Below are 72,089 nucleotides of genomic sequence, written 5' to 3' on the forward strand. Positions count from 1 at the left end.
GTAACATGAGGAAACGAGTTGAAGCAGCAAAGATGTGTTTTTTGAGGAGGATGCAAAGAATATCATGGACAAAACAAATATCTAATGAGGATGTCACCCTTCATCAGGACTAACTGAAAGGAAAGATATTAAGAGATTTGAAAGTAGTGGGGGGAGGGGAAATGCGAAATGATAGGAGAAGACTGGAGGGGGTGGGGTGAAGCTAAGAGTTGGAAAGGTGATTGGCAAAAGAGCTGGAGAAGGGAAAGGATTGACTTCTCTCACTTCTGTTAATGCCCCTCCTCCCCTTCTTACCCCATCCCTGACATATTTAGTTCCCCCCCTTTTTTCTCTCTCTCTGCCTGTTCTCCATCTCCCTCTGGTGCTCCCCTCCCCCTTTCTTTCTCCCTAGGCCTCCCGTCACATGATCCTCTCCCTTCTCCAGCTCTGTATCCCTTTTGCCAATCAACTTTCCAGCTCTTAGCTTCACCCCACCCCCTCCAGTCTTCTCCTATCATTTCGCATTTCCCCCTCCCCCTCCTACTTTCAAATCTCTTACTATCTTTCCTTTCAGTTAATCCTGACGAAGGGTCTCGGCCCGAAACGTCGACAGTGCTTCTTCCTATAGATGCTGCCTGACCTGCTGCGTTCCACCAGCATTTTGTGTGTGATGCTTGAATTTCCAGCATCTGTAGATTTCCTCGTGCAACTTCATTGGACATGTGATTAGGAAAGGAGTTAGAATGCACAGTAATTATGGGAAAGATTGAAGGGAAGAAAGCAAGAGGAAGGCAAAGACAAATGATGATGGGGACAGCAGCCAGAGAACTGGAAATGAATATCAATGAATTGATCCACTTGACCCGAAACAGGAGTGTGTGGGCCATGGCAGTCGAAGCTCAAACTGGGCACGGCACCTGATGATAATGATGAATCAAGTAGGTTAGTTGCTGTGGTTTGTGAGGACTTTTCCATGTTCTACACTCTACAACCTTGTTCTAGAATGATGCTAGACTGGAAGGCAGCAAGTGGAAACACACTGCTTAAGGAACAAAATATATCAAGGACACAGAAAATGTTGCAATCATCACACTAAATAACCAGGACAGTGACAACATAGATTTATGAAGTAAGTAATCTCAGGTTGTATCTAGCTGAGGCAAAGCTAAGTCAGTTAGTGCACGATGCATATAAAGGCTTCATTATGTAGGCAGTATGCAGAGAAGTTTTACAAGGATATTGCTGGGACTTGAGAAACTGAGTTACAGAGAAAGGTTGAATAGGTTAGAATTTTATTCCCTGGAGTGCAGAAGAATGAGGGGAGATTTGATAGAGGTATATAAAATTATGATGGGTATAGATAGAGTGAATGCAAGCAGGCTTTTTCCACTAGGCTAGGGGAGGAAAAAACCAGAGGACATGGGTTAAGGGTGAAGAGAGAAAAGTTTAAATGGAACATTAGGGGGAGCTTCTTCACACAGAGAGTGTGGGAGTGTGGAATGAGCTGCCAGTTGAAGTGGCGAATGCAGGCTCACTTTTAACATTTAAGCAAAACTTGGACAGGTACATGGATGAGAGGTGTATGGAGGGATATGGTCCAGGTGCAGGTCAGTGGGACTAGGCAGAAAAATGGTTCGGCACAGCCAAGAAGGGCCAAAAGGCCTGTTTCTGTGCTGTAATGTTCTATGGTTCTATGGCTCAAATGAATGGGCATCTCCAAACATACAGTGCCTATAAAAAGTATTCACCTCCCTTGGGAATTTTCATGTTTTATTGATTTACAACATTGAATCTAAGTGACTTTAACTTGGCTTTTTTGATACTGATCAACAGAAAAAACTTTTATGTCAAAGTGAAAACACATCTCTATAAAGTGATCTAAATTAAATTACAAACACAAAACAAAATAATTGATTGCAAATGTATTCATCTACCCCCTCTAAAATGACAAGTCATCACTGCTGTAGTCAATTGGTTTTAGAAGTAATAATTAGTTAAATGGAGATATATATGTTTTTGGTGACCTGTGTGCAGTCAAGGTGTTTCGATTGATTGTAGTAAAATACACTCATATCTTAAAGTCCAACTGCTGGTGAGTCAATATCCTGGCAAAAACTACACCATGAAGACAAAAGAACACTGCAAGCCATTCCACAAAAAGGTTACTGAAAAGCACAGGTCAGGAGATGGTTGCAAGAAAATTTCCAAGACACTGAATATCCCTTGGAGTACAGTTAAGTCAATCATCAAGAAATGGAAAGAATGTGGCACAGTTGTGAATCTGCCTTGAGCAGGCTGTCCTCAAAAACTAAGTGACTATGCAAAAGGACTAGTAAGGGAGGCCATCAAGATACCTATGACAACTCTGGAGTTACAAGCTTCAGTGGCTGAGATGAGAGACTGACATACAATTGTTGCCCGGGTGCTTCAGGGTTTATGGGAGAATGGCAAAGAGAAAGCCACTGTTGAATAAAAACTCACATGAAATCTCAGCTAGAGTGTGCCAGAAGGCATGTGGGAGAGCTTGAAATCAGCTGGAAGATAATTCTATGGTCTGATGAAACCAAAATGGAGTCTTTTGGCCATTAGGCTAAATGCCGCAGCTGATGACCCTGTGATCTCTGTCTCAGAGGCTGATGTTAGTCTGTGTTTAAAGAGAGTGAACCCTAGCAAGGTAGAAGGTCCCAATGGAGTACCTGGTAAGGCTTTGAATACCTGTGCCAACCAACTGGTGGGAGTATTCAGGGACATTTTCAATCTCTTACTGCTATGGGTGGAAGTTCCCAGTTGCTTCAAAAAGGCAACAATTATACCAGTGCCTAAGAAGAATAATGTGAGCTGCCTTAATGACTATCACCCATTAGCACTCACATCTACAGTTACAAAATGTTTTGAGAGGTTGGTTATGACTAGACTGAACTCCTGCCTCAGGAGTCCAAGGATCTGGACCTATTGCAATTTGCTTATCGCCACAATAGATCAACGGCAGATGCAATCTCAATGGCTCTTCACATGGCCTTAGACCACCTGGACAACACAAACACCTGTGTCAGGATGCGGTTCATCCACTATAGCTCAGCATTTAATACCATCAATCCCACAATCCTGATTGATAATTTACAGAATCTGGGCCTCTACCTCCCTCTGCAATTGGATCCTTGACTTCCTGACTGGAAGACCACAATCTGTGCGGGTTGGTAGTAATTCCTTCTCACTGACAGTCAACATTGGTGCACTTCAGGGGTGTGCTTAGCCCATTCTCTATACTTATGACTGCGTGGCTAGGCATAGCTCAAATACAATTTATGAATTTGCTGATGATACAACCATTGTTGGTAGAATCTCAGATGGAGATGAGAGGGTCTACAGGAGTGAAATATGTCAACTAGTGGAGTGGTGCCACAGCAACAACCTTGCACTCAACGAAAGAGCTGATTGTGGACTTCAGGAAGGGCAAGACGAAGGAACACATACCAATATTCATAGAGGGATCAAAAGTGGAGAGTGTGAGCAGTTTTAAGTTTCTGGGTGTCAAGATCTCTAAGGACCTAACCTGGTTCTCAGGGATGCAGTTATAAAGAAGGCAAGACCCAGTTTATCTCTTAAATAAGCCCTTAATTGGAAATAACAGAAAAGAGTGTTATTTGATATTTATTCTTTAATTGGTCAAATGACATTAATATACCTCCTTCAAACCAGTCTCCTATATATCTAATCCCTTTGTGAAACCATATGTTTGGGAGGAGGGGTTAAGGGGAGGGGTGAAGGGTTGACAATTTTTTTCTTTCTGTAACCTATTTGAAAATTTAATTAAAAAAAAGGTAAGACAGCAACTATACGAAGGGTGATTGATATGTTTGTGGCCTAAGGTAGGAGTCAATTTTAGAAAACTTAGCACATTTATTTTTTCAACATAGTCCCCTCCTACATGAATACACTTAAGTCCAGCGGTCATGGAGCATACAGATCTTCGACTTCCAACATGAGTCCACAGTAGGGGTGATTGATAAGTTCGTGGCCTAAGGTAGACGTTGAGTTATACAGTTTTTACAAACTGAGTGATTATGCAGTAAGTTTGAAGTTAATAACTCATCAGGGTGATTGATGAGTTCGTGGCCTAAGGTAGGAGATGAGTTATTAACTTCAAACTTTGTGCATAATCACTCAAAAAGTTGACCTGCATGTGCATGTAACGAGAGCTGTATAACTCATCTCCTCCTACCTTAGGCCATAAACTTATCTATCACCCATCTGTGGACACTTTCTGGAGGTTCAAGATCTGTACGCTCCATGACCGCTGGACTAAGTCTGTAAATGTAGGAGGGTACTATGTTGAAAAATAAATGTTCTCTAAAATTGACTCCTTCTACCTAGGGTACAAACATCATCGCCCCTTGTACTTCATTAGGAGTTTGAAGAAATTTGGTAAGATAATGAACACTCAAAAATGTCTATAGATGTACCGTGGAGAGCATTCTAACAGGCTGAATCACTGTCTGGTATGGGTGGGTGGGCTGCTGCACAGGACTGAAAGAAACTGTAGAGTTGTAAATTTAGTCAGCTCCATCTTGGGTACTTGCCTACTAAGTACCCAGGACATCTTCAAGGAGTGATGTCTCAGAAAAGCAGTGTCCATTATTAAGGACCTCTAGCATCCGGGGCATGCCCTTTTCTCACTGTTACCATCAGGCAGGAGGGACAGAAGCCTGAAGGCACACACTTAGCAATTCAGGAGCAGATTCTTCTCCCTGCCATTAGATTCCCAAATGGACATTGAACCTATGAACACTACTTCACTTTTTAAATATATTATTTGTCTACTGCATGATTTTTAATCTTTTTTCTTTTTAAATCTTTTTAATTTTAAACAAACATAAATGAAACATGAATATAGAGTTTGAGAGTACATAATAGGTTAAGTATACATTCAAATAGATGATAATCCATATATAACCTCCCAAACTCATAGTAATTATGAAAAAAGGAGTAAATAAGAAAAAAAAATCCCCAAAAAAGAAAAAAACTAACCAACACAGGCCATTGCATTATGTCAAATATACACAGTAGCATCAATAACTCCATACCTCCATCCAAATAATTAAGGATAATAGAAACAGGGTTTAGGAAAAGTCAGTTTAACTCATATGAAAATGTTGAATGGTCTCCAAGTTTCTTCAAATTTAACTGAAGAATCAAAGACAACACTTCTAACTTTTTCTAAGTTCAAACAAGAGATAGTTTGAGAAAACCACTGAAATATAGTTGGAGGATTAATTTCATTCCAGTTCAATAGGATAGATCTTCTAGCCATTAATGTAACAAATGCAATCATCCATCGAGCTGAGGGGGATAAACAACTATTATCCACCATTGGTAAACCGAAAATTGCAGTAATAGGATGCCGTTGCAATTTGATATTCAGAACTGTTGAAATAATACCGAAAATATCTTTCCAATAATTTTGCAAACAAGGGCAAGACCAAAACATGTGGATCAATGAAGCAACTTCAGAATGACATCTGTCACAGGTTGGATTAACATAAGAACAAAATCGAGCAAGTTTATCCTTGGACATGTAAGCCCTATGTACAACCTTAAATTGTATTAGGGCATGTTTAGCACAAATAGAAGAATGGACTAATTGTAAAATTTTCTCCCACTGCTCAGTGGGTATAAGACAATGAAGTTATTTTTCCCATTCCTTCTTAATTTTTTCTGATACTTCTGGCTGTATTTTCATGATCATATTATAAATGGTGGCTACTAAACCCTTCTGGCAAGGATTCAGAGCTAAAATTTTTTTCGTAATGTCCATTGGACATAATTTCATAAAAGACTAACATATTATTCAGGAAGTTTCTAACTTGCAAATATCTAAAAAAGTGAGTTTTAGGTAAATTATATTTATTAGATAGCTGTTCAAAGGACATAAAACTATTATCTAAAACCTTTAGCTATTGCCATTCGTGAATCACCTAATATTTTGGGCATTACCCGTGGGGAAGGGACTTATAAGTTATCATTATATGCTGATGATTTGTTACTATACATATCTGACCCTGAGAGATCTATTCCTATTTCATCCTTGCTTGCTCAGTTTAGTAGCTTTTCTGGTAACAAACTGAATTTTAATAAGAGTGAATTATTTCCATTAAATACGCAAGTTCCAATTTATAAACACTTACCATTTAAAGTTGTCACAGATCATTTTACTTATTTGGGTATTAAAATTACCAAGAAACATAAGGATTTATTTAAAGTTAATTTTTTACCTTTAATTGACCAAATTAAGCAACTTGTTACCAGGTGGTCTCCATTATCTTTGTCATTGGTTGGTCAAATTAATGCTATTAAGATGATGTTACCCAAAATTTTATATTTATTCCAAGCATTACCAATTTTTAATTCCTAAATTCGTAGGTAATTATATTAAGATCCAGGTGGAAGACTAAAACAATACATGTGAAGATACTCTAACTAGTGCATATTATCAAAACTGTCAGTCAGATATGCATTACAAACCCCAAAATAATACTCAAACCAAGTTTTTTTTTAAAACCTTTATTCATGGAAAATTGAAGCGACTCTACAGTAGAGCCTAATTTCAGTACAAGTACTTTAACAATAAAGTAACCATGAAATGATCAATAATTCCAAAACAATTCTGGTTTCAGAGGCAGTAAACAAAAATACACAAGAACATGGTACTGTGATTAGCACTATGCACCACTAAAGAATTCCTTTACATTAAAATCTGTTAATACAAACAAGATCTAGTAACGACGCTGGAAACGGGGATCATTGGATGGTCTCTGTGCTCGGTCTTGGTCGCCAAAGTTGCCTGTTCCTTGCATGCCACCTCCAGACATTATCTGCACAGTACGGTTCATCGGTTGAACAGTCTGCTGGTTCCCTCCTTGCACAAATCCTCCATGCCTGGGGAACAAAGGATAAATTGATTGACAAAACCCACACACAGGCAAGCCAGTTATGTGACCTAAGTTACACCACAATGAAACTATGTACAAACAGTAGAACTTGAGAGTCAATGTTTTCAACCTTCAAAATAAAAACGGCATGCCAAAATCCTAGAAGAATGAAATCTTGCCAAATCCAAATGTCAAAATACTAATCAGGTGCAGCATTTACAGTAGTAGCAACTCTGGTTCATTTCCCACCACTGCCTGCAAGTTATTTTACTTTCTCCCCATGACTGCATGGGTTCCTCCCAAAGACATACTGGTTAGTACGTTAATTGGTCATTGTAAATTGTCCTGTGATTAGGGATTAAATCGGGATTGCTGGGAGGCATGGTTTAAAGGGCCGGAAGGGCCTATTCCACATGGCATCTCAAATAAACAGGAAGCAGAGGATGACAAAAAATGTAACTTAATATTGATGCGCATTGTCCTAGAATCTCAACAAGTGTTTGGCCTGTATCTGAATGTCATTAAGAGTCACTGATCAACATTCTTTTTAACATAATACACAAGCAAACATTAAACATGAACAGCTTATTAATACTGACATTACTGAATAGAAATAGTAGTGCCTAAAAAGTATTCTACCACCCCCCCCCCCACAAAAAGTTTTCAGGTTTCATCATTTTACAATACAGAATATCAGTGGATTTAAATTGGGTTATTTAAAATTAAAAATAGATCTCTACAAAGTATACAAATTAATTACAATAATGAAATACAAAACAACTGAATGGTTAAGTACTCATCCTCTTCAAGTTAGAATTTAGATGCACCTTTGGCTGCAAGTAGAGCCTGGAGCATGTGTGGATAGGTCTCCATCAGTTCTGCACACTTGATTGCATAAGTATTCAACCCCCTTCAAGTAGATGCAGCTTTGACAGTAATTACAGCTTTGAGCCTGTGTGGATAGGTCTCAATCAGCTTTGCACATCCAGACATGGCAATTTTCCCCTTTCTTCTTTACAAAATTGTTCAAACTGTCAAGATTGTGAGTGAACAGCCACGTTCTCAATTGAATTACGGTCTGGACTCTTGACTTGGCCACTCCAAGACATCAACTTTGCTGTGCAGCCTTGGCTTTCTTTACGCTTGGGGTCATCGTCTTGCTGGAAAACAAATCTTCCACGTTGTAACTCTCTTGCAAACTACATCAGGATGTCCCTGTATTTTTGCTGCAGTGAAGCATCCCCGCAGCATGATGCAGCCATCACCATGCTTCATGGTAGGGATGGTATGTTTTTGATGATGTGCAGTGCTCAGTTTATGCCAAACATACCGTTTAGACTGATGGCCAAAAGCTCAATTTTGATTTCATCAGACTATAGAATCTTCTCCCAGCTGACTGCAGTCTCCCACATGCCTTCCAGCAAACTCAAGCCAAGATTTCAGGTGAATGTTTTTCAAGTGGCTTTCTCCCATAAAGCTATAACTGGTGAACCACTGGGGCAACAGTTGTGGTACGCACAGCCATTGAAACTTGCAACTCCTCCAGAGTTGTTAGAGATCTCTTGGGAGGCTCCCTCACTTGCCCCCTTCTTACCTGGTCACTCAGTTTTTGAGGGCAGCCTGATCTAGACAGGTTCATAGCCTGGCATTTTCTTTCCATTTCTTGATGATTGACCTAACTATATGTACTTCAATGGATACGATTTTTTCTCGTATCCATCTCCTGACTTGTACTTTTCAATAACCTTTTTATGGAGTAGCTTGGAGCTTTGTTTTGCCTTCATGCTGTAGTTTTTGCTAGGATAATGACTCATCAGCAGTTGGTCCTTCCAGATACAGTCGATCAATTGAAAAACCTTGACTGCACACAGGTGATCTGCAATTAACTAATTATGTGAATTATAAAACCAACTGGCTGCACCAGTGATGATTTGGTGTGTCATTTTAAGGGGAGAGGAACACTTATGCAATTAATTATTTTGAACTTTACACTTTGAAGAGATCTACTTTCACTTTGACATGAAAGTGTTCTTGTTTTTTTGATCAGTGTCAAAACAGCCAAATTAAAGCCACTGTGATTCAATGTTGCAAAACAATAAACATGAAAATTTCCAAGGGAGGTGAATACTTTTTATAGGAACTGTGTATTCAAACAAGAAAGATTCCCAGTTTTGTACCTAACTATACAGCACTTAAATGCTTAGCACAACTTGTCTGTATTTCTAACCTACAAGCAAGCAGTGGCCCTTCTGCACTCATCCTGTTTTGATAATCTTGTACTACCCTTTCATTTAATTCTTAAAAACTGACAACAATAACACAACCTGATGGTTTCTATTCCCCTCAAACAGCAGAAATGGTCTGTATGGAGGTTTTCAAATGCACTTTACTCCCCTATTTGTATTTATTCGCATCTTATCAGGTTGAAATGTTGGTAAACCAAGTGCTGTAGTCTCCTTGCTACAACAACTTTCTTTTTAACCCCTTCCAATGTAGCTTCTTTGGATCATCAAAATGTATTTATGTTATTAATTTTAATACCATATTCAGATGATGCACATTCTGGCCCCATTTTCAAATCAGTGATATGCAAACATGCACAATCCATCCACTCTTAAAAAACACTCAATTTCATTAGTTTTTAAAATCAGTTTTTAATATTTAATTTGCTGAATCCTGACGAGCACAAATATAATTATGCTTGAACATCTGCTAATTTCCTTCTATTGCTTCAAGACTAAGCACATATTTTAAAGCACATTTGAGCAATTGGACACTTGCTTCTCAGTAAATGGAGCAAAATGGAATGGATAACAGCAGTGACTTCATTCACTAATGCCAGCAGCAATGAAGACTATACTGACCTCCATTCTGCATATTTACATCAGTCATAAGTTGCTCCGAGAATGCCAACTGAACTCAGCTGCTCTGGTAAAATGAGAAGGATTGGGATCAACCTTTTCACAAAAGTAGTTCATTATCAAGTACTTTAATTTTAATTTCACCAAGTAACCTTCATTTAAGAAAACAGTCACATTCAGTTGCAGGATGCTGGTTTCATCTACTATCGAAGACAAATGATGAAACCATTCAAGCAGATGTTAAGGGTAAACAAATTAGGTAAAATGAGCTGTTAAGCAAAAAGTTAGGCCAAGATTTTGAGAAAAATCTGAAAGGTGGCCAGTTAAACCAGGGACACTTCACACTCCCATTTCAAAAACAACTTTCAAGAAAGGTGATACTGCAGACATGAATTCATTGCTTCTGCAAATACAACTGGCAAACTGGACAATTAAACCAAATACAGGAGCATCTGGAGAAACTAGCCATATTAGATTAACTATTAATTAATTCTTGTAAATTTTATCAGGAAAGTATTTAGTTTTTAGAAACTAGATGCATGCAGTTCTTATTTGAAACAGATGCAAGAAATGATGGAAGACAGCATGTACTAGTGTAAAGTGACTTCTGGAGTTCAAGTACTAATTCAAGTGAGCACATATTTGTGACATGGAATAAAAAAGAATTTTTTTTTATATAAACACAATTACAAACTTTCACAGCATGTGGGCAATTTTGAGATTTATGGTTCACAAATCTAATTCATTAAAACACTATATAGTAACATTCTGAAATGCAAGGTCCAGTTAAAAGAAGAACTACAGAACAGCAGCACAGATACCGAGTAATATCAAATTTCTACCTGGCAACTGGAAACTACACTGGGGAACAATTTGGTGACTCCAGTTCAGGTATAATCCCAAAACCAGTCTCACCTCCAACTTTTGGGATTAACCTCAGAATATTCTCAATTAGCCCTATTTTTCTGACTATCAATTTGGTGCTAAATAATATCCCAGATAGTTTGGATGACCAACCAAATATTTCCCCACCTGCAAAAAGGTTGCAGAGAAAGGCCTCTTTCATCCTATAAAATTAGGGCCATATCCCAAATCAGATCCTAGTGAATACTGAATATAGATTATAATGTCAGTGCTATTAAGGCACTTGTAATCAAATATAATTCAAAACCATTATTTGAGCTCAGCTGGATTCAGCAATAGCCAATACTTCAAAAGCTAACAGCTTCACACTTAATAAAACATGTCTCCTCTTACCCTGGCATTCCTCCTCGTTGCATCATATGACCTTGTCCAGACTGGGCAGGTATGCCCCTATCACCACCTACAATGGCAGAAGATAGGATTATTTTACACAAACAATAGCCTTACACCAGTCATTAGTAATAATTTTATAGAAGATTAAGTAAACAAAAAAATCAGGTCATAATTTGGGTTATTAATTTATTCTTCTGGATGTTGACATCACTGCCAAGTACAGCATTATTAATTGCTTGTTGAAACTGGTTAAATTCTTGAACCACAACAATGCCTGCTTCTGTTCAGGAGGGGGTTTTTAAGGATTCAGATCCAAAAGTCTCAGCCCAAAACGTTGACTACTTATTCCCCTCCATAGAAGTAGCCTGACTTGCTGAGTTCTTCCAGTATTTTGTGTTACTCAAGATTTCCAGCATCTGCAGAATCTATAGATGATGGTGTTCCCTGCAGTTCATGGGCTTAAGTGCTGTTGTCAGACTAGCCACACGAGCTGCAGCTTGATGGCAGTGAAGGGAGTGATCCTCTACGTGGTTAAAAAAAATTGTCCCACCATTGGAACTGCTTTGTTCCACTTGAGGTCAAACAATTGGTGTTGAAACAGAGGCAGTTTTCCTGACTTGTCAGGATAAGTGATTCACCAATGCCTTTTCAAGAAAACAGCCTCTCAATATATAGAGAAATAAAGCTGTAGTATATATATTCTATTAAATAGCTAAATTAAAGTAATGCTTATAAATCCCCCCCACAAAAAATAAAAAAGTAGTGAGATAGTGTTCATGGATTTGATGTCCATTTAGAAATCAGATGGCAGAGGGGAAGAAGCTGTTCCTGACTGTGTGCGCGCCTTCTGGCTTCTTTACCTCCTTCCCGATAACAATGAAAAAAGGTATGCATGGGTGGTGGGATTTGTAATGATGGAGCTAACTAACTTAAGTCATGATGGAGGCAATAGAATTGAACACAAGACTCCAAGGTGGTCTAACCAGGGTTTGATTAGGGTTATAGGAGCCAATCTGGACATACTGAATGGAGGCTGTGCTAGAACAAAGGACACTCCAGAAAATCATGGCAATTCTGTATGTTTCTCAGCCTCCACATGCCACCTTAGTGGCATACAGTACATACAGTAATTGCACTGCTCCAAAGAGTGCTATATGAGGTCATTAATAACCATGCTTTTAGTTTCAATGAGTCAACCTATAGCCAGTGAAGCAACGACCCTCCCCCATTCAGTCTGTTTACCTCAGACTGCTATCATGGACACCCTGTGCAATACTATCATCACGTCTTATCTGGACAGTGTGAACGTGCACCCATTACTATATATTATGGCATTTCTTGCACTACCATCTTATCAAGTGTGCACTTGGAAATCAGTTATCTTTGACTGGTAAATCTTGTACATCTTATTTTTAAAGTAACTTAAAACAAATTATTTCTTATTTCTCTTCTAATATTTGTATATCTGTGCACTCGCAATGCGACCGAGACACTAATTTCTTTTGGGGTTATCTATCTTGATAGAGCTTTAACATTACCTCATGGCCCTTGAACTCAATCCCCAGACTAATGAAGGCCAACACACCATACACTTTCTTAACAACCCTATCAACTTGAGCGGCAACGTGAACCTAAGATCCCTCTGTTCTCCTACTTGCCAAGTGTCCTGCATTAACCTTGTATTCTGCCTTCAAATCAGATCTTCCAAGATTAATCACTTCATACTTTCCTGGGTTGAACTCCATTTACCACTTCTCATCCCAGCTCTGCATTCTATAAATGTCCCATTGCAACCTACTTTTATGTGTCTACTCTGATGAAATCTCCAAATATATTGGTAGTTTGGGGGTTTAATGGTAAAGATGACCTTCAAACAAATAGAATGTGTATGATCAGCACAAGTATAAAGCAGAAATTACAAATTCAATTCTACTAAGAACCTAAAGTTTAACATTTTAATCAAGTTTAGAGATATACTACAACCCTGAAAATGACATTACAATTAACTTATATCACACTGTTAGGTAGCCTGATACAAAATAATCAGCATTCCACATTTAGTGTACTGCCCATATCAGTGAAACAAGCCTATGAAGGATTGAAGCCAGTCAATGGTTTTAGGCAGCATTTGATTTTGCATGGAGTAAATTATGAAGAAATCATGGAATAGATCTCACCATAAATCCAAGCCATGCTGCTAATGTGGGTGAAGCACTGCTCCACTGAAAGACAACCATTGGCTATTCTTAAATTCTATCATTTCAAACATCCAGCTCATTATACTTAAAATGCAGTCTTAATACATCTATTTCTACAAAATATGAAAACACTTTGGATAATACATCCAATATTTGCATCTGGGAAGCATAAGGTGGTTAAGATCAGTCAAGCTTATTAATTTTTTGTTAAATATTATTGTTAATCTAAGTATATATTTATGTGTAATGCTTGATTAAACAGAGGTCTCAAACCACCTGCAAAGAGTTGGAAGATTTGAATTTTGGGAAAGAGATGGTGAGATAGCAAACTGGATGGTAATACATGCTGATTCTGTAAACAATTTGAAGAACTTTTTCTCAACTATGCGCACATTTTAAACTTTTGATATGCCACATTTTTAAGATGCAATGAAACAGTGTAACCACTGAACAAGTGTTTTGAATAGTCCATTTAAAAACTAATGCTTTTGAAAGGTTAAAATGATGAAGAAATCTTGAACAAAGATTCTAAACACCAACATTCTAGTGCTTGTGCATCTCCTCAAACAGGTTACCTTGCCAACGGTCATGATCTCTTCCCATCATTCCTCCATCCATGCTTCCCTGCCAAGAGCGCTCTGGATGACCTTCTATCTTCCGCCCATGGTCACCACCCCAATCTCTATCTCTGTTCAAAAAAAGTTAACAATTTATGAGTCAAAGCATGCGTTTTCAACAGCAACATGCAAGATGGGTGAGAGCTCAATTCCTACTGCTACTGACATGCTGTTTTAAATATTGCACCTCCTCATACAATATTCTGATTGCTTTTTTTTAAAAATAAAAAAAACAAATACAGGTTCATCAAGAGCAGATGAGAACACTAGTGAAATGGGGACAGAAACACTACCCCCTTTGTGGAAAACATGGCTCACAGATCTTTTTAAATTTCTGCCCTCATTTTAAACCTCTACCCTGGCGGGGGGGGGGGGGGAGACATCTGTCCTATCTATGCCCTTTTAAGTTTATAAACTTCTATAACATCACAATTTAGCACCCTGCATTCCAATGTTAGACAACATCCTGGTGAATCTCTTCTGCATTCTCCCTTCCCTATAGTGACCAGAACTATACACCCCGCCCAAAGTATGATCCAACACATGCTTTGTACAACTGTAACATGACATTCCAACACATACTTAATGCCTCGGCCTTTGAAGGCAAGCATACAGTAGCTGCCTTCACTACCATAACCACCTACAACTCCATTTTCAAGGTGCTATGAATTTGCAACTTAAGATCTCTCCATGCCCCCAAGACCCTGTTGCTTACTCTAAATATTCTAAAAGGATTTGTCCTCAAAGTGCATTCCTTCAAATGCATCTTTATTTAAATTCCATCTGCTACCACTTTGCCCAGCTGATGTCCTGCTGTATCCTTAGACTTTATGGAGGTAGAATTCCAATTGTCTCATCTGTCAAGCTTACTACATCATCATCCAGTATACACAACTTGGATCCCAGCTCTGATACCTATAGACTTGCTATAGACTTCCCACACTCACCCACAAGCCTCTCTCTCATTATCAAGCCAATTCTGGATGCACTTGCTAACATGCTGAAATTAAGACCCTTTGTGCCCTAACCTTCTAGCCAGCCTCCCATGCAGGATCTTGTCAAAAGCCTTACCAATCAATGTAAACCATGTATGTATTTCTTAGTTACTTTCTTTAAAAAAAAATAAGGTTTTGAGACAAAACCATACTGGCTCCTCCAAATTAGATCCAGTCTTTCCAAGTGATTACAAATCTTGCCCAACAACCTCCCTACCACTGGAAAGGATCATCACACTGTACTGCTGGGTTTATTCCTACAGTTCTTTTTGAATAAATGGATATTAGCCATCTTCAAACCTTCTATTACCTGACACAAAGATACAAAAATCTAAAGATTATTGCCCAAGTCTTCTCTTGCTACTGCTGAGATAAATCCTGTCAGGCCCCTGGAATTCAGGCAATGTGCACCTACATTTTAATAAAAAATACCTCCTCCTTCCTGATATAGATATGTGTCAGAATATCAGCATACCCTTCCCTTCTGATTCCACACCCTTTTCCCTGATGATGGGAATTAAGTTAGGACCTGTTTGTATCCCAGACTCCACATTTAGATCACTCTTTTAGTCCTTGAGAGGACTTTTGCTTCCAATATACTTCTAAAAAGCTTTGGGATTCTCCTTAATTCTACCTGCCAGTCTTACAACTAGCCCATCACACTACCCACAAGTGTCAGTGTGGAACATTGGACATGTAATCCTTCTGCAGTGTGATAGAATAAGCAACAACACATTCTAGACCACCTCCATCTACTTAAAACACGCACAGACTTTTGGTCAGGTTACTTTGACATATGAATACCTTAATTGTACTGATGATACCTGTCTCTGTCACTCCAATTGGTTGCACCTCCAAATTTTCTTTAGGACAGTGCTTTCAAGCTCTAGATGGTGCAGTGACAGAAAACTTAGTATCTAAAAATGAACAAGCCCATGAGGACATAATTTTGAGTATTTCAGTCCTAATGGTGGAAAGGAGAATACAGCTAGAGACCCCACAAATGCACTACAGTTGGCTCAGCTCTGCAGAAAGGAAGAAGTCAAAAGAGTAACAAGTACTGGATACTCAATAAGTGAGAACAGACTAGCATTTCTAAGGCCACATCCGTAGGTGGTGGAGGAGGAGGGATGGTAAACAGCTAGAATCCATAGTGGCAGTAGTGACGCAAGTCAAATGAATGGGACCTTGAAGACAGATTTTGTATTTGGAAAAGAATGAGCGGTGATAATAAATTCAGTGAATATAGAAATAAGATGATGGTATAGATGAGTGTGCATCTGCAGACATGGCACAGGATTCCTGGATACTGGACAGATCTTGGAAAGCTGCAATTGCACTGGAGAGGGATACAGCCATTTACAAAGGTATTGCAGTTGAAAAAATATTACAATTACGGAAAAGACATTTGATAGAGGACCAACAGAGACTTAACTGTATTAATTAATGAGAAGCCTTGACAAGTGACCAGTCCATAGGCAGCTGGGTGAAAGGGGGCAGCCATTTAACTAATTACAAAAGATTAAAGGGGGACGACAAGGAAGATTTTGTTAATTCACCCACCTACCAAACAGTAATAATCTGGAACTCAACTGTCCAACAGGGTGGTAAAGGCAAAGCTTGAAGACTTACGAGCCAACATTACTGGAATTGGAAGGAACGATTAAGCTTGGTAGCATTTTGGACCAGCGTGATCACAAAGGTTAAATAATTTCATTCTGCATCAGTAAGTTTCAAGATTTAGCTCTGTGCTTGGCAAAACCAAAATACCAGGATTAATGAATAATCAGTTATAGATGTATTATTTCAGTGAATGTTGAATAAACAAAGGTGGCATTGGCCAATTAGGCAAACATGATGTGTTTGTCTACACATCTACAATTAAGAATGATGCTCGCATCTTATCTGTACTACAACACATCTGTAGTGTTTTTTCCTCCCAATACCTCAATCAGCAAGAATCACCCTATTTACACATTATTAATCCTTGTCTGTCTACTGCAACTCCTCACTGCCCAACATATTCCTTATAGTACTTGAGAGCTTCACCCTTCTCTCCCCCTTTTTTAAAAAAGCCCTTTCATTATGTGTTCTCCCCTTCTAACACCACTTACCTTGATTGCTGAGGCATCATTCCTCCTCTGCTGTCGCCCACACGTTTCATGCCAGGTCCATAGCCACCAGCAGAACCGCCCCAACCTTCCCGCTGTGACCCTGAATCACGGCTGTGACGCTCTGGTCCTCCATGCCTTCCATCAGGATAATGCTGGAAGTTTTAATGTAAATATTAAGCTATTTTTTCCCTGAATGATTTACTTACGTAATGCTTTGTGAATACTTTCCTACTACTCCAATATAATTTTTAAACAAGTGATGTAGACATAACAGAATAATGAACTAATCTCTGCCTCATTGGTGAAGAAAAAAATTCAGCACACAAGTGGCGTTCTTGATTAGCCTGTATCTCAATTTCATTACAGAACTGAAAACTATTCTCCTTCCATTAAGTCTAAAATAGGATGATTGCTAACTTCTGACAGGTAACTCCAGCAAAAAAATAACAGAGCTTCTTTATCCATCTCCCGTTAGTAATCATAATATACAAAATGCTCACAGGAGCACCCAACTTTCATGGATTGCTTCTAATAACTTTGTTCTGTGTCTGACCTACTTCATTAGCACGTTGATTATGTTTGCCTTCTAAATATAAGATTTAGTGACTAGTGGTGTTCTTCAGGGGTTACTATTGGGACGGCTTTCCCCTCACACATTGTACGAGGGATGATTGATAAGTTTGTGGCCTAAGGTAGAACGGGTCAATTTTAGAAAACCTAGCACATTTATTTTTCAACATTCTCCTACATTTACACACTTAGTCCAGCAGTCATGGAGCATATGGATCTTGGACCTCCAGAAAGTCCACAGATGGGTGATTGATAAGTTCGTGGCCTAAGGTAGAAGGAGATGAGTTATACAGTTGGTTACATGCACATGCAGTTCAACTCTGAGTGATGATGCATAAAGTTTGAAGTTAATAACCCATCTCCTTCTACCTTAGGCCACGAACTTATCAAACCCCCCCCCCCCCCCCCCCCCCACCGTATGTCAATGATTTGGATGACGTAGATGGCTTTGTGGTCAAGTTTGCTGATGATAAAAAGTTAGGTGGAGGGAGACTTAATGGACCAATTTGCCTTAATTCAGTTCTTGTCTTATGGTCTTATCTACAAAAGCCAGAATCGTCACGATGTGAGAGACTTAACCAAGACATAAATCTTATACTTTAAATCGGCTCACAGGTTTCAATGTCTGTAAATAACATCTACAAACATTTACTGACTAATGGATTATTTTTGTATCAAGGCCCTAATGATACAGTATTACCTCTAAGTCAGGAAAGCCATATTGTAAGAATTCTAACTACATACATGAAATTAAGTCCAAAAGCAAAATAGTATTACCTGCCCATCTCTGTCACCAATTATGCCTCGGGAACTGTAATGAAAGAAACACAACATAGCCAAAGAATTTAGGTAATTACATATAAAAGTTTATTGCACATGTGACAAGCTAGAGAATTAATCTGACCTGTCACTATTTATTGGCCCAAAAAGGAACTTAAAACTTAGGTTTTCACAAACAATTCTCCAAATAAATTTTATTATCAATTATTGAACTAGAATTCCATATGAACTATCAAAGGTAAAACCTTAAAACAATCAATCACATTTGTAGTAAAAATAAATTATACCAAATTAAAACAGCTAATTTTAGGATTAAGCTATTTTCTAATTCAACACTAAATTGCACCTGAACTACAAAAGGAGTGTTGGGAAGAACTTGCAAATTTCTCCACTCGTAATATTTCTATTAATCAAATTAGTTTTCTATAGACACGACACTTATTAATTCACTAATATTACCAATTCTACCAGCTCTATTTCAGAATATTAAAGGTGCTGAAATAAAATTTGAGTTTTGGAGCTGTGCACATATACTCTGATAATTTATTAAACCATGTTAGAGCTGCTGACCACCAGCACAACAATGCTGCATAGGCACCCGTATGTGAAAAATCAGACATTCTATAATCAACAAAATCACATTTGGTACAGCAGCTGAAAACAGCAAACTGAACATTTTTTTCTTAGCTACAATCAAAATCCTATTAAAAGATTAATATCATGAATTTTCTTTTCATACTGATTTTTCAGATCAAATTTTATATTACCAACAGAAGTTATTTAAAGCATCCTAGTTCTCCCATGAATTTTTACTGTTGGAGCAGGCTTCACATGCACATAATTAAGATTTCTTATTTGTTTACATTTCAGATCAGTGCAATGTTATGGGGGGGTTAAGCAAATGACATTCTACCTTGTATCCAAGATAACGTAACTTAACCAAAACTTCCACAAGCAATTCTGATTTATTAGCATTTCAAATATGCAGAACTTGAGCATGAAATGGAGGAAAAACACTAACTGCAGGGCTGTAGACCAAATGCCAAAACACAAGATCTTAAAAAAAACCTCATCTAGCATGGATATGGAAAGTCAAATTGCATGTTCAGTGCCACAAATTTCTAAGAGCGGCCACAAAATCCAAATACTGGACTAGGCAATCCAGTTCATCTGTTAAACTCTTAAGAGGCAAGAACAAAACATTGTTAATTTCAGACAACTAAGAAATTACTCCCTACATGACGGCAACTATGCAAATATTCAACACACATGCTTTATTATAACTTAATCCTGCCTAAGCGCAGGATTTCATGACCTGATGTCCACAGATCCTTCAGTTAATAGTATGGGTCCATGACATAAAAAGGTTGGGAACCCATGGCCTAGAGACAACAGAAAACCAGGTAATTGCAAAGGTTTCAACACTTTTTCTTGCAACTGTAAGCATTTCAGAGATTTATTTGTGGTTTAAAACTCAGTAGATACCTAGAATCACGCCTGTCTGCCATTCTCTCAAGTTTCCAGTCCCCACGTGGTGGCCCTCTTCGCGGAGACTCACGCCGAGGACTGTGGTTGCGATGAGAACCGTGTACAAGGTGTCTATCATGATCTCTACCGGCCTTGATTATGATCTCACGGCCACGGCTACCACCACGCCTTTCATGAAATCCTTCAGGCCTCTTGTCAAACCTTCCCCCAAAAGGCATTTCATCCCTACGTGGTGGACCACTATCTCTTCGTTCAAAGCGATCCATTCGCCTGAGGGAAAAATAATTTTAAATAAATAAGCTATAAAATTCATTTTTTAAAAAATCAAAAGTTAATTAAAAGCAGAGAAAAACACACACCATACTAAAAGTATTAGCATTCAGAGATCGAGGGCCAGAACACACTTTGGAACCCCAGATCCTGAACCAATTTAAAGGTAACTAGATCCTTTCAATATCATCTTTTGTGAAGTAATCACTGGCAGTAAGTAACTTCCTGCTGAATTCAAACAATTGATGCTGCAATCAAAAGCAAAAGTAAGCACAAACAGTTAATGGAACTCAGTTGGTCTGTCACATTTCAGAAGGGAACAGTTGATGTTTAGATAAAGATATTTTATCTGGACCAAGGGTTCCCAACGGGTGCATGGATTCCTTGCTTAATGATATTGGTCCATGGCATAAAAAAGGTTGGGAAACCCTGATCTAGACTGAAAGAGAGTAGAACAAGGGCTAACCTTTTTTAATGTCATGCAGCCCAACCATTTAACCAAAGGGTCCGTGGACCCAAGTTGGGAACTTCTGGAATAGAGGAAAAATAGCCAATATAAAAAGAGGAGAGGGGTGGGACAACTGCAAGCAAATAATAGGTAAGGAGTCAACCAACAATGGCAGGCAATGGTGGAGGCAAACACAATAGAGACATTTAAAAGGTTCTTAGAAAAGCACATGAAAAACGTCTCAGTTTTACTATGTACATACCAGCAGTTATGGTTGAAATGACAATAAAAGTGACGACTTGACATGAATGTGCAGGGAATGGAGGGATATGGATGTTGTCTAGGCAGAAGGGATTAGTTCAGTTAGGTGCTTTTGTGGCGACCCACTTCCTAGCGTGCTCGAACCGGCTCACAAATAGCCAGGCCAGCCCCAAAAGGGCGCCAGGTCTGCTTCACCAACAAAGGGAAAAGCCTGCGCAGGACTGTGAGTACGTGCCCCCTACAGCATCCGCACCCGGGGAGGGCGGGATCAGGGAGGCTTTAAAGCGAAGCTCGAATAAAATCTTCTTTATAACTGTAGTTTACCGACTCCGCGTCGTTATTTCAGCGCTGCGTGTAGCACACCGTTACACTTTGCTATTAACACTCAAGTTCCCTAATTCAACTTCATTTATGTAGAATTCTCAAAAATTAAACTAGACTTTCCTTAAAAGCAATCCAGCTGCTTAATGTAATTATCATTTATTTACCCATCATCCCATTGTCAACTTAATTGCATACTAAACTCTTAATTCACAACATACCTGTCTATCTGCATATCCATAAATGCCCGACCTCGATCCCGACGGTCAAAATCACTGAACCTGTCTGGGCGGCCGAAATCTGACCCATGACTGCTATATCTGTTGTCACTGTCCAACGCCATACGTTTCTGATCAGGCCAATACTGATCATCTCGCCTATAAAGAGATCATCATTTGGATCATACACACACAACTAGTAGCCAAAGCAGGGAGCAAAATTATGATTCAATATTTACCTATCGCTTTCATACGGCCTTTTAAGACCACCACGGCGTTCATGTTCATAGCGCATTTGCTCCTGTTGACGTCGGAGTTCTTCTCTCTCTCTATTTATTCGCTCTTGTTCACGCCTTCTTTCCTGTGCAGAAATAGGGAAATTACATATTTAAGGTTATATAAACGTACCAGCTTAGTTTACGGTTGCTGCAGCAAAAATGGCTACTTAACATAGAAACATAGAAAACCTACAGCACAATACGCCCACAAAGTTGTGCCGAACATGTCTCTACCTTAGAAATTTCTAGGCTTACCTATAGCCCTTTATTTTACCAAGCTCCATGTACCTATCTAAAAGCCTCTTAAAAGACCCTATCATATCCGCCTCCACCACCGTTGCTGGCAGCCCATTTCATGCACTCACCATTCTGAGTAAAAAACATACCCGACATCTCCTCTGCACCTACTCCCCAGCACCTTAAACCTGTGTCCTCTTGTGGAAACTATTTCAGTCCTGGGAAAAAGCCTCTGACTATCCACACAATCAATGCCTCTCATCATCTTGTACACCTCCAGCAGGTCACCTCTTATCCTCCTTCGCTCCAAGGAGAAAAGACCGAGTTCACTCAACCTATTCTCATAAGGCATGCTCCCCAATACAGGCAACATCCTTGTAATCTCCTCTGCACCTTTTCTATGGCTTCCACATCCTTCCTGTAGTGAGGCGACCAAAACTCAGTACAGTACTCCAAGTGGGGTCTGACCAGGGTCCTAATATAGCTGCAACATTAGCTCTTGGCTCCTAAATTCAATTCCACGATTGATGAAGGCCTATACGCCTTCTGAATCACAGAGTCAACTTGTGTAGCTGCTTTGAACATTCTATGAACTCGAACCCCAACATACCTCTGATCTTCTACACTGCCAAGAGACTTACCATTAATACTATATTCTGCCATCCTATTTGACCTACCAAAATGAACCACTTCACACTTATCGGGGTTGAACGCCATCTGCCACATCTCAGCCCGGTTTTGCATCCTATCAATGTCCCGCTGTAAGCTCTGACAGCCCTCCACACTAACCGTAACACTTCCAACCTTTGTGTCATCAGCAAACTTACTAATCCATCCCTCCACTTCCTCATCCAGGTCATTTATAATAATCACGAAGAGTAAGGCTCCCAGAACAGATCCGAGGCACTCCACTGGTGACCGACCTCCATGCAGAATATGACCTGTCTACAATCATTCTTTGCCTTCTGTGGGCAAGCCAGTTCTGGATCCACAAAGCAATGTCCCCTTGGATCCCATGCCTCTTTACTTTCTCAGTAAGCTGTGCATGGGGTACCTTATCAAGTGCCTTGCTGAAATCCATATACAGTCGGCCCTCCTTATCTGCGGGGGATTGGTTCCGGGACCCTCTGCGATATCAAAAAACGTGGATGCTCAAGTCCCTTATTTAGCCTGTCTCAGTGCGGTGGTCTTTAGGACCCAGCGGAACCCAGGACCTTATTTAACCTGTCTCAGTGCAGTGGAAATTAGGACACTGCGGCGTACCTCTGAATCCGCAGTATTCTGTTCACGAAAATAATCACGATTGAAAATAAAGTGAAAGTAATAAAGCGATCAGAAAGCGGTGAAACGCCATTGGTCATTGGAAAAGCGTTAGGCTACAGTCAGTCAACGATCAGAACAATTTTAATGGAATACACCCCAATGAAAGCTACAATTATTACTAAGCAATGCAGTGGTTTAATTATTGAAATACATATGTTTAAGTGTTTTATATGCATAGAACGGTAAAATGTACACAATATACTAACACAAACGTTTGACTAACTGATGCTAAGTAATACCGCATGTACCTGTGTCGACTTCGAATCCGACTTAAAGACGGACTCAGGAACGGAACTCGTTCATAACCCAGGGACTGCCTGTACTTTTAAATCATCTCTAGATTACTTATAGTACCTAATACAATGTAAATGCTATGTAAATAGTTGTTTTACTACATTATTTAGGGAATAATGACAAGAAAAAATAGCCTGTACATGCTCAAATGACGAGTGCTGGAGAGAGAACTTCTGAGTTTTCCCGATCCGTGGTTGGCTAATCCGTGCATGCAGAACCGTGGATAAGGAGGGCTGACTGTACAGTACATTTACGTTCTTCATCAATGTGTTCAGTCACATACTCAAAAAATTCAATCAGGCTCGTAAGGCACAACCTGCCCTCGACAAAGTCATGCTGACTACTCCTAATCATATTATACCTCTCTAAATGTTCATAAATCCTGCCTCTCATGATCTTCTCCATCAACTTACCAACCACTGAGGCAAGACTCAATGGTTTATAATTTCCTGGGCTATCTCTACTCCCTTGAATAAAGGAACATCATCCGCAACTCTCCAATCCTCTGGAACCTCTCCCGTCCCCATTGATGATGCAAAGATCATCGCCAGAGGTTCAGCAATCTCCTCACACAGTAGCCTGGGGTACATTTTGTCTGGTCCCGGCGACTTATCCCACTTGATGCTCTCCAAAAGCTCCAGCACAACCTCTAATATCTACATTCTCAAGCTTTTCAGTCTGCTGCAAGTCATCACTACAATCACCAAGATCCTTTTCCATAGTGAATACTGAAGTATTTATTAAGTACCTCTGCTATTTCCTCTGGTTCTATATACACCTTCCCACTGTTACACATGATAGGTCCTATTCTTTCATGTCTTATCCTCTTGCTCTTCACATACTTGTAGAATGCCTTGGGATTTTCCTTAATCCTGCTTGCCAAGGCCTTCTCATGGTCCCTTCAGGCTCTCCTAATTTCCTTTTTAAGCTCTTTCCTGTTAGCCTTATAATCTTCTAGATCCCTAACATTACCCAACTCTCTGAACCTTTTGTAAGCTTTTCTTTTCTTCTTGACTAGATTACAGCCTTTGTACACCACAGTTCCTGTACCCTACCATAAGTTCCGTCTCATTGGAACGTACCTATAAAAAACCTCACACAAATATCCCGAGTATCTGCCATATTTCTTCTGTACTTTCCCGAGAACATCTGTATCAAATTTAAGCCTCCAATTTCCTGCCTTCTAAATTGTCTGTTCCTGTCTCTCTCTAGTGTAATCGTAAAGGAGATAGAATTATGATCACTATCTCCAAAATGCTCTCCCAATGAGAGATCTGACACCTGACCAGGTTCATTTCCTAATACCAAATCAAGTACAGCCTCTCCACTTGTAGGCTTATCGCCAAGAAACCTTCCTGAACACACCTAATAAACTCCATCTAAACCCCTTGCTCTAGGGAGATGCCAATCGATATTTGGGAAATTAAAATCTCCCATCATGACAAATTATTACCCCTTTCCAGGATCTGTTTCCCTATTTGCTTCTCAATATCCCTGTTACTATTAGGCAGCCTATAAAAAAACATCCAGTAAAATTACTGACTCCTTCCTGTTCCTAACTTCCACCCAGAGACTCTGTAGACAATCCCTCCATGGTGTCCACCTTTTCTGCTACCTCCGATCAACAGTGCCACACCCCCGCCACTTTTGCTTCCTGTCCCTGAGACATCCAAGTCTCTATAATGACCACCACATCATATCTCTAAGTACTGATCCACGCTCTAAGCTCATCTGCTTTGTTCACAACACTCCTTGCATTAAAATAAACACATCAAGCCTTTGGTCGGAGTGCGTACCTTCTCTCTCTCACCTGCTTGTTCTCCCTCTCGCCCTGTCTTCAAGCTTTCTCTATTTGTGAGCTAAGCTCCTCTTCCCCAGTCTCTTCAGTTCGGTTCCCACCCCCGAACAATTCTAGTTTAAACTCTCCCCAGTAGCCTTAGCAAACCTCTCCGCCAGGAGGTTCAACAGTCCCCACCTTTCAAGAAAACTGATCAACAGTCCCCACCTTTCAAGAAAGGAGGGAGAGAGAAAACAGGGAATTATAGACCGGTTAGCCTGACGTCAGTGGTGGGAAAGATGCTGGAAATTACGACACATTTGGATAGCAGTAGAAGGATCAGTCCGAGTCAGCATGGATTTATGAATGGAAAATCATGCTCGACTAATCTTCTGGAGTTTTTTTGAGGATGTAACTATGAAAATGGACAAGGGAGAGCCAGTGGATGTAGTGTACCTGGACTTCCAGAAAGCTTTTGATAAAGCCCCCCATAGGAGATTAGTGGGCAAAATTAGGGCACATGGTACTGGGGGCAGAGTACTGACATGGATTGAAAATTGGCTGGCTGACAGGAAACAAAGAGTAGCAATTAACGGGTCCCTTTTGGAATGGCAGGCTGTGACCAGTGGGGTACCGCAAGATTTGGTGCTGGGACTGCAGCTGTTTACAATATACATTAATGATTTAGATGAAGGGATTAAAAGTAACATTAGCAAATTTGCCGATGACACAAAGCTGGGTGGCAGTGTGAAATGTCAGGAGGATGTTATGAGAATGCAGGGTGACTTGGACAGGTTGGGTGAGTGGGCAAATGTATGGCAGATGCAGTTTAATGTGGATAAATGTGAGGTTATCCACTTGGTGGCAAGAACAGGAAGGCAGATTACTATTTAAATGGAGTCAAGTTAGGAAAAGGGGAAGTACAACCAGATCTAAGTGTTCTTGTACATCAGTCAATGAAAGCAAGCATGCAGGTACAGCAGGCAGTGAAGAAAGCTAATGGCATGCTGGCCTTTATAATAACAAGAGGAATTGAGTATAGGAGTAAAGAGGTCCTTCTGCAGCTGTACAGGGCCCTGGTGAGACCCCACCTGGAGTATTGTGTGCAGTTGTAGTCTCCAAATTTGAGGAAGGACATTCTTGCTATTGAGGGAGTGCAGCATAGGTTCACAAGGTTAATTCCTGGAAAGGCGAGACTGTCATATGTTGAAAGATTGGAGCAACTGGGCTTGTATACACTGGAATTTAGAAGGATGAGAGGGGATCTGATTGAAACATATAAGATTATTAAGGGATTGGACACACTGGAGGCAGGAAGCATGTTTCCGCTGATGGGTGAGTCCAGAACTAGAGGCCTCAGTTTAAGAATAAGGGATAGGCCATTTAGAACAGAGATGCAGAAAAACTTTTTCACCCAGAGAGTGGTGGATATGTGGAATGCTCTGCCCCAGAAGGCAGTGGAGTCTCTCGATGCATTCAAGAGAGAGTTAGATAGAGCTCTTATAGATAGCGGGGTCAAGGGATATGGGGAGAGGGCAGGAACGGGGTACTGATTGTGTATGATCAGCCATGATCACAGTAAATTGCGGTGCTGGCTAGAAGGGCCGAACAGCCTACTCCTGCACCTATTGTCTATTGATATTGGTGACCCAGGATTCAAGTGCAACTCATCCTTTTTGTACAGGTCACACCTGCCCCAAAAGAGGTTCCAATGATCCAGAAATCTGAATCCCTGCCCCATGCTCCAATCCCTCAGCCACGCATTTAACCTCCACCTCATCCTACTCTTATTCTCACTGTTGCGTGGCACAGGCAGTAATCCCGAGATTACTATCTTTGCGGTCCTGCTTCTCAACTTCCATCCCAACTCCCTGTAGTCTTTTTTCAGGACCTCTTCTCTTCTACCATTTGGTTCTTGAACCAAACAGCAAAAACCCTAACCACTGGCTTAGCAACACCATGAAAACTGTGTTCGTTTTATACCAAAATACTTCTTTATTCTAACTGCGCTATTTCTTGTAAAAAAAAATTGTATATATATTTTTTTCTGAATGTTGCTTATATGACACTGCTACGTATTTTAATCGCACTTGTTCCCGTAACATTTCCTCGAGGCTACTAGGTGTCACTCTGAATAACAAGTGAATCCTGACATTTGCATTTAATTCATAGAAGGCCCTTTAGCCAACTCATCCATGCCAACTAAGATGCCCATCTAAACAAGTCCTATTTGTCTGTTTGGCCCATGTCCCCTTAAACCTTTCCTATCCATGTATCTAACCAAATGCCTTAAGTTACTGTACCTGCTTCAACCATTTCCTCCGGTAATTTGTTCACAGAAGAATTTGCTCCTTGTATTTCTATTAAAGCCTTCCCCTCTCATCTTAAACCCATGTCCCTCAAGCCTCAATTCTCAAACCCAAGAGGAAAAAAATGTACACATTCACACTTTCTATGCCCCTTGTGATTTTATACGCCTTCATACAATCACTCCCCAGTCTCCTACTGTCCATAGGATGAAGTCCTAGCCTACCCAAGCTGTTGTTATAATGCAATCCACAGTCCTGTCTCTGCAAATCTTTTCTTCACTCTTACCAGCTTGATGGCATCTTTCCTATGGCAGAGTGCTTAAAATAAACACAAAAACTCCAAAATGGCTTCATCAACATTATTGCAATTGCAAAATGAACTTCCATCTTACCTGTTCTATTTGGATCCTCTCCCGTTCCAGTTTTTCACGTTCTAGCCGTTCCCTCTCCAGACGTTTTCTTTCAACTTCAAGTCGCTCTCGCTCCCGTTGCAGCAACTCCCGTTCTTGGCGTTCTCGCATACGTTCCCTCTCCCATTTTTCCCGTTCCCTAATAAAGTAGATTTTAAAAATCATTTTGAAATAAAGTGCACCAACTGGCCGGGGGGGGGGAGGGAGGAGAAATTTCCCCTTACCAAAAGATGCAGAGAACACTTCACTATCCTCCCATTCACCCTCATAAATGGCTTCTATTCAGTTATTTCAAACCTGCCACTGCTATTTAATCCACTACCACTGTTATTTGGTTATAACCATTACCAACAACTTACTTAATATGAACCACTGCATGACCTCAGCACATGTTTGATCCTACAGAACTTCAGTTTAGCAACTTCAATGCTGCTTGCCTCTGATGAAATTATCATTCACCAATTTTAGCCCATAAGACACGAGCACAATTAGGCCATTCAGCCCACCGAGTCTGTTACCATTCCATTGTGGCTGATTATCTCTCCCAACCCCATTTCCCTGCCTTCTCCTCTGACACCTTGATTAGTCAAGAAACTATCAACCCCCACTTTAAATATACCCAATAACTTGGCTTTCACGGCCACTTGTGGCAATAAACCCCAGATTCACCGCCCTCTGACAACATAAATTCCTCCTTATCTCTGTTATAAATGAACATCCTTCTACTGAGGCTGTGCCCTCTCATCCTAAACACCCACTATAGGAAACATCCTCATCACCTCTGCTCTATCTAGGCCTTTCAATATTCGATAAGAGTTCAATGAGATCTTCCCTCATTCTTTTAAACTCAAGCATGTACAGGAGTATATTTAAAAGATATTTAGATGGGCACATATATAGGAAAGGATTAAATACAGGCAAATGGGACTAGCTCAGATAGGTAACTTGGTCAGCACGGTTAAGTTGCACAGATGGGTCTGCTTCTATGCTATACCAATTCTAGGACTTCACTTACAGCTCAAGTTACAAGGATAAACACAGAAATGCAACATATAATCTAAACATATTAGAAACAAAAACCTACAGCACAATACAGGCCCTTCAGCCCACAAAGTTGTGCTGAACGTGTCCTTACCTCAGAAATTACTAGGCTTACCTATACCCTTCTATTTTACTAAGCTTCATTTACTTATCTAAAAGCCTCGTAAAAGACCCTATTATATCTGCCTCCACCACCGTTGCCGACAGTCCATTCCATGCACTCATCACCGAGTAAAAAAAAAACTACCTCTGACATCTCTTCTGTACCTACTCCCCAGCACCTTAAACCCATGTCCTCTTGTGGCAACCATTTCAGCTCTGGGAAAAAGCCTCTGACTATCCACACGAACAATGCCTCTCATACCCCAGTAGCCTGGGGTATATTCTGATATAGTGTACTGAACCCATCAGTGAACCAAGCCTAGAGTGCATTCAGGCCAGTCAATGGTTTGGTGCAGTCATTTTATATAGCATGGAGTACACTATGAAAGGATCATAAAATGGATCCAAGCATAAATCCATAAGCCATGCAATTCAGTTGTATTTGTCAACTGGAAAAAAATATTTACTTTGTTTTTTATCTCTTTACTAAAAACCACAAGATTAGATAGAAATTGGAAAAAACCTTTCAAGATTTAACTCACCTGCGCCTTTCAATCTCACGAATCTCCCGCTCACGCTGCCTTTGCCTCTCACGCTCCCGCTGCTCTTTAATCTTATCGAAGGACAGTATGTCCTTTTTGTCCTTTTCTTTACTGTCTGACTTGCTGTCCAAATTCTTTACAGACTATGTTAACAGAAAGATTTTCTCTTTAATTTTAGTATTTTGTAAGTTGAGCTTAAGAGCCTGGAGTAAGGGTATCCAGTGTTTACAAAAAGAGCACTGGTGCAGAGACTTACTGATAGAAGGGATAATTTATCCTACTTTTGGACATGGTTGAATGTTTTAATTTGTAAGTATCATTCACTAGACCTCTTCACTAGAGTAAACTGCATGAAAATACAGAACATTTTGAATAGCATATGCCAATAGTGCTTAAATGAGATTGCGGAGGTTACAGTTGCAAGACAGCAGGGCATGCTTAGAGACTCTTATCAATGCACCAGTGCTATCAAATATTTGAAGAATGAACAAGTTTAGCTTAAGGCAGGCAAGAAAAGCGTTTTACAACTCTGTAGAGCGTGAAGTATCCGGAATAGGTTATTTTGATCAATTTGAAGGGTCTTGGCCAGAAACGTCGACAGCACTTCTCCCAGGCTGCCTTGCCTGCTGTGTTCCACCAGCATTTTGTGCGTGTTGTATTTTGATCAATTCTCAGTTTTCCATCCTCTCAGGTGTCCTGCTGTAACCTCTGACAGCACACCACACTATCCACAACACCCCAAACTTTGTGTCATCAGAAAATTTACTAACCCATCCCTCCACTTCCTCATCCCCAAGGCATACCACTGGTCACTGACCTCCATGCAGAATATGACTCATCTACAACCACTCTTTGCCTTCTGCGGAAAAGCCAATTCTAAATCCACAAAGCAATGTCTCCTTGGACCCCATGCCTCCTTACTTCTTCAAGGAGCCTTGCATGGGGTACCTTATCAAATGTCTTGCGGAAATCTATATACACTACATCTACTGCTCTACCTTCAGCAATGCATTTGGTCACAGTCTCAAAAAATTCAATCAGCCTCATAAGGCACGACCTGCCTTTGACAAAGCCCTGCTGACTATTCCTAATCAGATTATGCCTCTCCAAATGTTCATAAATCCAGCCTCTCAGGATCTTTTCCATCAACTTACCAACCACTGAAGAAAGACTCACTGGTCTATAAAATCCCGGGTTATCTCTACTCCATTTTTTGAATAATGGAACAACATCCGCAACCCTCCAATCCTCCGGAACCTCACCCATCCCCATTGATGATGCAAAGATTGTTGCCAGAAGCTTAGCAATCTCTTCCCTCACCTCCCACAGTAGCCTGGGGTATATCTCGTCTAGACCCAGTGTCTTATCCAACTTGCTGCTTTCTAAAAGATCCAGCACATCCTCTTTCTTAATGTCTCCATGCTCGAGCTTTTCAGTCCACTGCAAGTCATCCCTACAATTGCTAAGGTCCTTTTCTGTAGTGAATACTGAAGGAAAGTTATTAAGTACCTCTGCTATCTCCTCTGGTTCCATACACACTTTTCCACTGTCACACTGGATTGGCCCTATTCTCTCACATCTGATCCTCTTGCTCTTCACATACTTGTAGAATGCCTTGGGGTTTTCCTTAATCCTGCTCGCCAAGGCCTTCTCCTGGCCCCTTCTGGCTCTCCTAAATTCATTCTTAAGCTCCTTCCTACTAGCTTTATAATTTTCTAGAACTCTTAACATTACCTAGTTTTTTTTTGAACCTTTCGTAAACTTTTCTTCTTGACTAGATTTTCAACAGCCTTTGTACACCATGGCTCCTGTAACCTACCACGAGACTGTACCGTCTCATTGGAACGTACCTATGCAGAACAGCACACAAATATCCCCTGAACATTTGCCAGATTTCTGCCGTGCATTTCTGAGAACATCTGTTGCCAATCTAGTTCCTGCCTCATATTTCCCCTTACTCCAATTAAATGCTTTCCTAACTTGTCTGTTCCTATCCCTCTCCTATGCTATGGTAAAGGATAGAAGTGTGATCACTATCGCCAAAATGCTCTGCCACTGAGACCCAACACCTGACCAGCAGCATATCCCAATACCAGATGAAGTACAGCCTCTCCTCTTGTAGGCTTATCTACATATTGTGTCAAGAAACCTTCTTGAACACACCTAACAAACTCCACCCCATCTAAACCCCCTCGCTCTAGGGACACGCCAATCGATATTTGGGAAATAAAAATCTCCCACCACAACCACCCTGTTATTATTACACCTTTCCAGAATCTGTCTCCCTATCTGCTCCTTGATGTCCCTGTTACTTTTGGGTGATCTATAAAAAAAACACCTAGTAGAGTTACTGACCCCTTCCTGTTCCTACCTTCCACCCACAGAGATTCCACAGACAATCCCTCCATAACTTCCTCCTTTTCTACAGCTGTGACTCTATATCCGATCAGCAGTGCCACGCCCCCATCTCCTTTGGCCCCCCCCCCCAACCCCCTGTCTTTACTGAAAGATCTGAAGCCTGGCATTCTAAGTAGCCATTCCTGCCTCTGAGACATCCAAGTCTCTAATGGCCAAATCATAGCTCCACGTACTGATCCACGCTCTAAGCTCATCCGTTTTGTTCATGATATTCCTTGTATTAAAATAGACATGTCTCATACCATCAGTCTGAGCTTATCCCTTCTCTATCACCTTTCGTCTCTCAGCCACGTATGTATCCCCCACCTCACTCTATTCCTATATTCACTGTTGCTTGGCACAGGCAGTAATCCCTTATCTTTGAGGACCTGCTTCTCAACTGCCTTCCTAACTCCATGTTGTCTGTTTTCAGGACCTCCTCCCTTTTCCTATGGCTGTTCACCTTCCTACTTCAGGACATCGTGGACCTGATCAGGAACATCCCAGACCCTGGCACCTGGGAGGCAAATTACCATCTGTACTACTTTCCTGCGTCCAGAGAATCGCCTGTCTGACCCCTAACTATAGAGTCCCTTATCACTGCTGCCATCCTCTTCCTTTGCCTACCCTTCAGAGCCACATGGCCAGACAGGCAACCACTGTTGCTTCCCCCAAGTAGGTTGTCCCCCTCAACAGTACTCCTTATTGTTAAAGGGGGACAGCCTCTAGTATCTGACTCTTGCCTTTCCCACTCCTGACTGTAACCCACTTATCTGTCTCCCGAGGCCCCGGTGTGACTACTTGCCTATCGCTGCCCTCCATCACCTCCTCACATTCCCTGACCAGACAAAGGTCATTGAGCTGTAGCACGACGTACTTGACACAAATGTGGCCTCCCAGGAAGCTGGAAGACTGGATTAATAGCAGATCAAAAGCCAATGTTCGATTAAAATAGTATTGCTTTTCCCATTTCAGTTTAACACAATTCTCTCTCTGGAGTATTTTACTCAATTTTAATCGGCTGGGATAAAATATTTCAGGCAGCTTCACCAAGCTACAGAATTGTCTTTATTTTGTGGCACTACATGAATAACTTACTGACTCATCTTTGGATTTTGTTTTCACACTGATGACTGGTTCTCCTTTAGATTCATCCATTACAACTATTCTTTCAGAACCACGACTTCCTGAAAGCATAAAGCAAATGCTTAAACACTTTATAATACTAGAGGCATTTTACTTTGTCAGAATCATGTGCAAAGGTAATTTAAATTTAAAAAAACTGAAATTCTGACCCAGATGTGTACTTCAAAACCAAATTCTCAAATCTGCTAACCAAATCTATGTAGCAAATACTATCGAAGAAAGATTAAAATCATATTTAGAGCATTTTGAAATTCTTCAACTTAACTCTTTTTGCAGAGCTTAAGATTATAGGGTCAGTTACTTGTGGTGAGTAGTGTTAAACATTTAAAAAGTGAACAGACTTGTCAGGATTTCTGCAAAGTTTGAAATCATTTGGTTATTAGGCACTTAGCAAGGGCCAATAAAACAAAATCAGATTGGAGTGGAGCCACCATTGTATGCTTGCACAGGGTTAGTGAGGAACTGTGGCTTTGGTTCAAGAGTCTTCAACCATGAGAGGTGACTTGATTATAGGTGCACATAAGGGGCATACACAGAGTGCACAGCCAGAGACACTCCCCCCCCCCCCCCCGATGGAAATGGCCAATACAAGGAGGGGGCAAAATGTTAAAGTGATTGGAAAGTATAGGAAGATGTCAAAGGTATGCTTTGTTTTATACACAGTGGTGGGTGTGTGGAATACACTACCAGGGATGGAGATAGAAGCAAGCAGAGACAATTAAGAGAATCTTAGGAACATGATGGATGAAAGAAAAAATGGAGGGCTATGTAGTAGGGAAGGATTAGATAAACCTTAAGGGTCTGTATTGTGTTGTTCATTCTTGGCATCTTACCTGATCTGCTTCCATCAGCGCGCGAGGATCCTGATTTCCGTTCAACTTTAAAATCTTTCTTATCATCCCTCTTTTCATCCTTGGGCTCTTTCTTTTTGTCATCCAATTTCTTTGAATCATCTTTTTTATCATTTTTGCCACAACTTGATCTAAAGTACAATTGGATTTATTAAAAGGATTTCATCATCAAGTCAACTGGTATACATGGTCAATAGGTTTCAGACCTGCTTAACTATTTTCCAGCAATTTTTTTTCCCTTGCACATACTTTTCCTAGTATCAACTTGCAGGCCTGTCAAACACTTGAATGTTACTTAATGTGCAATAGGTTGCTTCAGATTCTAATTACTGGAGTTAAGAAAAAAAACTAACAACCAATTCTTCCAGATGCAAAAGAATTTTCTCACATCATTCTATATTAGTAGAGCTATTCTTGAAATACACGGGATATACTCAATTTCCTTTAACACTTGATTATGAAGTTTGATATTTAAGTGCAACACATGGGAAATGTTGTATTGCCAAGAAATCAACCTTCAGTCCGAGTATTAAATGGCTTAAAGAAAATTTTCTCACAAATGGGTACTTCTCCATATGTTAACCTTATGATTATTGAGAAATATATTTTGATTTATTTTTATTCAAATGTAGCACAACAGACCCTTCCAGCCCAATGAGTACACGCTGCTGATTAGACCCATATGAGCTTAATAACCCATATATCTTTAGAATGTGGGAGGAAACTAGAATACCTAGAGGAAGCTTCTGGAAGATGGCACCCGCAAACAATGTGACCAAGGGTGACATCCTTCAAACTGTTCACAAAACTTCTTTCACATCATCTTTCTCATTTCAAATATGTTCTGCCATTGTTGGAGTCTGTCATCTACATTTTGGGGGGGGGGGGGGGGGTGGGGGTGTTTTGGGTGATTGAGCCATCTGGCTCTATGAAGTTTCCGAGGGTATTTGATCAGGTTTGGATCCAAGTGTGCAGTAAAGCACCAATGAAGACTGAAATCATCAAGGCAAGTGGGTATTCAGCACTGTCTACCAGCCCCTCATTTGCTGATGCCAGGAGGTGTCTGCATGTGACACTGAACTTGAATGGTCTCTCCCTACCCTGATGCTGTCGGGAGGATGGTACTGGGCAAGGTTTAATCAATGTGGTTATGGGTTGGATTGGATTCTGTAGTTCGTGTTATGATGTGTTTCTGGTCTCTTCTACTTTTGTTGCTATTTTGTGCAACTTTGATTGGGGCAGCCTACAGGTAACATATAATATAGCACTAGATTGAACAGTGCTGAACTGACCTGAACATGCCTGTCTTATATTCTGTTTATTGCATTTTTTGCTGCTTGTGTGATTAGTTTCTTTTTGCGTATGATCGGGGTGGGGGTGCTTAATGTTTTACTTTTAACTAGCTCCATAGTTTTCTTTCTTTTGTGGCTGTCCATCCATCAGAAGACAAATCTCAGGGTTGTATACTACATACACACTTTGATTATGAATTTATTTTGAACTCTGAAACCCATGTGGTCACAGGGGAAAAATTCCTTACAAATGCTGACAACACAACTGAAATTTGCCATCACAACTAGAACATACTGAAATCTATAATTTTCATCAGGTTTTCCATTATAAACAAGACTTGCCTATGCTTGAAGAATACCAAATTGAGTAACTTGATTCATTGTATGTAAACTGTTTCAGAAATAAGACGATGAGACCGAAGAAATAAGACAATGTAAAGCAAAATTGGCAGTAAAATATTTTATAATAAATAATTTACAACACTAATACATAATTAAGGACTTAAAAAATCTCACAGGAATGTCCAATACCTAGGGTGTAAGCCCAATGTTTTGAGGTCAAAAAGCTATGACTAGATAACAGACCCAAATGAGCAAAGAATCAGGTAAAAGGGTAAACACAGGCTGAGAAGTTAAAGGGGAATATGGTAACATTACAAAGAATGAAACAATTATTTTGTCTACATTCTCAGAATAAAAGATACAAAAGGTAGTATTCCGGAACAAGCTGGTGACATTAGTTTTCATTGCTATCTTCAGAGTACAGAAAGTATCAAAGGTTTATTAATGACAGAATGACCCAAGGAGCTGATTATTGACTTCAAAAGGAGAAACTGGAAGTTCAGGAGCCAATCCTTATCAGGGGATAGATGTGGAGAGGATCAGCACCTTTAAATACCTCAGTGTTATCATTTCAGAAGATCACCCTGAAGATTATGAAGAAAGCACGGCAGCGCCTCTCCTCTTCTTTACAAGCTTGCAAAGGTTCAGCATGTCATCTAAAACTTTGACCAACTTCTATAGATGTGAGGTGGAGAGCAGATTGACTGGCTACATTACAGCCTGATATGGAAAGACCAATACCCTTGAATGGAAAAGCCTACAAAAAGTAGTGGATACGACCCAGTCCATCATGGGCAAATGCCCTCAGCGCCACTGAGCACAGATGTAGAAGAGCAGCATCCATCAAGGACCCCCATCACTCAGGCTATACTCTCTTCTTGCTGCAGCTCCAGGAAGTTATTACCCCTCAACCATCAGATTCTTGAACCCATCACTGAACTGCTCCCACAATCTATGGACTCACCTTCAAGGACTCATCTCGTGTTCTCAGTATTTACTTATTGAGAACTTATTTACTTACTATTTATCTACCCATTTAGTTTTCTTCTCTTTTTGTATTTGCAGTTTGTTATTTGCACATTGGTTGTTTGTCAATTCTGTTGTGTGATTCTATTGTGTTTCTTGGATTTACTGTGAATTCCCATAACAGAATGAATCTCAGGGTTGTAGATGGTGACACATATACCTTGAACTTTTAGGATTAATGAGTAGATGCTGAACAACTGCCTAATTCTTGGACTGGGGATGCATGCAGTCATGTTTACAAAATATTAACAAACTTGCAATTCAGTTATTTGATATTGGTTGTGGAATGTAGCTATGAGTTAGGTGCTGCACACTTTTTAAACTAACTTCCTTGTACATTTCTAGCAAAGGAAGTCAATTCACACAAAACAATTGTAATGTAGTCTTATCCTATCATTTTTGTTAAACTTTGATAAAATGCCAACTTATTTCATCGAAACATATAGTTTTCCCCAAGGAGTCTACACATAATGTTAAGAACAGGATATACAAGGATATGAACTTTTGGGTAGTTCTTGTAATAGACTTTAATGCTATCAGGTCACTCTCTTGTGTAACCACAAAACATTTAGTGATATGCTATACTATCAAATTAAGCAGCTTTAACTCTCCCTCAGGCAAAGGATTTTCCAAAAGAGCCTTGTGGAAAAGGACTGCAATAATTGAAAAGGCTAAAAAAAAAAAATGCAAATTTGGACCAAGCTTTATTATACTGCATTACAGCATTTCAAAGTTACATCCTATGGAGTATATTTTGTCTAAAATAATTAATCCTAATAAACAAGATATCAAGGATGTTGAATTCATGACAGAATTCGATATAACCAAGACATAATTGAATTCAAATCCTTAAATTTCTTCCCTCAGCAGCAATAATCTCAGAAGACAAAGGAGACAGAGGAGCCCATTCAGCACATCAAGTCTGCTCCACTATCAATCACAGCTGACTTATTTTTCCTCTCAGTCTTGTTCTCCTGTCTTCTCCTTGTAATCTTTGAAATCTTTATCAATCACAGGCCATTCAACTCACTAATGCTTTGCAAAAGAGGCTCTTAATTTTTACCACTATATCTTATTTTCTATAGTCAGGACCAAAGAACTGTTATTGGGGATACTTTTCCTGTAGGCTGCCAAGCATAGCATATTATCACTGACATCAGACTACATATGAAAAGTTAAATTTTAAACACTGCACATACAATACGAATTGGTACAATTCGTAAGATGAGAATGATCTTCCTTCCCATCTGTACCTTTAGTAAAGTATCAGTGTACCAAATCAGGGAAGACTGTGTGCCATGTTAATAAGGTGCAACTGAATACTTACGAAGCAAGGTTTGTACAAATTGGTGATAACCCATCTAAAAAGATTAATAAATCGCTTACTGTTTTATTGTGGGCAAGGCCTTTATATTCCGAAAAAATTATACTTCTATACAGTATATGATCTATCACATTAATCAACTCTGCTTTATTACCAACATTTAACAAAGTACACAATTTCACAAACCACCTGAACAATATTTTAAACAAATTTTCAATTAAAACCAACCTGTCAGTTTTGGAATCTGCAGAATGACGCCTATCACTGCTGAGTTCTCGACTGGATGCTGACTTGGGATCCTTTTTTGAATCATCCTTCTTATCTGGTTTCTTACCTGATGGCTCATTTTTAGCCTGAAAAAAAATACAAATAGCTATCAACAACCTCAACATAAAACCATTACAACTCATATTTCTGATTAGCTGGAACCTCAAGCACCAATTACTAACCATAATGAAAATTCCTTCCACATACATGATCCTGTGCTGACTTATACACAATTCTACTTAGTTAATAAAAATGGGCCATGTTTACCAGACAACGGCAATATTCATAGCTCGGATTCTCAACACCTACTGCATACTGTCTTGAACTCTTAAAAATCAGATAGAGGCCAATGAAGGGCGGGAGTATTTTAATCATTTTATACGCAGAGTCAGGGTATACTTGATCCAAAACTGGAATGTAGAGTCTTCGTACTTCGCTAATACAAATCAAGAGAACAAAGGTCCTGGTGTGGCTGGCGAGCTTACAGAGGACCAGGAGACTTGAATTAATCCATCAAAATCCACAACACAGGCAGGATTCACACCAGTATGTGCATCTGCTTACTGGTAATCAATGAGACTGCTGAAGGAACTAGTGTGCCTTATGAATTGGCTTAATAGCCTTAAGTGATCACACTATCATTATGATTTTACTAATTTTTTTGCTCAAGATTTCAACATTCCATATTTTGTCTTCATTTTCTCAAAGGATTCTAGCCTTTATTCTCAGATACATGGTTAAATTTTAAACACATTTGTAACTCAGGTATCTTACCCATTAAATTCCCTTAAATTCTAAACAGGTTTTATGAGTGCTGATGGATCAATTATTTTAAATACTGTATTTACTGTTTTATTTTGGTCATGAATTTATCCTATGCCATTTTACACGCACCTTCTCTACAGAGATCATTCGCCCATGTAGCTCTGTTCTATGCAAATTGCCAATACATTTTGTTGCCTCTTCGCTGGTTGACATGGTCACAAATCCATAGCAACGTGCTCCTGGACTACGAGCATTAGTCACAACTTTTGCACCAACCACCTGGATAGAAAAAGCATTGTTTAAAGTGAATTTAATTTAAAAAAAAGCAAAATATAAAAGTTCAGTTTTCACGTCAACTGAGTGGCACAAGTGCTAATAATTATTTGCCAGCTAATACCTGGAATAAGATTCTATCCATGAAGTAATCCAGTTAGGTATCAAACTGAGCTGTGTGTCTAAACACTTGGCCGACATGACATTCAGAAACGTATAGCAACTTCACAACGGGCATCATGATTAGACATTCTCAAAATTCTATGCTCATTTACACCTCTGTGTAAATAATCTCACTACAATAGTTTCATCAGCTTTTTTTAAAATAAAGATCTAGATGGGACATTTTCTCACCCCATGTAGTTACCTCTGAATATCCGAAGATCTATGAAATTACTTCAATACCATAATACTCACAAAATCGCATGCTGAAGTATATCCTGACTGAGATTTAGAGATGAATAGCATCCAGAAGTTTCATGCAGTGACTGATACAGTCAACACAAATTACATTCAGGTCAGAAAACAAGCTGCTGACTTACCGATAATGTAATAGATGGTGGTTAAAGACAAAGCTTTCTATCTCAAATTTCTTGACTCCCTTGGACTGCAATAAGCTAATTTATCCTACATGAATCTGGTTAAAATATTAACAATGCATCTTTGGGCACTCTTAAAATACTGTCTACAAATAGAAATTGCGGTTGGAAAATGTTTTGCAAACAAACCATACCACTAACAATAGCTCAAAAATAATTTTGTCATTTAGCTGGAAGGAATGCAAGCTGTGAAGAGCATGCAAAGCAATTCTAATATGACTTAGACAAGTTGGTTGAGTGGACAAACACATGGCAATTGTAGCTTAACTTTGCTAAATTTGAGGTTATCCACTGTGATTCTAACAGCAGAAAGTCAAATTATCCAAGATAGAGACAAGGGACAATGAAATGCGACCTGAACATCTGTCACCGGAAACAAGCAACAGGCATGCAGGAAAGAAAATCAAAGTTTGCCTCCATTGCAACTGGCTGCAAGTACAGAATCAAGAATCAGGTTTACTATCACCGGCATACATCGTGAAATTTGCTGACTTTGCAGCTGCAGTACAATGCAACATAATAGACAAAGAAACTGAATTATAGTATTCATGTACTGAATAAGTAGTGCAAAAATATAAATTAAAGAAAGTAGTGAGGTCGTGTTCATGGGTTCAATGTCTGTTCAGAAATCAGATGGCAGAGGGCAAGAAGCTGTTCTGAATCAGTGTGTCTTCATGTTTCTGTACCTTCTCCCTGATGGTAGCAATGAGAAGAGTGGTGATTGGGTGATGGGGCCACTTTAATGATGGGATGCCTTCTTTTTGATGGCATCACTCTCTGATAACGTCCTGAATACAATGATGTCACAGGACTTTCTGTTAAGAACTCAGGAGTTATGAAATTCAGGCATTCATTCACAAGGTCTTCAGATCATAATGAAGTAGACTGCGAGGCCAAGAGTCAATCTTACCGTGCTAGAAAACCATTTATTGACAGTAGGGTAGTGGTATGTGCTTTTAGTCTTTTGCATTTTCTACCTGATTGGGGAGGGAGGCAGAAGATATGAAGAATGGATGGGGTTTTTAAATTACACCGGCTGGCTTCAGAAGGCAGGAAGACTATAAACGGAGTCCATGGAGGGGAAACTTTCGGTGATGTGCTAAGCAGTGCCAGACAACCAAAACTGGCCTACATCAAATCAGGCAATTATGGCTAAGTTATTTTGCAACAATTTCAGAGAAATGTGAAAACCAGACTAATACTGTCACATCAAATATGGTCACAGGCCTATTTGTTCTGTTAATATTTGTGCACTCAGTCAGCCCTCACAGCATTTTGGGTGCCAGGGTTCTCTGCCCTCAAACGTTTAGACAACCAATGGGAATTACCTTGTCTCAACGAAGGTGTTTGATCATTCATGTGTCTCTCATTGTAGATATCGAGCTCAACGGAAGCAATGTTAGGAATTGAATTGACTTTATTTCTTACATCCTTCACATATGAGTAAAAACCTTCTTATGTCTGTCTGAATGTGCAATGATAGTAATTTATAATAAATAGAACAGTGCATGTAATACTGAAACACACTCAAGTCAGCATGAGCTGATCGTCTGATGGCCTGGTGGAAGAAGCTGTCCTGGAGGCTGCTGGTCCTGGCTTTTATGCGGCAGTACCATTTCACGGATGGTAGCAGCTGTGATAGATTGTGGTTGGGGTGACTCAGGTCTCCAATGATCCTTCAGGCTCTTTTCTCACACCTGACTTTGTAAATGTCTTGAATCATGCGAAGTTCACAACTACAGATGCGCTGGGCTGTCTGTACCACTCTCTGCAGAATCCTGCGATTAAGGGAGGTACAGTTCCCATACCAGGCAGTGATGCAGTCAGTCAGGATGCTCTCAATTGTCCCCCTATAGAAAGTTCTTAGGATTTCGGACTTCCTAAACCATCTGAGGTGAAAGAGGCGCTGTTATGTCTTTTTCACAACACAGCTGGTGTGTACAGACCATGAGGCCCTTGGTGATGTGGATGCCAAGGAATTTAAAGCTGTTTACCCTCTCAAACCCAGATCCATTGATGTTAATAGCGGTTAGCCCATCTCCATTCCTCCTGTAATTCACAACGAGCTCCTCTGTTTTTGACACTGAGGGAGAGTTTGTTTTCTTGACACCACCATGTCAAAGAGATAAATTCTTCCCTTGTTATTGTTTGAGATTAGGCCAATCAATGTAGTGGTCCTTGGCAAATTTAATTAGATTAGAGCTGAGGGTGGCAACACAGGCAAGGGTATACAGGGAATAAAAGAGGGGACCCAATACACAATCCTGAGGGGCTCCTGTGCTGAGCGTCAGAGGAGTGGAGATGAGGGAGCCCACTCTTACCACCTGGCAACGATCTGGCAGGAAGACCAGGATCCAGCTGCACAAGACAGGGTCAAGGCCGAGGTCTTGGAGCTTCCTGTTGTGCCTGGATAGAATTATGGTGTTGAATGTTGAACAGTCCAAGAACAGCACCCTCACACAAGCAAACTTATTCGCCAGATGTGTAAGAACAGTATGTAGAACAGACTCAAAATATTTAAGTAAATGATACTATTGAAATTGTATTGAATCATCTGATGTTCCCTCTGTTCTTAAAAGAACAAAATTTGAGGGACTCCAATAGAATACCTGATGTTAAACTTAAAAAGACCACTGATATCAACCAGCTTCAGTACTCCTGACAGTATAAGCAGAAACCAAGGCTTTTAAAGCATTCTTTCATTGGAATTTTGGAAAAAGCGATGTAGGGTATCCCATTTAAAACAAAGTAAAATTTCTTCACCCAGAGTGACAAATCTCAGTCACAGAAGATAATTAACTATATAAGACAAGAGATATTTCTCAATGCTAAGTTTCAAGAGATATTGGAAGGCAGGAACAGTGTACTGAAATGGACGATCAACCATGCTGATGAATGATGGGAGGGTCAAAAGCACACACCGACATTCTTCAATGCTTTAATTTTTAAAATCAGCACATGTGCATTTTGAGAACAGTAATCATTAAAAAGTCTAACGAGGATTTAAAGAGAGCGAACTTCATTATTCTAATAATTGTTACCTTTCCATATTTACTGAAGAGGTTCTTCAAGTCAGTTGCCCTGGTGGCGGAGGACAGGCCACTCACCCAAAGGTTCTTTCCTAGACTGTCTGAAATGGTGGAACTACCAGATCGGCCTGAACAATAACAAATTAGCTTTAATAGACAAAACTTTTTTCCTGACTCCAGAATAACCCAGAAAGAGAAATAAAAAGATGGGGGGGAAAGAAGAGGAGGAAGAGAAAATCTTAATCACAGTGCATTTTGTAAAGAAATTCTATAGTCAAGCCACAAACCACTAAACAGAGCAAAAGTTTTCAGTAACCCAAGTTTAAAAAATCCATTATGTAAAAATACTGCTCAGTTCAGATACGTGTTTATTACTTTGCTTCAATGTTAGGCTAATGTCTTAAGTTAAACTCCATGTCCTTTCATCCTCAAAGTGGATAAAGTCTCAAAACTCCCACCTCCCAATTGAACAGTTGCCATTCTAACACTTAAGGTTTCTTAAAATAGTAATATTTCCTTCTCAGGGATTACTTTTGATAAATATTCATAGGGTTGCAGTATTTACTGAACAAACATTATATCAACATCTATATACAGAGTTGAAAATTTTGAATTTTTTTCGGCTAGATAGACAACGCTGTTCAATTCTATGGCCTACCTTTCTCATCTTTTGCTGCAATTTTAGTATCTTTTCCATCCTTGATAGAGCTAAAGTACAAAATTAGATTTGTTAGATAGAGAATAACAAGATTCCAGAAAAGTACTTTGAAAAGTGAGATCTTTTCTCAATCCAAGCAAACTATCCAATACCTACCCAAGTATAATGTTATACTTGAAAATGCAATTATCGAACATTGGGTGTAGGGACAATGACATTTTAGGATTTCATTTGGCAATGAAACTGTACATAAATTGTCTTATTACATTTTTAGTACTGCCGATGAAGAGGACACACAGATGCAAAATATTCCAGGTTTGTGATCAACCTCTTCAGGTTGGAGGAGAGCAGAAAGTGTATTAGGAAGTCACCTCTAACAGTACAAGAGGGGAAAAAATTAAGAACATTGAAACAAAAACGAGATAGATCAAAATTACCACCATGTGCAGGCCAATTCATGAGACAAGTTTATACTGATATCTTAGTATGTATGGAAAAAAAGAAAGCTTCTGATCTAGAACTGAGAAACAACAAACCTCTTGTTCTGATCACTGCCCTCTATAATCGAGATTTCTTTCTTAGCTGCTTCAGTGGAATCACCTTCATCTTCTGTTTTCAATGTTTCATCTTTGCTTTCTTCAGTTCCTGGCTGCTGTTCTTTCTCTGTGCTCTCAATGCCTGCCCCTTCTAACTCTTCTTTCTGTTGCTCGGCTTCCATTTCGGCCAAATTTGGTGTTGTGCTCACTTCATTTTCATTTTTGTTGCCACTGAGTGCTTGATTGGAGGGTTTCTTGGAGTCAGTCCCCAATGATTTTGATTCTTTCTTGGGAGCATCCAAAAAATCATTGTCGAGTTCCAATGTCAGTGCATCCTCTGCTTGCACAGTAACTGAGATGTTGTCATCTTCTTCTTCTTTCTCGTAGGATTCTATGTTGATCATTTCTTGTGCAGAGATCATTTCTTGGGTCTCTTCTGAGGGCTCCTCCTCGATAGGGACTGAACTACAAGCTTCCCCCGAACTTTCGGCTACATTCTCCTTCTCTACGGGATCAATGGGAATAGAATGGCACAAGGTTTAATTACCACTGAAATAAAGCAAGAACATACATGGAGCTAACACGCCTGCCACGTTATTAGGCAGGACTGCCCCTAGCTTGTACTAGAACCACAGGGAGATTGGAAAACTGAGGGAGCACACAGCTACCTACACAAAAATAAATTAATTGCAATTCTTAACTAAATTACCAATAGATTCTTCAATAACTCCATAGATCAGACAGACTCCTCAAAGCTGCAACGGTTAACTTTGGAAGTAAGCAGACGTAGTTCAAGTGAATACATGTCCATATAATTCCAAGCAGTAAATAGCTGAAGTTCAGAAATTCCTTTGCAATTCAAGGTGCTCAGAAATAATTTTCAAATACTTCCAAGAATGTTCAACAAATGTTTCCTTTTGATAGGTCTAAATCTTCTGATTTACTTCATTTCTTCAAACTGAAGTTAGAGTCCAGCAAAACATGTAATGTACTTGAGCAGATGGACTGTTCATCAAGTCCTTAAATGTTCTTGATGGATTGCTCTTCCATTTGCTTCAAACTGCAGCATTTACTTAAATTCACTTAGGTCTGTATTTTGTATTATTCAAAAACTGTAACCTGATCAGTTTCTTTTACATTGGTAAGACTTCAGTTTAGACACTTAAGACTTCCACTTCATTGCCCATCCTGTAGAATTTAGAGGTGTGAACAGAATATTCTTGTGTACTCATTCACATCACCAGATCAAGTTTTGAAAATCCAGTTAGAATGCCAAGATGTTTAACAGCATGAACATGTGCTGGATTTGTACATAAATTAGATACATCTACGTTGCACAACTAACTTTTAATTTTTTTTTCTTGCCAAGAACACCAAAGTTAAAACATGCTGAGGGAAAAAAAACAATCATTACAAATTTTAGTCTATCCCAACAGTTTAAAAGCTTGACGAAATCCTTACATTTGCTTCCCATCACTGAGAAATTTGCAGAATTCTACTTTTTAAAATAACTAACATATCCCAAATCAAATTTTCTTGATTTAGACAAGTAGTCTCAAGTCCCCCAACACTAGTTGCAGGATTGTAATCCAACCTCTACCACTCCCCCCCAGAAGTAAATTTAAACACCAATAGAAATAAGATCCCATTCAAAATATACAGAACAGTACCAGCTTTCAAAAAAAGCTGCTGGTTATGTACAAGTTAGTTGTGCCACTAGAACTTTATAGCAGGTTGGAATAATGTAGCAGATCTGGGATGTGCCTAAGTTTTCCAGTCTCCCTGTACCTGTGCTGCTTTGAACCACTGCTTTCTATTCCAGAATACTTGCATGAGATCAAGTTCTTAAAAGTGAGAAATATAAAGCTGCTCTGGGGCATACTGATGGAAGGATAGTCTCTAATACCTGTTTCTTCAAGTATATCTTCGGTGTCCTAAAAACAAACGAGAACAAACACTGTTAATACTGATAACAGCAAAAATTAAGCAGAATTACAGTCTATTAGCCATTCAATGAATACAAATTATTTGCAGACACAAGAAACTTCAGATCCTGGCCAAACACTTAAACTGTTTGAGTAACTGAGCAGGCCAGGTGGCAATTGTAGAGGCAAAGGGATTGACAACATCTTGGCTATCAATCCTGCTCAAAGAACTCTAAGTCCAGACCCAAGAACACTGATTATCCCTTTGCCTCCACAGATGTTGCCTAATCCAATGGATTTTCTCCTGTAGCTTGCACTATTACTTTTAAAAGTCTTTTGTATGAAAAAACACAACTTAAAAGGATTATCTGAATACACTAATGAAATGCATTAGTGATAACAGAATCAAAGTGTCTACAATGCTTCATGTACCATTAATGCATGTCACCTAATATGTACATCCAAAACCCAAGTATAAAAATGTCAGGCTGACGGAGGAGGAATGCAACCTCAGCAGTGCATAAACAATGAGAGTAACCTAGTTGCTGTCAATACCATTATCTGTAATTACACCAGTTAAAATGCAGCATCATTTACTCATGTTTCAAAATTTGTTCTGTTGCATTATACAAAGTTGTGTCATTAAAAGAGCTGGAAAACCAATTAAAATAGTTAAGTATATTTTGTATAAACAAGGATAACACTGAGCATAAAAGTAGATATTCCCTCTGAGCCATAAAATTGTTGTACAAATCCAAGATTCTGGATATCAGCCTATTCAAGTATTGCTTCTTTACCCAAAAGGTATTTTCTGCATTTCTCCTTGAATATGACTCATACAGTACAAAGACACTTAAAAAGCTTTCATTATTATGTTTATACCCAGCTCTGCCTCTCAGAATCCTATCATGGAGTCAGTTAAAATTGATAAATTACAAAAATATTCAATTTTCCAAAGGCAAAAAGCAATAGCTGGAATGTATCTGCAGTTGCTTCACCACTAGTGACTTCTTCCACACCTTCTTTGCTTACTATGATTTAACAGGATGGGATGAGTCCTATCTAAATTATCCTGTAAATCTATTGTTTTCTATTTTCCAATAACACAAAACACTATACTGCCAATTTACAAATTACTCCAGGGTGTAAACTAATATGCCATTAGTTTCATATTCAAGACAGCACTCATCACTTCAATAACTTTCAGCATGACTCCAATAGAGGATTCTGGTTAATTGGGCCATTGGTTAATTGGAGCAGCCGCGTACTTGGGCCAACACTTAAGGAACAAAAACTAATCAATAGCCGGAACTCACTTTATTTGATACATTATGTCAGTTTATTAGGGCAATAGACTGTTGCCAAACAGTTCCTAACTAGCATCAAACACGTGGACTTGTATGGCTGTTATGACACTATACTGCACTTAGAGCATTTTAAACTATAGTAACAATTGTGTGTGTTTAAATTGTGTGTGCTTAAAAACCAATGATTTTTGGTGAGAAATAAGCAGTAAGATAATTCAGAACTGTTTTGCTCACTTTGATTTCAAGCATTCAAGGCTTGGTGACACCAAAAACAGCTGGGAGTAAAAGTGAAATAATTTCACTACTTGAAGTTAAGAACTATGGAGAATTTGAAGGTATTGACAATCATCTGAATGTTAAAATGAAAATGAAGATTTGGAGGATGCAATCACAGAAAACATTACATTCCCTTATCTGCACTAGATGCCTACGCTGTTTTTTCCATTTACAGTTAGTCAGAAGAAAACAGCAGCATACACTGGATGAATTCCTCTGTTGATGGCAATCCGGAACTAATACAGTTTTATAGTACTGCAGAGGTATAGGTAGTATTCTAATTTGTTCTGTATTTCATTTAAATACATAATTTGTTACACAGTTAAACGGTAGCTTGCTTTTTTTAAAAAAGATACATCTTCTTAGCTCTTCCCATGAAGCTTCAGCTGATTAGGGTAGCCACTTAATTGGCCCAAAATGTACTGGTCCCAATGTATCCCAATTAACCAGAATCCACTGTAAATGCTTTCAAATTCTTCCTCAAAAGATGTCCTTAACCGTTTAATTCAGCAAACTTCTCAAGTCTCCTTCACCCCTGACAACTGTTCAGCACAGACTAGAAGGGCCGAGATGGCCTGTTTCCATGCTGTAATTGTTATATGGTTATATGTTCAAGCCTTTGCTGAAAACTTAAAAAATACTTAACCTGCTAACAGGAAAGGTGATATGAGGTCACAAATCATCAATGCAGAATGGCTCTATTACTCTAAATATCTCATAATCACTAGTCAAACAAATTACAAGTTTCAATTTGTCTTCAATATAACAAGGCCATCTTTGAACAGGATAGCAAGGCACTCCATTGTCAAAAGTTCATTCAATTTTCTTGATCATATATTGTTTTGCACTACTGCTGTTTATTCCACAATACAATAATCTATAACATGAAGGTAAAACTTAATATGTTCTAGTACCAATGATTTAATTTTTTAATTAATTGAACTCTAAATTTGATGAATGTTCCTTTTTCTAGTTATCACATAAATCTTTATTTGCCAGCATTGCTAAAAAAAGCAGCTGCCACTAGAAAACCATTTACTCTGAAATATTTTTAGTTCTAGATTTTGTTTCAATGGGCAGTATAAAACTAAATGAATAGTCTCAGAGTTGCACCTTAGTTCGTGTGTCATGGATTCCTCCTCTGTACAGCAAGCATTATTTACAAAAAAAAATTAACAATTCAAAGTAGTATCATACTTCTTTATTTGACATGGATTCCTCCTCTCCAGTGCAAGGCATGTCTGCATCCATCATGTCCTTTGAGTCATCCACAATCTGAAATGTTATATCAAGCACTAAGTTCATCATGCAAAAGTCAACTTGTATTGATAAGTAATCAAAATGACACATTGTAATGTTTTGTATCAAATCCAACAGCAAAGTGACCCTGCAGTTGCAAAGTTAGCTGAATTCAGTTCTTTCACATCTTTCCATAATGTAATCCACAAAATTTTAAGTTAAGCATTAAAATGAATTTCTGGAAAAATAATTTCTTACACAATTTATCCTCCAAGAATACTTCATTTATAGAAATTACATTTCACCAACTGTGAAAATTCCAGCAGTTTGCTATTCAAATCCAGGGTCATCATGCTGGGTTCAAGATCACATTTATGTCTGATAACTAGTTCTAACAGAATTACTGGCATTATCCAGTTCAGTTATAAGCCTAATTAATGGCTCAGATTTTAAGTTATGAAGATATCACCATTCACTGCCATCACACTGTAAAAGGATAGTAATTTCTGGAATATGCACATGCTCAGCTAAAAATTAAAATGCGGAAGTTTCTTCAGCAATTCCACTGCTCCTCTATAGACTGAGCTGATTTGCATCCTTCTCAGGGTAAATTCTGAGTAATGAAATGAGCTCAAGAACAAGTATGTGAATCGTCTACCAGCCCACCCCCTACAATCACTCCAAATATTCACTGCACAAGGTGAAAGTGAGTTTTTAAATGTCTGATCAAGCCATAATTGTTTTACTCCCTGACACTGAGAATTCCGATTTCCTTTCAAATATTTCAAAATGGAAGATTAATTGTATTTTTAAAGTGTGATTTTGCAGATTAACCTCACGTTGAGCTCTAATCTTTATTCTGTGGTCTACAATATTTAGGTACTAGTTAAGAATTCTGCTTTTGATTTTTGGTTCCATGACTGTCACAATTCCTTCAAACATGATGACATCCAAACCAAAATTGCAGAGCAAAACCTCGACAATACTATCTGTACTAGAGATGGTGAAATTTGCAATGGCAGATTTCTTAAAGGTTACTGCCAAAGTCCCGTTTCACCACTGAATAAAAAATTCAGGTCACTGAATAAAAAATTCAGGCCACTGAGTACAGATTCTTAATTTAATCCAATCTGAAAATGGTACCACCTGTAGTTTCAAAATGCTTTCCCCCCCATTCCCTTTGACTGCCCACATTGGTAATTCACACTGCACATCCCATGTTCAGTAGAAAACTAGTTTGAGATTAGATTCAGAATTACACAAGTTCAGCCAGTTCAGGGTAATAACCTAAAATATAACTGTTGTACTCTTCCCATACCAATATAACTTCTTTTGCTCTAGATACAAACTTGTCCCATTAAAGACTTGCCAACTTCGATCCACCCCTGCATTCATGTCTGTGAAAACCTCTCATTACTGAAGATTTAAAAATCGATTCATCGACTTTATAACAGTTAAGTATTTTTTAATGTCTAGAAGTGTTCTTTCAGCCTTCAGTGCTTCTGTGGATATAGTTCCAAGATCTTGAGTCTCTCCACATAACAGATGTTCTCTTCCCAGATATCCTTGGTGATCCAAATAATACATTTTCTATTGTTTAATCTTATAATTGGATGCCAGAACATGAACATGGCGCAACAACTATAGCCTTACCAATATTTTAGACCGTGTTATGAACCCTTTGCACCTTTATAATATTCAAAATATTGCTGCCCTTTTTGTGGTATTACCTACTTCAAAAAAGCAACTTCTAAAATTATGCATGTATGGCTTATATAGCCAAGGAGGAAGCTTTCATCTCAAGAGTCTGGATGAGATTCAGATCCAGGTCTCCAAAGACAAAAGTGCAGCATTGCAACCCACTAATCCATCCAGACCCTTCCAGAATAAGCCAAATTCCTAGATCAGCTTTGCTCTCTTTTACAGTGGATTCTATCTAACCACAATTGAATGCAAATATACATTCATGAAAAGTAAGTTAATTTAAATTCTTCATACTTCTGCTGGAAGGTCTGTGCTTAGAATCAGTGCTGACTCCAGAGGTTCTTCTGCACCCATCTCCATAGGTAGCTGCATAGTGATCTCTACAGGTAGTCCTACGCGTTCAATATTCTCGGTTAAAGACGCTGTCATCTGTTCAATCTCATTTTCATCAGCACACCCTGCCATTGCACCTTCGATGTCAGTTTCATTCTCAAAATTAACATCCAATGTTGAAATGTCCTGTAATTGGTCAACACTGGCTTCTATATCCTCCTGCAATGAAATATGCATATTACTTTAGCGTGACTAAAAATAGGCTAGGAAACACTGTACAGGACTCACACAGTCATGATGTAGTGCCAAATTAATCATGTGGAATATCTAGAAACTTCCAAAAAAAAAAAAAAAAATTCCAAAATGTTATGAGTTTTCACTTTAAAAGGACTGCAAACTGGACAAGTGCTTGGCAAAAACTTGTCAGAACCAATGGCAGAAGTCAAACAAGACAATCTACTGAAGTGGCAAGTGCATTTTCCATTGTGGGGTACAGAGAAACTGATCACTTAGTACTGATTCAACTAAGAGATTATAATAATTGTTGTACTGTTACCTTTCTTCTAATTGACTTAATAATTTACACCAAGTTGTACCAGATATATTCCTGCCCCATTGTCAGAATGCTACCAGACATGGTTAAGGCAATGCAGCAACATTTTAAAGGCACTTGGACAGATATACATTGATAGGAAAGGCTTAAGAAGGACGTGTGCCAAACTGGACCAACTTAGATGGGCATCTTGGATAACTTGCCCCCAAAGGTCCAGTTCCTACTGAATTACTCTAACTACATAAAACTAAACAACTTAAGTGAACAGAGCAGACCTTCTAAACGGAGGCCCCTTCATTTTAAGAGTTCATCATTCCTTCAATACCTACTTCCCGTGTTCCCAGATCTCAAACATGCTATCAGTGCTAATAATTACTATCAACATTGCTCAATTCCACAACATACTGATGGCATCTTGCAAATAAAAGTTGGCATTGACTGATGACAGCTACATGCTTAACTCAGCGGTGTGAAGTGTCTAACATCATATACAAGCTAGCGTACCATTTCCATTGACATCATTGTTGCAAATACACAAGTGAACTCCTTAATGTGAAATAGACAATATGACCTAGCTTGCTTATAATGGCTTTTATTGTTTTAACAATTTTTCTGACAATGAAAATAATATTGTCTTACAAGTTTGAACTGTTCCGATTTTCTCCAGAGCTCTGTCCTGTTTCATTTCCTCTGACAATATTTACCATTAAATTCAAATCTAATTTATATTTCTTAGTCCTGGCAATTGATACTGTAGTCCTTCAAATTCAACTGATTAAGGATATGCACAATTGCTTGCCATGTTCAGTATTAAAACAACCCAAAGTATGGACTTCCACTTATTTCTTGCAATCCATCTCTCACCTGCCAACCAACTCTATCCAGTTCTACTATATGATTATTCTAAGGGCAATTTAGGACTACATTAATTTAGAATTAATAACTACAACAGCAAATCTTTCAGAGAAGGCAGATACAGGGTTCTGAGTTGGATGATCAGCCATGATCATACTGAATGGCAGTGCAGGCTCGAAGGGTCGAATGGCCTACTCCTGCAGTTATTTTCTATGTTTCAGTTGTAGGGAAAAACGAGAAACCAAGGGAACCAAGGTGGGGAAAGAAAAATTTCACTATGAATCAGGGTCAAACACAGACCTCTGAAGCTGAGGCAACTGCATCAAGTACTGTGCCCCGCTAAGTTTCTTCAGCGACAGATCCACAAAATTGTACATGAAAAATGTGCAGTAAGAAATTTAATGTCTAAGGTTTGACCAGGAGTGTAATTGACATTATGAAATGTTCCAAACTTACTTTCTGAAATGTTCACTAAAAAAAGACAAAAGGACATTCAGCCCAACAAGACTCTCAATCATAGCTTTTTTTCAACCCCACAACCCTTAACCCCTTACCAATTAACAACCTATAATTTCTACCTTAAATATTATCTATTGACCTGGCCTCCACTATCCTTCGTTTCACCAGATTGTATTTACTGCCTGTATAATTCTTCAATTGTTACAAGATTGTGCAGGTAGAACACTTCACACAAAGCTTAATTTAGTCTGATATTATTGTTGCAAAGTTGCCCATTTCCAAAACACCAGCCATTTAGAGAAAAGCAGATGAGAGAAAGAAACAAAACCAATTACTTCTCCAGTGCAGTCAGTTACTGAGATACCTTCCTGGAAAACCATAATCGTGACTGTTTTAACATTTTGGTGTTAGTCGAGGAATGAATATTTTCCGGGCATAATAAGCAATTATTGCATAGGGGTGGACAACTTAAAAAGTTTCACTGGAAGATGGCAACTCTTGATAATGCAATACCTCAGAACATAATTGTCGCTTAAACCCAGAAGATTCTGATTCAAGACTTTTACAACTGAGTAAAATGGTGACAGGTTTTCAAAATTCAGCTATTCCTTCGGCCCCACTACTGTATTTTCTCCTTTTAACATTGCAGTCAATGAATTATCTGCACCACTGCTTCTGTTGGTACAGTTCTGCTCTTCTCTAGAGTTACTATTAATACACCAGCTTTCTAAAATAATCTGGAGCTCAAAAAAACTCTGCACGTTTGAAATTAACTCATAAGGTAACAAATGAGAGAAATTCAACAGAATTTGGTTTACAATCTGATTCATTAACCATTTCTCCTTCCACCAATATCTAACGCAAGTCTTTATGGCATGTTTTTACTCTAGAGTAGTTTCTTTCAAGACTCCCAACAGCACTGCAGTTAGACCAACTACTTTTTTAGCCTTCCACTCTCATGGTCCTCACAAACCACCTACATTGAAGATAACTGCATCATTATCACTTGTAAACCTTCTTAAAGTCAAATGGTTCAATTCTGGCAGTAAACAATATCATAAACAGTAAATTTTATAGCATTTTTGTTCCTCTAACATGTGTAAGATAAAAGTACTAGCTCCAATGAACTAGGCAGCATAAATGTGGCATCTATTTTTGCCCTTTATTATGCTTCTTGTCCTGCTTGAATCCTTTTGCTAGTATGTCATAGTTTGAACTACCTACATTTTAAAAGTGATTCAGTGTCTCACTCAGGTGAATGCTGACAAAGAAAATATAAAATGATAAAGCCTACAAAAAGGAAACAGATGGAAAACTGCTTTGAAAGAATCCACTGAGAGCTCAGTTTGCCACCGTTCTTAGAAATACTTGGTGACACAATAACTACCAGCTAGAAGGCATCCATTTACATTGTGACTGGAAATTCATTTCTGGCCATCAATAATCTGCACAATTAGTGCAGTATATGAAGTAAATTGATTCTGAGGACTGCAAGCATTCAAAAGGCAAATTTGTTATTTTTATACACTTTAAGAGACAGGGAATATAAACTTTAAGGCCTCCCAGCAAGAAAATCACAGAACACTTTCTGAAGGTTTCAGTCACAAGTACTTTGCCATACAATTTACAATAATAGATACTTCTGGTAAAATGAGAAATGACCAGGTGAAAAGTAGTTGAGCTAACATTTTATGATCTTTGTGATATTGTTCTTTACAGGAGACTGCAATATACAACTATACTGTGAACACATTAGACAGAATTTTACTTGGACATTTAATTGCTTATAATCAAAAACTTCTTTAAGAATATCTGAATGCATTAAAATACAAAACCTGAAAGCCAGTTATGCACATACTTAATTTTCTTGTACATTCAGCACACAAATTGGCATCGAAGGAACCCAAAAGAACTGAAATGAATAATGAACTGAATAACAGGTGAAGTAATGAAATATCCAAAGAAGAACAAAAACAATTCACAAAATGTAATTAAGTATTTGAAACATTGTCATTACTAATGACAAGAACAGGGCAGAGCAAAAATAGTAACAGGAAATATAACAGAAAGTACATTGTTATATAAAAATATATACTGGAAATATTTTCTGTTGAAGCTTGTTAATGGAGATCACAATGCAACTTTAATGAAAGGCAAGTGCTGGTCTTAGTTTAGTATCCCTTCCATGCCTATTATACAATAAAACCACTGTATTCAAAAGGCATAGTATAATTATTTCATTCAGATGCTAATTTTTCCTGTACTGGAATGCATTTTGCAGAATAAGACAATAAAAATGACTATGAAAAGTAATTCTGTACATAAAATCTACAACATACCGCTATATCAGTAAGCACAAACATTACCAATGAAAATTCACCATTTCTTAGAATTTTTTAAACATCACCATATATTGAAAAAGGATGACATGACAATCTTTGATGTGGGTGGAAATTTAATTTAAGCCATAGCTATGACAACAATGTCAAAGAATGGAACGCAAAGATTTTTGTGGGTCATGTGACCAACATTCATGCAGCCAGATATTCCAAAGTAGCTAGCATCATATAATTAAGTAAAACTATAAATTAAATGAATATTGAAGTTCAGTTTAGATGCCCAAAGCACATGAATGGATAAACTCACTTTACTGGGATCTTGCTGTAATACTTTAGGGAATAAAGTAGCAAAATTCACACTGTTAAAAAGTTTACAATTAGAAGTGATGGAAATTTTCAATGACATATGATTCTAAATCCTCTCATGTCAAAAATTCATTGCTAATATTTTAATCTTACTTTTTATTTTGTAATAGTACTTTAACTGACATTGCATCGAACAATAGTCCAGTCACCAACCTGGCCATCCCCAGAATCTTCCTCCAATCCATCATCTGTTCCATCATCCTCTGCTCTCCGACCTATATCAAAAGGGTAAGTGCCAAAATTTCAATGTGTGTTTGCTTATGCAGTAATTAAGTGTTAACAGTACATCATTCAAACTGGAGTACAGAAAAGTTGACTATTAATACCAGCTCATCTCTCATGGGATTCCGTAGAAATAAGAGTAGAAAAATGGTGATAAAAAAAAATACCATGAGTTCAACATTTGTTATTAATACACATACCTTTTCCTGTTCGCTTTGGTACTTTTCTTCCTGGAGTATCTGCTGCAATTGGAATTTCATCTGGATTCCCACCTTCCTCTTCTATCACCTAAAAGACAGTACAATTATACAAAAAATTGTAAAGATTAGATTTTACAAACATGAGAAAATCTGCAGATGCTGGAAATCCAAGCCACACACACAAAATACTGGAGGAAGTCAGCAGGTCTATGGAAAAGAATACAGTCAATGTATATTAGAACTTCAAAATATAGAGTGAAATGTGTTGTTTTTGCATAAACAACTAACATAATCCAAGGGTTGCATTGGGGTCAGCATTTAAGTGTTGCCATGCTTCCAGTACCAACAGAGCATGCCCACAACTCACTAATCCTAACCATACATCTTTGAAATGTTGGAGGGAACCAGAACACCCAGAAGAAACCCATGCAGTCACAAGGAGAATGTACAAAAATGCCTTATTGGACAGCAGCGGGAATCAACAGAGATGGCTGGTGCTGTAAGGCGGTTGCACTAACCATTACACTAATATGCTACCCAACAAATGAATTGTTTTATATTTTAAAAAGGAATAAACTTAAACATCTGAACTCAAATTTCTTAGAATAAATTAAAATCTGGAAATTGAAAGATCAGCCAAAAGAAATCACATCTAAACCTTAGCATCCAAATTAAATATTTTAACAATAACATCTTAAAATACTAGACTGCTGAAATGCTTTAAAAATGTGTTCATAGTTGTAATGTTGAAATTAATTCAGCCCAATTGTATAGAGCAAGACATCAGAAGAGCTTATGTGGCAATAACGATGATTGGGACACTGTGCTGGGGATCACACAAGGTTTCAATTTGGTAACTCCAAAAGACAGCGCCATCAACAGTTACAAACTTCAGGATGACTCCCGAGTGCCAATGTGGATTTTTTTAGGTCAATTTCAGCCATTAGGAATGACGTCACCGTTCAGCAACTGGAGTGATTGTGCTATTTCAGTCTCACTCGAAGATAATGATTTGAATTATACATATTAAAGTCACATTTATCTATTATAAATTCTCTTCACTGCTGGAGGTGCCTTTGGCCATCACTCCTGCACTCTAGAACTTTCTTCTAGCAATATAACCCATCTTCCCACATTTTAACTCTTCAACCACACCATCTTTTCTGATGTTTAAACTCTCAAGCCCTTTGTTCGCCTTGTAAAGGTCTTTAAATGTGAGAGATATGGCATACATTCTAAATATTAAATATCAACTTTTTAATTGGCCCATAACTAACTCTTTCACTGTTAGAAACAACACGTGTCAAGCAGTAACTCCATCGATAAATATTGAAAAATTAAGAGGATAATTAAAGAAATACAAATACTTGTACCATTTATCGAGCTTATTTGTATAGAAATTTTGATTTGAAGTTTGCTGTTGTCAAAAGATGTAGCCTCAATGAATGGAAACATTTTTACCTGGGCCTTTCGAATGTTGTTTAATTTTTGAATAATATTCTCAATTTAATTTTTCAAATAACTTACCCTCAGCTCTTGGATTGGAAAAAAACGGAATGCAATTCATCATGTGCGATAACGAAAGTCACGTGCAAGGATTAATACAGATAATTCAGTCAGGATTATTAAAGGAGAAATGTTAAGATTTCCCAAAACTGGATAACAGAGCAAATTTTATGTGAAAGTTGGGCATTAGAGGTCCCACTGGATAAGATATCGGAATGCTTGCAATCTTGAAAAAGGCTTTACATATGAAAATATGAGGAATTTACAGAAATACATTTAAAGGCTTGAGCGCTTGGAATATGTCAACATTAAACCGAGAGAGAGAGCCTGGGACTGTCAGGCGCTGCGGTCCCAACCCTAGACCTAAAGATGTCTTCTGTCCCGGTAAGGGTGAAAACAACGGCCTACGGACAAGGCCTGGCGGTCGGCGCCTCCGTTAACAGCCCCTCACCTTGCGCAGCCGTTCTACCAGCACACTCTTGTTGCCACTAGTATCGAGGTTTCTCTTCTTCAGCTGTGCCTTCAGGTCCACCACCCTCAGCTCGGTGATCCTGCGCAATTCATCCGCCGCCTCAACGAGCGCCACGCTCTCCGCCGCCATCACTTCGCTCTACCACACCACCACTGGAAAATAAAATGGCGCCGTCTGCTGCAGGAGACCAGAGCAACCTGCTGCGCGTGCGTGGAAGCTTCAAAGCGCGGGAGGCCGGTCCACGCCTGCGCACACGGCGTTGCTCCCCTTCTCTTTCCCCCCCTTCTCTTTCCCCTCCTTCTTCCTCTTTATCTTCCCCCTCATCTCTCCGTCTTCCCCTCCCTCTTCCTCTTTATCTTCCCCTCCCCCTCCCCTCTTCCATTCCCCCCTCCCTCTCCCCCTCCCCCTCCCTCTCCCCCTCCCTCTCCCCCTCCCCCTCCCTCCCTCCCTCCCTCCCTCTCCCCCTCCCCCTCCCCCTCACTTTCCCCCGCGCCCTCCAAAAACGCTCACTGAGTGGGGTGAGCCGTGGCGTCTAACTGCTGTGACGCCGTAAACTGCCTCCATTCTCCTTATTTTAACTGTCCTACATCACCGGCGACGATCGTGGGATGTACAGCTCTTCCCCAGGTTTCCTGACCATTGCTTTTTTTTAGATTTACCCATACTCCACATATGATCGAAAGCTCATACGTTAGGCCTACACCAACTTCTTTCCCATATTTGCCAGTTGCTTTTAATATTTAATTATCTAGAAATACTTGATTTTCAAACCCAGTCACTTTGCAAGCATTTAACAGCAATTTGATAATATTTTTATTCTGTTCGTGTCTCTAGTTTGTCTGGTTATGATTCAGACATGTTTAATTCAAACAATCTTGAATACTACAGTAACATACAAAATATCAGAAGAGCTCAGAACGTCAATCAGCATTTATTGGAGAGAAATAAACAGGCGATATTTTGGACCAACATCATTTTGTTTGTCACTTGAGCATCTACAGAATCTACAGAATCTCTTGTGGCTCAAGTAAAAATACAAGAGATAAGGTGAGTCAGCGATCAGCTAGTAGAGGCTGTTGCCTCCCAACCCCGATTATTAAGATCCAGTCCTGACCCTGTTTCCAGCCCAAAGTTTGCACATTCTCCCTGGGACTAGGTGACCTTATTCCAGAGCTGTTGTTTTCTTCCCACATCCCCCCAAAAATTACAAGTTGGTAGTTAGTTTGGCCATTGTAAATTGCCCCCCCGAGTAGGTGAATGGTAAAATCTGGGGAAGATTATTGGCATGTGAGGAAGATAAAATGGGTCAAGTATAACTTGGTGCTTGATTGTAGACTCAGTGGGCCTGTCTGTTTTCATGCTGTATGACTGTATTGCAAAACCTTTTAAAATAGTAGTGAAGTTGATGGAGCTGGAGGATAAAATGAGAACTTTAAGGAAACAGACAAGTTTACTCTGGGTGCTCTGGTTTTCTCCCACAGTCCAAAGATACCATTTAGTAGATTAATTGGTCATTGTAAATTGACCATGATTAGGCTAGGATTAAACTGAGAGATCGATGGGTGGCACGGCTCAAAGGGCCTATTCTGTGTGATAGTTAGAGGGCCTGAATGTGAAAATTACTTTCACTCTGATGGCCTACGTCCTAGAGTTCTACAAAGATAGTGCATGCATTGGTCATGATCTAACATACTTCAGATTCTGAATGACCACAAATGGAATACCACTATTCAGGAAAAGAAGTGGAATTGACAGTAGCAGAACTAGTTCTTACCATGAACATCTCTTTTGATTGCTCTCACTTTCTACAACCAAAGGAGTGCTCATGGGAATTTGCATAGGACCTAGCTACACCAACCTTTTCAGTGGCTACATGCAACAGTCCTTGTTCCAGACCTACTCTTGCACAACTTCCCAAATCTTTCTCCATTGCATTGCTCCTGCCTCCTGCAATCACATGGAATTCATCAATGTCATCAGTTTTGCTATAACATCCATGCTGTCTTCGAATTCACTTGGACCATATCTGACATTCCCCTCCCCTTTCTAGATCTCTTTGCCTCCATTTCAGGAGATAATCTATTCACTGATTCCCACAGCTACCTGGACTACTCCTCCTTCCACCCTCTCTCTTGCAAGAATATGGTCGCTTTCTCTAAGTTATCTGCTCTTTTGATGAGGCTTTCATTCCAAGACGTCTGAAATAGCCTCCTTTTTTCAGGAAACATGGCTTTTCTGTTACTGTGAAGCACAACAGGATCTAATGACCAGTCATATCTTTTCCTTTCCTGCCACTTTCTTCGTTCCACAGGGACCACATTCTCTGTGTTCACTGTTTCACTCATCTCTTTCTATCCATCCCTTCTTGACTCCTGGCATTTACCCCTGAAAAACCTGTCCTTACATCTCCTCCCTCACCACCATCCAGCAACTTAAACAGTCCTTCAAGCTGAGTCAGAGATTCAACTTTATCAATTGCATACAGTACTCACAATGTGGCCTCCTCTACATTGGCATGACTAGTTTACAGCACACTGGGTTTAGTTTGTGTTTCACCTTACCCTGGCCTGGGAGCATGCTGAGCACAGGGGTCAGTGGAAATGGGAAGAGGAACTAAAATAGCTTGCAACAGGAAACTCTAATTGGAAGAACAGTACCTCATCTTCCAAAGGGTAGTATGTAACCCAACAGCATGAACAATGAATTCCCCAATTTAAGGTAACTCTGTCTCTTTGATCCACCCAGGTCCTCCCAGACTCATTCTTCTTTCCAAAATAAACTCTCAATCTCCCTATCTCCCAGTTTCTTTTCCCTTCCTGCCTATTCCAATTGCCCACCACTTATACTTTTACTACTATTGAGTCCCCACCCCTCCCCACTGTCTCAATGCCAACCATGCCTCCCTTGGATCTCTTCTTTCGTATCTTTTGTACCTGCAGCCCTTTGTCACCTCCACCTATCACTTCCCAGCCTCTATTACTATCTTCACCCCTCTTTTCCTCCACCTGACTCCATCTGCCAATCAACCCCTCCCCAGATGGATCCAGCTATCACTTACTCTTGCCCCACCTTCTTTACATCTATATGCTGGCCATCTCCCCTCTACTCTTTTAGTCCAGAAAAAATGTTTTGACCTAAAATGTTGACTGCTCATTTCCCTCCACAAATGCTACTAAGTTTGTTTTTGCTTTATATTCCAACATCTGCATCCTTGTGTTTCTAACAAAAAGTTAAAAATAGCCACATTGAAAAAAGAAGCTCATTACAAAAAGCCCTCCATTCACAAAAATGCTTGATAACTTCCTCTGGAGCCCAGGTTTCCAGTTTTTGAACCATTTTAGGATCTAGTTTGCTACTTTCCCCCAGATTCCTTTTACTTTTCTGGTCAGTCTGCTTTGTAGAAATGTGATACCATCACAGATCTCCTTGTTTCTCCTTGTAAGCCCTATTCACTAATGAATGGTAGAATCGGGAGAGGGCTGGAAGGAATGTGAGGAAAGTAACACCACAAGATATTTGGCACATTGAAATAACCTCTGCCTTAGGTGATTTATTATCCGTCTTGACCCCATTCTGCCTTCTCCCCATAACCTTTGACGCCTTTACCAATCAAAGACTTAGCAACCTCAGTTTTCAATATACGTAATGACTTGATAAATTGATAAATTCCACAGATTCACTACCCTCTGGCTCAAGAAAATTCTCCTTCGGATGAAACGCAACATAGGTCCCTTCATTTTCTTCCAAACCCTCTTTGGAAACACACAGTTTGCAAAGATATGAGCCACTATCTCTTCCTCACTACATAGTAATGGCTATCCAGGGGAAAGGTGGGCATGGGTTGAGATCCTCCACAGTGGCATGAAGGTCTCTGGGCCCAGAGACCCACCAAGTGCTCTTCATATGTTACCCATTTCATTCCCCAGGTTATTCTCTTAAACCAGAGATTGTTTAATTCAATACAGAGTGGTGAATCTGTAGAATTCTTTGCCACAGGCAGCTGTGGAGACCAAGTCTTTATGTATACTTAAAGCAGAGGTGGGTAGATTCTTGACTGGTCATAGCATGACATGATACGGGGAGAAGGCGGAGATTGGGGTTGAGAGAAAGATTGGATCAGCCATGTTGAAATGGAGGAGCAGACCTGATGGATCAAATGGCCTAATTCTGCCCCTATGTTTTATGGTCTTCGACATTCTCTGCACCCTCTCCAATGCCAGCACATCCGTCCTTTGATATGGGGAGCATAGGTGCTCACAATTCTGCAAGAGCAGTTTGACCAATGCCTTATAAATCCTCAGCTATAATGGGTGTTACTAGAACACTTATTTTACAGTGATAAATTACTGGAATGAACTGTTATTGGCTGCTCACAAGATCAGACGATGAAAAACCTCAAGGGTCTCCAAATATGTGAGGCAGAGGTCTAGAGACCTCCATTCTCAATATTATTCCTTTTTTTGTATTTGCCCAGTTTGAGTTTTTTTGCTTATTGGTTGTTTCTCAGTCTCTGTGTGTAGTATTTCATTGATTCTGTTGTATTTCTATGTTCTGCTGTGAATGCAAGAAAATGAATTTCAGAGTGGTAAAAAGCGACATATATGTAATCTGACAATAAATTTACTTGGAACTTTGAGAGATTCTCATTAGCAAAGAGGTAAAAGATGACTGGGATAAGCAACAAAGTGGAGTTAAAGTTACATTCAGGCAAATCAGACATCTGCTCCAAGAAAATTGATGACACAGTAAAAATCAGATTATGTATTTTTATATTTTTATTTTTATCTATTCAACATTCCTTTTTTTTACAACAGCTGTACAGACCAACCATTTCTCTGAGCAGGAAATTGTTACATGGCCTGAAAACTGTGTGGCACTTTTTTTAATATGACATGCACGCTATGAATATTTAGAATGAAAATTGGAAAATTACATACTTTTGATTGTATTTATTAATAGAAAAGTATATTGAAATACAGCACAACTAAGAAAATCTTTCATGTTTTGTAAACTTTTTTCCCTTCTGTCTTTATTATAAATACATTGTCTATAAACACTGCCCAGATTAATTTTGCATCCGGAAGAAAGATACGTCTTAATCCTCATCAGATCATCCAAATATTCCACTTCTTGTCTGTTTCAGAATTTACATTTGACTGAATTCATAAGATTGAGTACATGTTCAGAGTCAGCACTGGAAGCTTGAAATGGTCCAACAATATCAACAAGAACTGATAGTTCTTCACATTCTTCATTTCTAAGTACATAGTTCAACACATGAGTAAATGTCTTAATTGAACCAGTTTTAACTTTATGTTTATTGTTACAATTTATAACAGTGTTGTAACTTAAAACATGGGCAATGTAAATAAGTTGAAGCTCTAAAACATTTCAAAGTAAAAGCTGTGGTACATTTATTATACAGAAAATATATGGAACATTTGTTACTGTGTGGCCACGTACCCATGCAGTTTAGAGGAAACAGCAATTCCATTGCAGTGTATTTAATATTTCAGTAATATCTTAAATATATTGTTTGATTAGGCATTCTTTGTTTACATAATTCATTACAGGTTTTATGTATAAAACCATAAGACATAGGAGCAGAACTAGGCCATTTAGTTCATCGTGTCTGCTCCATCATTCAATCATTGCTGACCTTATTTTTCTCCTCTTCAAGCCCAGTTCCTGACCTTCTCCCCGTAACCTTTGATGCCATGTCCAATCAAGAACCTATCAATCTCTGCCTTAAGTGCACCCAACGACCTGGCCTCCCAGCTGCATGTGGCAACAAATTCCACAAGTTCACCACCCTCTGGCTAAAGAGATTTCTCCACATCTCTGACGAAGGGTCTCGACCTGAAACGTCGACAGCGCTTCTCCCTATAGATGCTGCCTGGCCTGCTGCATTCCACCAGCATTTTGTGTGTGTTGCTTGAATTTCCAGTATCTGCAGATTTCCCCATGTTCTCCACATCTCTGTTTTGAATGGATGCCCCTCTAACCTGTGGCTGTGCCCTCTTGTCCTAGACTCTCCCACAATGGGAATCATCCTTTCCACATCTAATCCTTTCAACATTCAAAAGTTTTCAATGAGATCCCCCCTCATCCTTTTAAATTCCAGTGAGTACAGACCCAGACCCATCAAATGTTCCTTGTATGATAACCCTTTCATTCCTGGAATCATCCTTGTGAAACCCCTCTGAATTCTCTCCAAAGCCAGCACATCTCTTCTAAGATGAGGAGCCTAAAACTGTGCACAATACTCGAGGTGAGGCCTCACCAGTGTCTTATAAAACTTCAGCATCACATCTCTGCTCTTGAAATGAATAGTAACATTGCAGTTACCTTCCTCACCACTGACTCAACCTGCAGGTTAACCTTTAGGGTGTTCTGCAAAAGAACTCCCAAGTCCCTTTACAACTCAGATTTTTGGACTTTCCCCCCATTTAGAAAATAGTCCGAGTATTTATTTCTACTACCAAAGTGCATGACCATGCATTTCCAACTTTGTATTTCATTTGCCACTTTCTGGCCCATTCCCCTAATCTGTCTGTCCTTCTGTGTCCTACGTGTTTCCTCAACACTACCTGTCCCTCCACCAATCTTTGTATCATTTGCAAACTTGGCAACAAAGCCATCTATTCCATCATCTAAATCACTGATATACAGCATAAAAAGAAGCGGTCCCAACACCGACCCCTGGGGTATGCCACTAGCCACTGGCAGCCAATCAGAAAAGGATCCTTTTATTCCCACTCTCTGCCTCCTTCCAATCAGCCAATTCTCTAACCATGTTAGTAACTTTCCTGTAACACCACAGGCTCTTAACTTGGCGTGCAGCCTCATGTGTGGCACCTTGTTAAAGGCCTTCTGAAAGTCCAAATACACTACATCCACAACATCCCCTTTATCTATCCTACTCAAAATCTCCTCAAAGAATTCCAACAGGGTTGTCAGGCAGGATTTTCCCTGAAGGAAACCATGCTGACTTTGTCCGATCTTGTCCTGTGTCACCAAGTACTCCATCGCTTCATACTTAACAATTGACCCTAACGTCATCCCAACCACTGAGGTCAGGCTATAGTTTCCTTTCTGCTGCCTTCCTGCTTTCTTAAACAGTGGAGTGACATTTGCAATTTTCCAATCCTCTGGCAGCATGTCAGACTCAATGATTTTTGTCAGATCAGTTCTAATGCTGCCACAATCTCTAACATTACCTCTTTCAGTCCCCTAGGGTGCAGTTAATCTGATCTGGGTGACTTATGTACCTTTACGTAGAAACGTAAAGAAACATAGAAAACCTACAGCACAATACAGGCCCTTTAGCCCACAAAGCTGTGCCGAACATGTCCTTACCTTAGAAATTACCTGGGGTTACCCATAGTCCTCTATTTTTCTGAGCTCTATGTACCTGTACAGGAGTCTCTTAAAATACCCTATCGTATCCACCTCCACCACCGTTGCCGGCAGCCCATTCCACACACTCACCACTCTATGTAAAAAAACTTAACCCTGACATCTCCTCTGTACCTACTTCCAAGCACCTTAAAACTGTGCCCTCTCATGCTAGCCATTTCAGCCCTAGGAAAAAGCCTCTGACTATCCACATGATCAATGCCTCTCATCACCTCATGCACCTCTATCAGGTCACCTCTCATCCTCTGTCACTCCAAGGAAAAAAGGCTGAGTTCATTCAACTTATTCTCATAAGGCATGCTCCCCAATACAGGCAACATCCTTATAAATCTCCTGTGCACCCTTCCTATGGTTCCACATCCTTCCTATAGTGAGGTGACCAGAACTGAGCACAGTTCTCCAAGTGGGGTCTGACCAGGGTCCTATATAGCTGCAACATTAGCTCTCGGCTCCTAAACTCAATCCCACGGCTGATGAAGGCCAATGCACTGTATGCTTTCTTAACCACAGAGTCAACCAATGGACCCCAAGATCCCTCTGATCCTCCACAATGCCAAGATTCTTACCATTAATACTATATTCTGCAATCATATTTGACCTACCAAAATGAACAACCTCATTCTTATCTGGGTTGAACTCCATCTGCCACTTCTCAGCCCAGTTTTGCATCCTAACAACGTCTTGCTGTAACCTCTGACAGCCTTCCACACCATCCACAACACCCCCAACTTTTGTGTCATTAGCAAATTTACTAACCCATCCCTCCACTTCTTCATCCAGGTCATTTATAAAAATCATGAAGAACAGGGGTCCCAGAACAGATCCCTGAGGCACACCACTGGTCACCGACCTCCATGCAGAATATGACCCATCTATAGCCACTCTTTGCCTTTGGTGGGCAAACCAGTTCTGGATCCACAAAGCAATGTTCCCTTGGATCCCATGCCTCCTTACTTTCTCAATAAGCCTTGTATGGGGTACCTTATCAAATGCTTTGCTGAAATCCATATACACTACATCTACAGGTCTACCTTCATCAATGTGTTTAATCACATCCTCAAAAAATTCAATCAGGCTCGTAAGGCACGACCTGCCTTTGACAAAGCCATGTTGACTATTTCTAATCATATTATGCCTCTCCAAATGTTCATAAATTCTACCTCTCAGGATCTTCTCCATCAACTTACCAACCACTGAAGTAAGACTCACTGGTCTGTAATTTCCTGGGCTATCTCTACTCCCTTTCTTCAATAATGGAACAACATCAGCAACCCTGCAATCCTCTGGAACCACTCCTGTCCCCATTGATGATGCAAAGGTCATCGTCAGAGGCTCAGCAATCTCCTCCCTCACCTCCCACAGTAGCCTGGGGTATATCTCGTCCAGTCCTAGTAACTTATCCAACTTGATGCTTTCCAAAAGCTGCAGCACATCCTCTTTCTTAATATCTACTGTTATGCCCGCAGCCCCCTCCTTCGTGAGAATCGCAAGAGCACTAGTGGGTTGGGTCAGTGGACCCAGGAAATGGGAGAGAGACGTGCCGGATGCCTCATTCCCCGGTGATGCAAAATAACGTGACATTGGCCATTGTCTCTTGGAGACACATTTGTGGATTGGGGACTAGGCTACGTGCAAGCCCTCGGGCAAAGTGGGCTGGTTGAGAGAGAGATTGCATCACCCCCAACCTGATTGAGATCTACTACCCTGCGAGTCAAGATAAAAGAGGGGCTGTAGAGACAGCCCCTCAGACGCACCAGAAGAAACGCTAGCGATCCCATAATAGTGGGAAGCCATTTGAAGGAAGCCACGTGCGTTTGGTTCCCTTGCCTGGGAGCCGGTGGCGGGTACCACAGAAATGATTTTCTTGAATTAACAACGGGGAACCAACTCCCCCGACTCAACGGATTGGCCTCATCAAAAGACCCGGGCAAGTTTCTTTTCTCACAAATCTCTCTCTCTCCAACAAGTGAAAACCCAACGGTCCCCAAAGGCTGAAGCCTGCAGGAACTGAGTGACTTTTATATTTCCATCGGACAATATATTATCCCCTAGACAAACAATAGAGCTATTTCTTATTGATGATTATTACTATACCCGCGCTTTTAGATTGAGTATTGAAGACGTATATTATCTGAATGTTTGTATTTTTGTGCCCCTTTATAAATAAAAACTTTTAAAAATAGCACCATCAGACTTCAATGGACCTCTCTATCTTTGCTGGTAAGTGACCCAGTTATGGGGTACGTAACAACTTGGGGATCTCGTCTCAGGATTTGAAACCAAATTGGAGGGCCAGTGAATCGGGATTGTAAGTCCAAACTTGGATCTGGTACGCGGGTAGCCAGATGGGAAACCAGCAAAGATGGACGTGGATGAATTTATAGGAAACCCGACTCTGGGGGCGCTAGAGGCGGCCACCAAATCAGACTTGGTAAATTTGGCGAAGGGGTTAAACCTCGCAGAGGTGAGGTCGTCAATGAAAAAGCGGGAGGTGCGAAGGGCCATAACTCAGTATTACATTGAGAAGAATGTGTTTGCAGCTGAGGTATTGGAAAATATCCCTGAAAAGGTACCAGCTAGTGGGACAGCTCAGTTAGAGTTGGAGAAATTAAGGTAGGAACATGAAATTAAGTTAAAGCAGCTGGAAGCAGCCGAGAAAGAAAGGGAGCAGGAAAGAGCTGAGAAGCAAAGAGAGCATGAACTTCAGTTAAAAGAGCTGGAAGCAGCTGAGAAGGAGAAGGAAAGGGCCGAGAAGGAGAGGGAGGCAGAGAGACAGAGGAAACATGACTTGGAGATGGAGAAGTTAAAGCAAGAGCAACGAAGTCAGGGGTCGGACCGAGAGGAGCGGTTTGATGTTAGTCGGGCGTTGAGGTTGGTACCCCCGTTCAAGGAGATGGATGTTGATAGATATTTCTTGCTTTTTGAAAAGGTGGCAGTGAATCAGAAGTGGCCCAGAGCACAGTGGGTGGTGTTGTTACAAAGTGTGTTAAGAGGGAAGGCACAGCGGGCATATACGGTGTTGTCCATGGAGGAGGAAGGGGAAGAGAATTATGACCAAGTAAAGGCGGCCATTCTCCGGGGTTACGAGCTAGTACCTGAAGCATATAGACAAAAGTTCAGAAATTTATGGAAAGGGTGGAATCAGACGTATACCGAGTTGGCCCATGAGAAGGGGGTGCTCTTGGACCGTTGGTGCACCGCAGAAATAGTGGGCGAGGATTATGGGCATCTCAGGGAGTTAATTTTGATTGAGGAATTTAAAGGTTGTTTTCCGGAGGAGATCCGGATGTATTTGAATGAGAAGCCAAATAAGTCCATATCAGAATTTGCTAGATTCGCAGATGAATATGCCCTAACCCACAAGGCAAAGTTTTCCTCGAATAAAAGTTCCCCAAGGGACCGTGGGAACGATCGAGAAAGTCTGCCGGCTGAGACAGAGGTCCCACCGGGAGCTAGTGGTAAGGTTGAGGGGGAAAGGCCAGATGGCCAGAGATTTCCGGGCTTGACCTGTTTTAATTGTGGGAAGAGTGGGCATGTTGCGTCTTGGTGCTTTGCTCCAAGGAGGGAGACGGGAAAAGGGAAAGCAGCAGTCCCTATCGGATGTGCCGTGGTAATCAGTAAATCGACAAGAGAGCCCCGGGTAGACAGAGTACGAGAAGGGTCTGAGACTTGTCTGTCACACGGGACCGTGTCTTTGAGGAAGGGGGACCCACCAATTCCCGTACGAATCTGGAGAGACACGGGGGCTGAGCTGTCGTTGATCAGCAGTAAGGTACTAGAGTTTGGTCGAAAAACGGGCATGGTAGCGGTGAAGGGAATAAATAAAAGGATAGAAATGGTGCCCTTACATAAGGTCATTATGGATTGTGAGCTGGTGTCTAGACCAGTTGAAATAGGGGTGCCATCAGAATTCCCGAGAACTGACGTGGACGTCCTTCTTGGTAATGATTTAGCCGGGGGTAAGGTTTGGGCAGCCATGACGCTGATAAAACCGTCTGTGAGTGTTGAGGCTCCGCCCCTAGCTTCCAAGAGCTATCCCGCATGTGCAGTCACTCGCAGCCTGTCGAGAGCGGCAGCTGAGAACGAGAGCAGTTTAAATCTGGCCAGTTTCGATTTGGCCGAGACGTTTTTACCGACCCTGTGCCACGAGGGTTTAGAGGGTGGTAAAGCAAAGAGTAGTAAAGTGAAAGAGGGTAAGGGAGAGGAGGTAGATCTTCCATTAACAAGGAGCAAGGTTCTAGAGGCAGAAAATAAAGATGAGGAACTGTTAGAGCGGTTAAGAGGTCCAGAGTTGGACATGGATGATCTGTCTGGTGTGGCAGACCTGTTTGATGAAGTTGAAAATTCTAAAGGTGTTCCCGACAATGAAATGAGGGCAGTCCTTGATGAAAAGGGTGCCCTTGCCTTGAAGAAGTCTGCTGGGTTGGCAGATGAGGTGGTTTCAGCCCGCGGGGTTGAGTTTACTCCGGAAGGGAGTTGCCCAGAGAGTAACTGGGAGGATCAGGGGAATTTAGAATTTGAAAAGGGTACGGGTATTGAAAGCCTGGAAGAGGTCAATGTCCCGTTTGAGTGTGTCCAAGATGGGGATGCACGTGGTCCTGAACCTAGTAACGGAGCTCAGAAAAAGTCTGAGGTATTTGATTCAGCTGAACGAGATGGCCATCCTTTTGGGTCAGATAGACTTGGTTCAGTGGAAAAGGGGTTAACCCTGGTAATCGTGAGAAGTGAGAGTTCCCCGGTGTTTGTGCTCGAAGGGGTGGTGAAACTTAATGCGGAGTTCAAAAATGGAGAGATAAATATTATTAGTGAAGGAAACTGGAAATCTGCAGTTCCTAAATCGAATGAAGAAATTTTAAACCCTGCAGATCACTTACAGATTAAGCCGGGAGATGCCGGGGCCCCCCACCCTATTGTTATTCCAGAATGGGGTGTGAAGAGGCAGAATTTGAAATGCTGCTTGAACAGAGAGTTCGAATTAAAAACCAATAGCCTGAAGGGTCCTGACGAGAGGGCTAGCCACCTGTGTAAAATTAAAGAATTGGGTGGAAATGGTCTAAGGTTGGGACACGGTGTTGATAAAATAACTCCTATGAACGAGGCGGGCAGGAGTTTACCTCGCCAAACTACCGGAGTTCCTCCTGTAGGAACTCACCGGAAAAGAGATGACGGTTAATGAAGGGCGCCATTTTTAAATAGCCCAGCCGGTTGTACGGGATTTCAGCAAAGCATGTGAATAATAAAGACAAACCCCTTTGAAGCCTGCCTGTTAAGTTGAAAGCAACATAACGATTGGTATTTGCATGACCTGTGGTAGTATACATGTAAGCTTAAGATCACAACTCGTTAGTTTTGTTTGCTGAAAAAAAATAGGTGGTTATTAAGTTGAAGTCTGATGCTATAAGACTTTAGTAAGGTACAAGATGTTAAGCTAGTAAAGGAAGTGACACTGTAATCGTTAACTGTTTAGATGCTGAATTAAATGTATAACTGTATTGCTCTGTAGTGAAAAGAAAAGCTTTTGTATTGTGTTAGATTCTAAAATCCTGTAAGACTCTGTACTACTTCGTTTTTAACCGCTGGTAAAAAACGCCTTTAAGAGGGGAGGTGTTATGCCCGCAGCCCCCTCCTTCGTGAGAATCGCAAGAGCACTAGTGGGTTGGGTCAGTGGACCCAGGAAATCGGAGAGAGACGTGCCGGATGCCTCGTTCCCCGGCGATGCAAAATAACGTGACATTGGCCATTGTCTCTTGGAGACACATTTGTGGATTGGGGACTAGGCTACGTGCAAGCCCTCAGGCAAAGTGGGCTGGTTGAGAGAGAGATTGCATCACCCCCAACCTGATTGAGATCTACTACCCTGCGAGTCAAGATAAAAGAGGGGCTGTAGAGACGGCCCCTCAGACGCACCAGAAGAAACGCTAGCGATCCCATAATAGCGGGAAGCCATTTGAAGGAAGCCACGTGCGTTTGGTTCCCTTGCCTGGGAGCCAGTGGCAGGTACCACAGAAATGATTTTCTTGAACTAACAACGGGGAACCAACTCCCCCGACTCAACGGATTGGCCTCATCAAAAGATCCGGGCAAGTTTCTTTTCTCACAAATCTCTCTCTCTCCAACAAGTGAAAACCCAGCGGTCCCCAAAGGCTGAAACCTGCAGGAACTGAGTGACTTTTATATTTCCATCGGACAATATATTATCCCCTAGACAAACAATAGAGCTATTTCTTATTGATGATTATTACTATACCCGCGCTTTTAGATTGAGTATTGAAGACGTATATTATCTGAATGTTTGTATTTTTGTGCCCCTTTATAAATAAAAACTTTTAAAAATAGTACCATCAGACTTCAATGGACCTCTCTATCTTTGCTGGTAAGTGACCCAGTTACGGGGTACGTAACACTACATGCTCAAGCTTTTCAGTCCGCTGTAAGCCATCCCTACAATTGCCAAGATCTTTTTCTGTAGTGAATACTGAAGCAAAGTACTCATTAAGCACCTTTGCAATCTCCTCCATTTCCATACACACTTTCCCACTGTCACACTTGATTGGTCCTATTCGCTCATGTCTTATCCTCTTGCTCTTCACATACTTGTAGAATGCCTTGGGGTTTTCCTTAATCCTGTCTGCCAAGGCCTTTTCATGGCCCCTTCTGGCTCTCTTAATTTCCTTCTTAAGCTCCTTCCTGCTAGCCTTATAATCTTCTGGATCTCTATCATTTCCTAGTTTTTTGAACCTTCCGTAAGTTCCTCTTTTCTTCTTGACTAGATTTACAACAGCCTTTGTAC

General features: G+C 39.9%; 1 protein-coding gene across 4 annotated transcripts; it reads right to left on the reverse strand.

The window, feature by feature from the left end:
- Nucleotides 1-6,524: 6,524 nt before the first annotated feature.
- Nucleotides 6,525-58,078, reverse strand: safb (scaffold attachment factor B). Of its 4 annotated transcripts, none has more exons than XM_073068871.1 (24): nt 57,860-58,078; nt 55,903-55,990; nt 55,634-55,695; nt 50,870-51,127; nt 48,830-48,907; nt 46,031-46,058; nt 44,125-44,629; nt 43,589-43,638; nt 42,943-43,058; nt 39,159-39,308; nt 38,226-38,350; nt 33,996-34,144; nt 33,115-33,203; nt 29,620-29,762; nt 27,917-28,073; nt 21,546-21,667; nt 21,310-21,465; nt 19,786-20,058; nt 18,298-18,331; nt 16,951-17,102; nt 13,800-13,912; nt 11,027-11,093; nt 9,773-9,836; nt 6,779-6,915 (listed from the first exon to the last, which is right to left on the reverse strand). In XM_073068871.1, the coding sequence occupies exons 1-23, from the start codon at nt 58,007-58,009 to the stop codon at nt 9,797-9,799; spliced, it is 3,105 nt and encodes a 1,034-aa protein (XP_072924972.1). In that variant the 5' UTR covers nt 58,010-58,078; the 3' UTR covers nt 6,779-6,915; nt 9,773-9,796. The 4 variants fall into 4 exon arrangements, 3 of the variants coding, with proteins under 3 accessions (XP_072924971.1, XP_072924973.1, XP_072924972.1); XR_012101784.1 differs by having other exon boundaries at nt 6,836-6,915; nt 9,773-9,831; XM_073068870.1 differs by lacking the exon at nt 9,773-9,836 and having other exon boundaries at nt 6,525-6,915; nt 57,860-58,077.
- Between the last annotated feature and the right edge of the window lie 14,011 nt (nt 58,079-72,089).

The sequence above is a fragment of the Hemitrygon akajei genome, chromosome 16 (assembly GCF_048418815.1).
Source record: "Hemitrygon akajei chromosome 16, sHemAka1.3, whole genome shotgun sequence".
NCBI classification, from domain to species: Eukaryota; Metazoa; Chordata; class Chondrichthyes; order Myliobatiformes; family Dasyatidae; genus Hemitrygon; species Hemitrygon akajei.

Coding starts and splice junctions, on each gene's coding strand:
- safb (XM_073068870.1), bottom strand. CDS start 58,009: ATGGCGGCGGAGAGCGTGGCGCTCGTTGAGGCGGCGGATGAATTGCGC. Junction 21,466..21,545: donor AGGCCGTATGAAAGCGATAG/GTAAATATTGAA, acceptor ATCTCTTTATAG/GCGAGATGATCAGTATTGGC. Junction 6,916..11,026: donor CAACGAGGAGGAATGCCAGG/GTAAGAGGAGAC, acceptor TTTGTTCCCCAG/GCATGGAGGATTTGTGCAAG.